Source organism: Triticum aestivum, chromosome 3A, assembly GCF_018294505.1.
Source record: "Triticum aestivum cultivar Chinese Spring chromosome 3A, IWGSC CS RefSeq v2.1, whole genome shotgun sequence".
In the NCBI taxonomy this organism is placed as follows: domain Eukaryota; kingdom Viridiplantae; phylum Streptophyta; class Magnoliopsida; order Poales; family Poaceae; genus Triticum; species Triticum aestivum.
Genome location: NC_057800.1, coordinates 125,545,007 through 125,617,095, shown reverse-complemented (window position 1 = coordinate 125,617,095; position 72,089 = coordinate 125,545,007). Strand labels below are relative to the sequence as shown.

Here is a 72,089-nt window from a genome sequence, read left to right as displayed (position 1 = left end):
GAGAAGTAAAAAATCATATCCTGGAGACTACGCACACAACCAGGAGCAAGAGTATTGTACCATAATTTAGCATCACCCTTTAAAGAGAAAGGAAACAACTTAAGAATATAGTAGTTGACAATTTTTTTCATCATGAGAAAATAGGATGGCTATATCATTTAATTTAGTAAGATGTGCCACAACAGTTTCAATTTCATAACCATGGAAAGGATCATATTCAACCAGACTATTTAACTCTGGGTTGACAGAGAATTCATAATCCTTATCATTAATAAAGATAGGTGAAGTAGCAAACTTAGGATCGTATTTCATTCTAGCATTCAAAGATTGTTCTTTCAACTGAACTAGAAATTTCTTAAGATCGTCTTTATCTTTACAAGCAAGAAAGTCTTTAGCTACCTCTCCATCCATAACATAACCCTCGGGTATCTCAGGCAATTAATATCTAGGATAGCTAGGTCTAAAAGGTGTTTCATAATTCTCAGTTTCAAAGACTTCATCGGTTTCAGTAATTTCATCAGTTTCAGCATTCTCGATATCTTTGGCTCTAGCAAGTTGTTCTTAAGAAATTCACCTAATGGCAGAGTATTATCAGGCAAAGTACTAGCATCATTCATAGCAGAAGTGACATCATCAATTACTTGCAACATATCAGAAACAATAGTAGGTTGTGGTGTTGCAAGCTTACTTAAAACAAAAGGTGAATCAAGTGCAGAGCTAGATGGTAGTTCCTTACCTCCCTCGTCTTAGAGGGAACGATCTTGGTTCTGGTATCTTTCAAATTATTCATAGTGATGAATAAATATAAATCCCAAGTGACTCAACAAATATAGCTATGGTCCCCGGCAATGGCGCCAAAGAAAGGTCTTGATAAGCCACAAGTATAGAGGAACACAACAGTTTTTGAGGGTAGAGTATTCGACCCGAATTTATAGATTCGACACAAGGGGAGCCAAAGAATATTTGTAAGTATTAGCAGTTGAGTTGTCAATTCAACCACACCTAGAGATTAAATATCTACATCAAAGTGATTAGTAGCACAGTAGTATGATAGTTTTGATGGGAGTGGTAACAGTAGTAGTGATGGTAATAGAGATAGCACTAGTTTTGTAGCAGTTGTAACAGTAGCAGCAACGGTAGTAACTTAGCAAGAACAATATGTGAAAGACTCGTAGGCACTAGATCGGTGATTTCGTTGGATGATATTCATCATACAATAGTCATAACCTAGGGCGACACAGAACTAGCTCCAATTCATAATATAACGTAGGCATGTATTCCGTAAATAGTCATACATGCTTATGGAAAAGAACTTGCATGACATCTTCTGTCCTACCCTCCCATGGCAGCGGGGTCCATAAGGAAACTAAGGGATATTAAGGCCTCCTTTTAATAGAGAACGGGAACAAAGCATTAACACATAGTGAATACATGAACTGCTCAAACTACGATAATCATCGAAAAGAATCCCAATTATAGTCTCCTTGGGGTATGCAGATCATAACTCGTAATAGGTGTGTATAACTTACATGGTAGGATCAAGAACATAAATATATTGGTGAAAACATATACGGTTCAAATCTAAAATCATGGCACTCGGACCCTAGTGACAAGCATTAAGCATAACAAAGTCATAGCAACATCGATCTCAGAACACAATGGATACTAGGGATCAAGCCCTAACAAAACTAACTCGATTACATGATGAATCATATCCAACCCATCACTGTCCAGCAAGGCTGTGAAGGAATTACTCACTCCCAGTGGGGAGCATCATGGAATTGGTGATGAAGGTGAGTTGGTGATGACGATGGAGGCGAATCCCCTCTCCGGAGCCCAGGACGGACTCCAGATCCGCCTTCCCGGTGAAGAACAGGAGGTGGCGGTGGCTCCGTATCATGAAACGCGATGAAACTTTCTCTCTTATTTTTTCTCTCCAAAGGTAGGATTTTATAGAGTTGGAATTAGGCTCAGCGGAGCCCCGAGGGCCCCACTACCCACCAGGGTGTGCTAGAGGGGGCGCGCCCTGGTGCCTAGTGGGCCGCTGGGGCACCCCCTCCAGTGGGTCTTGGTTCCAAAAATCTTCATTTATTCCAAAATAATTCTCCAAAAAGTTTCGTCCAATTCCGAGAACTTTTATTTCTGCACAAAAACAACACCATGGTAGTTCTACTGAAAACAACGTCAATCCCGGGTTAGTTTCATTCAAAACATGCAAATTAGAGTCCAAAACAGGAGCAAAAGTGTTAGGAAAAGTAGATGCGACGGAGACGTATCATCCACCCTCAGGGTTGAGGGTTTGTACTAGTAGCTATGTGTTTGATCTCTCTCTCTCTCTTTCGTGTTCTTGATTTGGCACGATCTTGATGTATCGCGAGCTTTGTTAATATAGTTGGATCATATGGTGTTTCTCCCTCTCTATCTTGTTGTGATGAATTAAGTTTTCCCTTTGAGATTTCATTATTATCAGATTGAATACTTCTATGCACTTGAGAGCACTTGATGTATGTCTTGCTATGAATACTTGTGGTGACAACGGGGTATCATATTGATTCACTTGATATATGTTTTGGAACTCAACTAGCGGATACCCGAGGTGACATTGGGGTAATCTATGCATAGGGGTTGATGCACGTTTTCGTCCATGTTTCTCCGGTAGAAATCTTGGGGTACTCTTTGAAGTTCTTTGTGTTGGATTGAGTATTATAAATCTGAAATTGTTTGATGCATATTGTATAATCAACTCATAGATACTCGTGGTGACATTGGAGTATCTAGGTGACATTAGAGTTGGTTGATGTGTATCATATGGTGTTATTTTAGTACGAACTCTAGGGCTATTTGTGACACTTATAGGAATAGCTCAATAGGTCGACAGGAAAGGATAACTTGGAGGTGGTTTCGTACCCTACAAACAATTTCGTCTTATGTTCTCCGCTAGATAAGAACTTTGGAGTGATTCTTCACCGCACATTGAGGGATGGTTATATGATCCAACTATGTTAGCATTGTTGAGAGATTGCACAAGTGAAAGTATGAACCCTGGGCCTTATTTTCAAGCATTGCAATATCGTTTGTGCTCACTTTTGTTACTTGCTACCTTGCTACCTTGCTGTTTTCTATTGTTCCTATTACAAAAATCAATATCTACTATTATCACTACACTTGCATCACCATCTCTTCGCCGAACTAGTGCACCTATACAATTTACCATTGTATTTGGTGTGTTGGGTGATACGTCCATTTTGCATCATGTTTTCTGTAGCGACCAGACCTCAAATAGTCTGATCTCTATGCTCCGGTGTCATCCCTGGATCAGTAATGCTGACACCACACAGTACTCGGAGGATTTATAGCAGAGTAGCAATCACACACTTATTACATCGAGTGTCTCATAAGTGAACTTATTACAATAAATATGGCTTAAGGCCATCTAAATATGATAACAGCGGAAGGCTTGGAAGATAAGTGAGTCCATCAACTCCAACGGCATCACTGAGTATAGAACCACGACCTAAAACTCCTTAATCATCGTCTGAAAAGTCTGCAACATTAACGTTGCAGCCCGAAAACGGGTCAGCACATGGAATATGCTGGCAATGTAACACATAGAGAGTAATGGAATGAAACAACTATACTATATGCATATTTGGCTGGTGGAAAGCTCTATGGTTACAGTTTTGCGTAAAACCAATTTTCCCCTACTTCAAAGGCATAAAATTTAATTACTATCATGGTAGTTGTTAAACATTGAGAATGGTTGACAGCATTCTCAATCCCAATTAAATATCATCATTAAACATAACCCAACAAAAAATTAATTTAGAGTAACATGTTGAGATTCACATGATAATCCAGGTACTAGATACTCAAGATGTCCATAACCGGGGACACGACTAATCATGATTAGTTTATTACACTCTGCAGAGGTTTGCGCACTTTTCCCCACAAGACTCGATCGCCTCCGTTTGGTTTCTCGCACTACATGGTGTTTGAGAAGACGGATGACCGAGACATAGTCTTTCAGAAGCGCTAGCACCTTACGATTGGGTAGACCGTACCACCTACATCCCCTACATCTGCTAGTCTACCACTGTAAGAGTTCGCACGACTTAGTCAACTATGCTAGAGCCCATAATAGCTTGTGGATGCACACGGAAGTTTCTAGTATGAATAGTCTCATGATCCCTTTGAGCCTGGGTGGCGGTCCAAAAGAAAACAGGCAAGTCCTGGAATACCCAGGTGCCTCAATCCACCCAGATGTGTGTTTAAATTGCCACCTTAGATAAACCATTAATTAACAAACTCACATCTGTCATGGATATCGCTCACCCAATCCACGTATACTAGCATAGCTTGGCATAATAAGCAAATGTAGAAGTAACTCCCAAAGGTTTGATAATAAACAAGTAATAGGTACTACCTCAACTACTTCCCATCCCACAATTTAATTAGATCCTAATCATGCAATGTGTGAGGATTGATCTAATGCAATAAAACTGGGTAGTAGGAAAAATATGATCAAAGTGTTACTTGCCTTGCTGATGATCCGCGAAACCTAGAAATTCGAAGTAACAAGCGGCGCACTCTGGGTATTCTATCGCAGACAAACAAACAAGCATACAATAAGTACTCATCTAATGCACAGGTAAAACGCAAATAAGAGATCTAACCAGAAGGTTCAACTTAAGAACTCCGGTTGGCAAAAAGAATCAAATCGAACGAAGCAACGAAAGTCAAACGGTGAAAGAAAACAACTTTGTTCTACTAATTTGGATCTAGGGCAAATTTTATAGTACCAAAATCTTGTTCAAGTTGGTTAAACGGATAGAGGGTTTCGAGACGAAACTCTAGGCGCTTGAATCGCCTGATTCCGATAAACGAGCGAAAAGTTATACTAAAACGAAAATCGGAACAGGAATCGCGATCAGAAAAATCGCGGATTTAATCCGAGAAAAAAAAACAACGAACGTTCGCTAGAACGAACGAACGCTCACTATTTAAATAAACCGGAAAAATGATCTATTTAAAAAACCGAAACTAGAAAAAAACCGACGGAAAAACCGAACGGTTTTTCAAAAAAAATATAAAAAACCGGCGCGGAAAACGAGGCGGCGGCGGACCTCGGGCCGCGGGTCGTCGGCGGCGGCGGGAGCTGGCGGCTAGGGTTTCGGGGGCTGGGGTGCTGGCTCGGCTGGGCCTCTCCCCCGGCTTATAAAGCCTTCCCGGGCCGGTGTCCAGGTCGGACACGGCACGTAGGTCGGTGCGCGTTTTTTTAAAAAAAAATTACGCGCAGAAGAAAAGTAAAAAGAAATACTAAACGGACTCCAAAAATTCTGAAATAAGTTTTCACGAGCTTCTAAAATCAAGCCGCACAAGGTGAACATTTATTTGGGACCTAAATGCAATTTTGAAAAAACACACATTTTTCCTAAATTTAAATAAAACACCGAAAAACTCCGAAATAAAATCTTATTTGATTTTATTATTTGATCCTCAATATTTCTTTATTTTTGGGAAAGTCATTTTATTCCCTCTCTCATATTTTTGTAATAGAAATAATTGATGATAACATAAATAAAATCAAATGATCCTACTCTCAAAATTTGAGAAAACTCAAATATGAAAATAACGAAATCCCCAACTCTCTCCGTGGGTCCTTGAGTTGCGTAGAATTTCTAGGATCAACCAAAAGCAAAATAAAATATGATATGCATAGATGATCTAATGTATAACATTCCAAATTGAAAATTTGGGATGTTACAAACCTACCCCCCTTAAGATGAATCTCGCCCTCGAGATTCGGGTTGGCTAGAAAATAGGTGAGGGTGGTCCTTGAGCAAATCTTCCTCTCGTTCCCAGGTGGCTTCATCCTCCGTGTGGTGGCTCCACTGAACCTTGCAAAACTTGATAACCTTGCTGCGGGTAACTCGGCTGGCAAACTCGAGGATCTTAACTAGTTTCTCCTCATAGGTCAAATTGTTATCCAACTGAATAGTTTCCAATGGCACTGTGTCTCTCAAAGGTATGTCAGCCATCTCCGCATGGCACTTCTTTAACTGAGAAACGTGGAACACATCATGAATTCCTGACAATCCTTCAGGCAATTCCAACCTGTAGGCCACTTCTCCCATACGCTCCAAAACTCGATATGGTCCTACAAATCGTGGTGCTAACTTCCCTTTAACTCCAAAACGCTTTGTTCCCCGAAGTGGAGATACTCGAAGATAAGCTCTATCTCCGACTTCGTAAACTGTCTCCTTGCGTTTAGAATCTGCATAACTTTTCTGTCTGGATTGAGCTACCTTGAGCCTATCGTGAATCAATTTCACCTTCCGTTCAGACTCCTTAATCAAGTCAGGTCCAAACAACTGGCGGTCTCCAACTTCGTCCCATGACAAGTCATGCACCTCCTTCCGTACAAGGCTTCGAAAGGGGCCATCTTTAAACTGGTTTGGTAACTGTTGTTGTAAGAGAACTCTGCATATGGCAAATTATCGTCCCAACTAGATCCGTAATCTAGCGCACAAGCTCTCAGCATATCCTCCAAAATCTGATTAACTCTCTCGGTCTGTCCATCTGTCTGTGGATGAAAAGTTGTACTGAATTCTAGCATGGTACCCAAAGTTTCATGCAACTGCTTCCAGAACTTTGAGGTAAACTGGGTTCCTCTATCTGATACGATACTCCTTGGAACTCCATGCAAACATACGATCCTGGTCATGTATATCTTTGCCAACTTAGCACTGGTGTAAGTGGTCTTTACTGGGATGAAATGAGCTACTTTCGTCAATCGATCAACTACAACCCAAATTGAGTCATAGCCTGAACGAGTCCTGGGTAATCCCGTAATAAAATCCATGCCTAGCTTATCCCACTTCCATTCGGGTATTGACAATGGTTGTAACAATCCTGCTGGCTTCTGATGCTCTGCCTTTACTCTCTCGCATACATCACAAACTGCTACGTACTCCGTAATATCCTTCTTCATTCCGGTCCACCAGAAAATATCTTTCAAATCCAAATACATCTTGGTATTTCCTGGGTGAATCGAATATGGTGAATCGTGTGTCTCTTGTAATATCAACTTCCTGATCTCCGGGTCATTGGGCACGTAAACGCAGTCTTCAAACCATAGGGTATCGTGCTCATCCTCACGAAATCCCTTAGCTTTTCCTTTGCTAAGTTTCTCCTTAATAGAGGCAATCTCTTTGTCTGTCTTCTAAGCTTCCCTGATTCTATCCATCAAGGTTGACTGAATCTCCAATGCTGCTCATAGCCTCTCGGAACTATTTCCAAACATAGTTCACGAAGATCTACTGCTAACTCACTTGGTATTTCTCTCATCATTAATGTATTGACATGGCTCTTACGGCTTAATGCGTCAGCTACTACATTAGCCTTTCCGAGGTGATAATGCAATCTCATATCATAATCCTTGATGAGCTCCAACCATCTCCTTTGTCTGAGATTCAACTCCTTCTGTGTGAAAATGTACTTCAAACTCTTATGATCCATGTACACCTCACAATGATTTCCAATGAGGAAATGCCTCCATGTTTTCAAAGCATGCACTACGGCTGCTAACACCAAATCATGCGTGGCATAATTCAACTCATGAGGTTTCAGTTGTCTTGAGGCATATGAAACAACTCTCCCTTCCTGCATAAGCACTGCTCCAAGTCCTCGACATGAAGCGTCGCAATACACCTCATAATCTTTGGTCTAGTTTGGCAAAATCAACACTGGTGAGGTAACCAAACGTTTCTTCAACTCCTAGAAACTAGCCTCACATTCCTCTGTCCATATGAACTTGGTATCTTTCTTTAACAACTCAGTCATAGGCTTCGCAATCTTTGAGAAATTCACAATAAATCTCCGGTAGTATCCTGCGAGTCCAAGAAAACTCCGGATCTCTCCAACTGTTGTTGGGGCTTCCCACTTGGTCACGGTATCAACTTTAGTGGGATCAACTGCTATACCTTCTCCAGATATAACATGTCCGAGGAATCCTACTTCCTTCAACCAAAACTCACATTTGCTGAACTTGGCATATAATTGATGTTCTTTGAGCTTTCCAAGTACCAAACGCAAATGCTCCTTATGCTCCTCTTCATTCTTCGAATAAACCAGGATATCATCAATGAACACTACGACGAACTTATCCAAAAATTCCATAAATACTTTGTTCATCATGTTCATAAAATATGCCGGTGCGTTAGTCAGACCAAATGACATAACGGTATACTCGTACAGCCCATACCTGGTGGTAAAAGCTGTCTTAGGTATATCCTGTTCTCGAATCTTCAACTGGTGGTATCCTGATCGCAGATCGATCTTCGAAAATACCTTAGCTCCTTGCAATCGATCAAACAGATCATTAATCATTGGTAGTGGGTACTTGTTCTTGATTGTTACTTCATTCAATCATCGATAATCAACAACCATCCTTAATGTGAAGGAAATATGCCCTAGAGGCAATAATAAAGTTATTATTTATTTCCTTATATCATGATAAATGTTTATTATTCATGCTAGAATTGTATTAACCGGAAACATAATACATGTGTGAATACATAGACAAACAGAGTGTCACTAGTATGCCTCTACTTGACTAGCTCGTTAATCGAAGATGGTTATGTTTCCTAACCATAAACAAAAGAGTTGTTATTTGATTAACGGGATCACATCATTAGGAGAATGATGTGATTGACATGACCCATTCCATTAGCTTAGCACCCGATCGTTTAGTATGTTGCTATTGCTTTCTTCATGACTTATACATGTTCCTATGACTATGAGATTATGCAACTCCCGTTTGCCGGAGGAACACTTTGTGTGCTACCAAACGTCACAACGTAATTGGGTGATTATAAAGGAGCTCTACAGGTGTCTCCAAAGGTACATGTTGGGTTGGCGTATTTCGAGATTAGGATTTGTCACTCCGATTGTCGGAGAGGTATCTCTGGGCCCTCTCGGTAATGCACATCACATAAGCCTTGCAAGCATTGCAACTAATGAGTTAGTTGTGAGATGATGTATTACAGAACGAGTAAAAAGACTTGCCGGTAACGAGATTGAACTAGGTATTAAGATACCGACGATCGAATCTCGGGCAAGTAACATACCGATGACAAAGGGAACAACGTATGTTGTTATGCGGTCTGACCAATAAAGATCTTCATAGAATATGTGGGAGCCAATAGGAGCATCCAGGTTCCGCTATTGGTTATTGACTGGAGACGTGTCTCGGTCATGTCTACATTGTTCTCGAACCCGTAGGGTCCGCACGCTTAAGGTTTGAATGACAGTTATATTATGAGTTTATGAGTTTTGATGTACCGAAGGAGTTCGGAGTCCCGGATGAGATTGGGGACATGACGAGGAGTCTCGAAATGGTCGAGACGTAAAGATTGATATATTGGACGACTATATTCGGACATCGGAAAGGTTCCGAGTGATTCGGGTATTTTTCGGAGTACCGGAGAGTTACGGGAATATGTATTGGGCCTTATTGGGCCATACGGGAAAGAAGAAAAAGGGCCTCAAGGGTGGCCGCACCCCTCCCCTTGGTCTGGTCCGAATTGGACTAGGGAAGGGGGGCGCCCCCTTCCTTCCTTCTCCTTTTCCCTTCCTCTTTTCCTATTCCATATGGGAGGTGGAATCCTACTAGGACTAGGGAGTCCTAGTAGGACTCCACACTTGGCGCGCCCCCTCCTAGGGTTGGCCTCCTCCTCCCTTGCTCCTTTATATACGGGGGCAGGGGGGCACCTCTAGACACAAGTTGATCCACATGATCATATCCTTAGCCGTGTGCGGTGCCCCCTTCCACCATAATCCTTGATAATATTATAGCGGTACTTAGGCGAAGCCCTGCGACGGTAGTACATCAAGATCGTCACCACGCCGTCGTGCTGACGGAACTCTTCCCCGACACTTTGCTGGATCGGAGTCCGGGGATCGTCATCGAGATGAACGTGTGCTAGAACTCGGAGGTGTCGTAGTTTCGGTGCTTGATCGGTCGGGCCGTGAAGACGTACGACTACATCAACAGTGTTGTGCTAACGCTTCCGCTGTTGGTCTACAAGGGTACGTAGATCACACTCTCCCCTCGTTGCTATGCATCACCATGATCTTGCGTGTGCGTAGGAAATTTTTTGAAATTACTACGTTCCCCGACAGTGGCATCCGAGCCTAGGTTTTATGTGTTGATGTTATATGCACGAGTAGAACACAAGTGAGTTGTGGGCGATATAAGTCATACTGCTTACCAGCATGTCATACTTTGGTTCGGCGGTATTGTTGGACGAAGCGTCCCGTACCGACATTACGCGTACGCTTACGCGAGACCAGTTCTCCCGACGTGCTTTGCACAAAGGTGGCTAGCGGGTGACAGTTTCTCCAACTTTAGTTGAACCGAGTGTGGCTATGCCCGGTCCTTGCGAAGGTTAAAACAGCACCAACTTGACAAACTATCGTTGTGGTTATGATGCGTAGGTAAGATTGGTTCTTGCTTAAGCCCGTAGCAGCCACGTAAAACTTGCAACAACAAAGTAGAAGACGTCTAACTTGTTTTTGCAGGGCATGTTGCGATGTGATATGGTCAAGACATGATGCTAAATTTTATTGTATGAGATGATCATGTTTTGTAACCGAGTTATCGGCAACTGGCAGGAGCCATATGGTTGTCGCTTTATTGTATGCAATGCAATCGTGCTGTAATGCTTTACTTTATCACTAAGCGGTAGCGATAGTCGTGGAAGCATAAAATTGGCGAGACGACAACGATGCTACGATGGAGATCAAGGTGTCGCGCCGGTGATGATGGTGATCACGACGGTGCTTCGAAGATGGAGATCACAAGCACAAGATGATGATGGCCATATCATATCACTTATATTGATTGCATGTGATGTTTATCTTTTATGCATCTTATCTTGCTTTGATTGATGGTAGCATTATAAGATGATCTCTCACTAATTATCAAGAAGTGTTCTCCCTGAGTATGCACCGTTGCGAAAGTTCTTTGTGCTGAGACACCACGTGATGATCGGGTGTGATAGGCTCTACGTTCAAATACAACGGGTGCAAAACAGTTGCACACGCAGAATACTCAGGTTATACTTGACGAGCCAAGCATATACAGATATGGCCTCAGAACACGGAGACCGAAAGGTCGAGTGTGAATCATATAGCAGATATGATCAACATAGCGATGTTCACCAATGAAACTACTCCATCTCACGTGATGATCGAACATGGTTTAGTTGATTTGGATCACGTAATCACTCATAGGATTAGAGGGATGTCTATCTAAGTGGGAGTTCTTAAGTAATATGATTAATTGAACTTAAATTTATCATGAACTTAGTCCTGGTAGTATTATGCAAATTATGTTGTAGATCAATAGCTCGCGTTGTTGCTTCCCTGTGTTTATTTTGATATGTTCCTAGAGAAAATTGTGTTGAAAGATGTTAGTAGCAATGATGCGGATTGGATCCGTGATCTGAGGTTTATCCTCATTGCTGCACAAAAGAATTATGTCCTTGATGCACCGCTAGGTGACGGACCTATTGCAGGAGCAGATGCAGACGTTATGAACGTTTGGCTAGCTCAATATGATGACTACTTGATAGTTTAGTGCACCATGCTTAATGGCTTAGAATCGGGACTTCAAAGACGTTTTGAACGTCATGGAGCATATGAGATGTTCCAGGAGTTGAAGTTAATATTGCAAGCAAATACCCGAGTTGAGAGATATGAAGTCTCCAACAAGTTCTATAGCTAAAAGATGGAGGAGAATCGCTCAACTAGTGAGCATGTGCTCAGATTGTCTGAGTACTACAATCGCTTGAATCAAGTGGGAGTTAATCTTCCAGATAAGATAGTGATTGACAGAATTCTCTAGTCACCATCACCAAGTTAGTAGAACTTCGTGATGAACTATGATATGCAAGGGATAACGGAAACGATTCCCAAGCTCTTCGTAATGCGGAAATTGACGAAGGTAGAAATCGAGAAAAACATCAAGTGTTGATGGTAGACAAGACCACTAGTTTCAAGAAAAGGGCAGAGGGAAGAAGGGGAACTTCAAGAAGAACAGCAAGCAAGTTGCTGCTCAAGTGAAGAAGCCCAGGTCTGGTCCTAAGCCTGAGACTAAGTGTTTCTACTGCAAAGGGACTGGTCACTGGAAGCGGAACTACCCCAAGTGATTGGCAGATAAGAAGGATGGCAAAGTGAACATAAGTATATTTGATATACATGTTATTGATGTGTACTTTACTAGTGTTTATAGCAACCCCTTAGTATTTGATGCTAGTTCAGTTGCTAAGATTAGTAACTCGAAACGGGAGTTGCAGAATAAACAGAGACTAGTTAAGGGTGAAGTGACGATGTGTGTTGGAAGTGGTTCCAAGATTGATATGATCATCATCGCACACTCCCTATACTTTCGGGATTAGTGTTGAACCTGAATAAGTGTTATTTGGTGTTTGCGTTGAGCGTGAATATGATTTGATCATGTTTATTGTAATACAGTTATTCATTTAAGTAAGAGAATAAATTGTTGTTCTGTTTACATGAATAAAACCTTATATGGTTACACACCCAATGAAAATAGTTTGTTGGATCTCGATCGTAGTGATACACATAATCATAATATTGAAACCAAAAGATGCAAAGTTAATAATGATAGTGCACCTTATTTGTGGCACTGTCGTTTAGGTCATATTGGTGTAAAGCGCATGAAGAAACTCCATGCTAATGGGTTTTTGGAATCACTTGATTATGAATCAGTTGATGCTTGCGAACCATGCCTCATGGGCAAGATGACTAAAACGTCGTTCTCCGGAACTATGGAGCGAGCAACTGACTTATTGGAAATAATACATACTGATGTATGAGATCCGATGAGTGTTAAGGCTCGTGGCGGGTATCATTATTTTCTGACCTTCACAGATGATTTGAGCAGATATGGGTATATCTACTTAATGAAACAAAAGTCTGAAATATTTGAAAAGTTCAAAGAATTTCAGAGTGAAGTGGAGAATCATCATAACAAGAAAATAAAAGTTTCTACGATATGATCGCAGAGGTAAAATATTTGAGTTACGAGTCTGGCCTTTAGTTAAAACAATGTAAAATAGTTTCACTACTCACGCCACCTGGAACACCACAGCATAATGGTGTGTCCGAACATCATAACCGTACTTTATTAGATATGGTGCGATCTATGATGTCTCTTACCAATCTACCACTATCGTTTTGGGGTTATGCATTAAAGACAGCTGCATTCACGTTTAAAAGGGCACCATCTAAGTCCGTTGAGACGACACAATCTGAACTGTGGTTTGGCAAGAAACCAAAGTTGTCGTTTCTTAAAGTTTGGGATTGTGATGCTTATATGAAAAAGTTTCATCCTGATAAGCTCAAACCCAAATCGGAGAAATATGTCTTCATAGGATACCCAAAGGAGACTATTGGGTACACCTTCTATCACAGATCCGAAGGCAAGACATTCATTGCTAAGAATGGATCCTTTCTAGAGAAGGAGTTTCTCTTGAAAGAAGTGAGTGGGAGGAAAGTAGAACTTGATAAGGTAATTGTACCTTCTCCCTTATTGAAAAGTAGTTCATCACAAGAAATCTGTTCTTGTGACTACTACACCAATTAGTGAGGAAGACTAATGATGATGATCATGTAACTTCAGATCAAGTTAATACCAAATCTCGTAGGTAAACCAGAGTGAGATCCGCATCAAAGTGGTACGGTAATCCTGTTCTAGAAGTCATGTTACTAGACCATGACGAACTTGCGAACTATGAGGAAGCGATGATGAGCCTAGATTCCGCGAAATGGCTTGAGGCCATGGAATCTGAGATGAGATCCATGTATGAGAACAAAGTATGGACTTTGATTGACTTTCCCAATGATCGGCGAGCCATTGAGATTAAATGGATCTTCAAGAGGAAGACAGACGCTGATAGTAGTGTTACTATATACAAAGCTAGAATTGTCGCAAAAAGGTTTTCGACAAGTTCAAGGTGTTGACTATGATGAGAGTTTCTCACTCGTATCTATGCTTAAGTCTGTCCGAATCATGTTAGCAATTGCTGCATTTTATGAAATCCAGCAAATGGATGTCAAAACTGCATTCCTGAATGGATTTCTGGAAGAAGAGTTGTATATGATGCAGCCGGAAGGTTTTGTCGATCCATAAGGAGCTAACAAAGTGTGCAAGCTCCAGCGATCCATTTATGGACTAGTGCAAGCCTCTCGGAGTTGGAATAAACGCTTTGATAGTATGATCAAATCATATAGTTTTATGCAGACTTGCGGTGAAGCCTGTATTTACAAGAAAGTGAGTGGGAGCACTACAACATTTCTGATAAGTATATGTGAATGACATATTGTTGATCGGAAATAATGTAGAATTATTCTGCAAAGCATAAAGGAGTGTTTTAAAGAAGTTTTTCAAAGAAAGACCTCGGTGAAGCTGCTTACATATTAAGCATCAAAATCTATAGAGATAGATCAAGACGCTTGATAAGTTTTTTCAATGAGTACATACCTTGACAATATTTTGAAGTAGTTCAAAAATGGAACAGTCAAAGAAAGAGTTATTGGTTGTGTTACAAGGTATGAAATTGAGTAAGACTCAAAGCCCGACCACGGCAGAAGATAGAAAGAGAATGAAAGTCATTCCCTATGCCTCAGCCATAGGTTCTATAAAGTATGCCATGATGTGTACCAGATCTATTGTATACCCTACACTATGTTAAGCAAGGGAGTATAATAGTGATCTAAGAGTAGATCATTGGACATTGGTCAAAATTATCCTTAGTGGAATAAGGAAATATTTCTCGATTATGGAGGTGACAAAAGGTTCATCGTAAAAAGTTACGTCGATGCAAGTTTTGACACAGATCTGGATGACTCTAAGTCTCGATCTAGATACATATTGAAAGTGGGAGCAATTAGCTAGAGTAGCTCCGTGCAGAGCATTGTAGACATAGAATTCGCAAAATACTTACGGATCTGTATGTGATAGACCCGTTGACTAAAATTATCTCACAAGCAAAACATGATCACACCTTAGTACTCTTTGGGTGTTAATCACATAAATGATGTGAACTAGATTATTGACTCTAGTAAACCCTTTGGGTATAGGTCACATGACGATGTGAACTATGGGTGTTAATCACATGGTGATGTGAACTCTTAGTGTTGAATCACATGGCGATGTGAACTAGATTATTGACTCTAGTGCAAGTGGAAAACTGAAGGAAATATGCCCTAGAGGCAATAATAAAGTTATTATTTATTTCCTTATATCATGATAAATGTTTATTATTCATGCTAGAATTGTATTAACCGGAAACATAATACATGTGTGAATACATAGACAAACAGAGTGTCACTAGTATGCCTCACTTGACTAGCTCGTTAATCGAAGATGGTTATGTTTCCTAACCATAAACAAAAGAGTTGTTATTTGATTAACGGGATCACATCATTAGGAGAATGATGTGATTGACATGACCCATTCCATTAGCTTAGCACCCGATCGTTTAGTATGTTGCTATTGCTTTCTTCATGACTTATACATGTTCCTATGACTATGAGATTATGCAACTCCCGTTTGCCGGAGGAACACTTTGTGTGCTACCAAACGTCACAACGTAACTGGGTGATTATAAAGGAGCTCTATAGGTGTCTCCAAAGCTACATGTTGGGTTGGCGTATTTCGAGATTAGGATTTGTCACTCCGATTGTCAGAGAGGTATCTCTGGGCCCTCTCGGTAATGCACATCACATAAGCCTTGCAAGCATTGCAACTAATGAGTTAGTTGTGAGATGATGTATTACGGAACGAGTAAAGAGACTTGACGTAACGAGATTGAACTAGGTATTAAGATACCGACGATCGAATCTCGGGCAAGTAACATACCGATGACAAAGGGAACAACGTATGTTGTTATGCGGTCTGACTGATAAAGATCTTCGTAGAATATGTGGGAGCCAATATGAGCATCCAGGTTCCACTATTGGTTATTGACTGGAGATGTGTCTCGGTCATGTCTACATTGTTCTCGAACCCGTAGGGTCCGCACGCTTAAGGTTTCAATGACAGTTATATTATGAGTTTATGAGTTTTGATGTACCGAAGGAGTTCGGAGTCCCGGATAAGATCGGGGACATGACGAGGAGTCTCGAAATGGTCGAGACGTAAAGATCGATATATTGAACGACTATATTCGGACATCGGAAAGGTTCCGAGTGATTCGGGTATTTTTCGGAGTACCCGAGAGTTACGGGAATACGTATTGGGCCTTATTGGGCCATACGGGAAAGGAGAAAAAGGGCCTCAAGGGTGGCCGCACCCCTCCCCTTGGTCTGGTTCGAATTGGACTAGGGAAGGAGGGCGCCCCCTTCCTTCCTTCTCCTTTTCCCTTCCTCTTTTCCTATTCCATATGGGAGGTGGAATCCTACTAGGACTAGGGAGTCCTAGTAGGACTCCACACTTGGCGCGCCCCCTCCTAGGGCCGGCCTCCTCCTCCCTTGCTCCTTTATATACGGGGGCAGGGGGCACCTCTAGACACAAGTTGATCCACGTGATCATATCCTTAGCCGTGTGCGGTGCCCCCTTCCACCATAGTCCTCGATAATATTGTAGCGGTGCTTAGGCGAAGCCCTGCGACGGTAGTACATCAAGATCATCACCACGCCGTCGTGCTGACGGAACTCTTCCTCGACACTTTGCTAGATCGGAGTCCGGGGATCGTCATCGAGCTGAACGTGTGCTAGAACTCGGAGGTGCCGTAGTTTCGGTGCTTGATCGGTCGGGCCGTGAAGACGTACGACTACATCAACCTCGTTGTGCTAACGCTTTCGTTGTCGGTCTACAAGGGTACATAGATCACACTCTCCCCTCGTTGCTATGCATCACCATGATCTTGCGTGTGCGTAGGAATTTTTTTGAAATTACTACGTTCCCCAACATAACGATCCATCCTTCTTCTCCACTAGAAGTACTGGCGATCCCCAAGGCAAAGAACTTGGGCGAATATATCCCTTATCCAGTAACTCCTTAATCTGCTTCTTAATTTCCACCAAATCCTTTGCTGGCATCCTATATGGTCTCTTTGATATTGGCCCTGTGCCTGGCAATAGCTCAATCAAAAACTCAATATCTCTATCGGGTGGCATGCCTGGCAACTCCTCTAGAAATACTTCAGGGAAATCCCTTACCACTGGTACTTCCTCCTGCACAACTCCTGTTAGGAAATTTACTTGAGTCCTCTTTGGCACATGTCGGGATACATACTTGATCCTTCTCCCTTCTGGGGTGGTAAGCAAAATTGACTTACTAGCACATTCAATATTCCCTTCATACTTTGATAACCAATCCATGCCTAATATCACATCCAATCCTTGGGATTCCAATACTATTAGGTCTGAGGGGAAAACATAGTTACCAATCCTTAATGGTAACCGATCACACCATAGACTAGCCACATACTCTTCTCCAGGCGAGGTTACTAACATGGGTGACCTAAGGGCTTGGGTTGATAGGTTATACTTATCCACAAATCCCCTTGAGATGTATGAATGCGATGCACCAGTATCAAAAAGAACGAGTGCAGTAAATGACTTAACCAAAAACTTACCTATTACTGCATCAGGCTGAGCTTCAACCTCCTCCACGCTAACGCGGTTCACATGTCCCCTGTTGAAAGGGTTCGGCTTCTTCCCAGAACTTCCATTGCCATTTTGGCCTTCAGAACATTCATTGGCGTAGTGTCCGGTCTTCTGACACTTAAAGCAAGTGACTTGGCTCAGGTCCTTCTTGGCTGGGGTTGATGGGTTGGTGCGATTCTGGCCGTTGCTTCCTCCATTGCCATTACCATTCTTGGTGCCATTATGATTGTGCGAGCTACCTCCTCCATGGGTATGCTGAAAATGTCCTCCCGGTCTAGGGGTAAAACGTGGCTTCTGCTGAGCTCCTGAATTGTACTTCCCTTGTCCATACTTCCTCTTGCGATTCTCCTTGCTGCTGCTTCCCTTCAATCATAAGAGCACGATCTACCAACTCCTGGTAGTTGTTGAAGGTTGCTACCATCAACTGCATGCTCAACTCATCATTCAGTCCTTCCAGAAACTTCTCCTGCTTAGTTGCATCCGTAGCGACGTCATCTGGTGCATAACGTGCTAACTTACTAAAATCCTCCACATACTGGCCAACTGTCCGTCCTCATTGGCGCAAGTTGTGAAACTCACGCTTCTTCATGGCCATAGCTCCTGCTGAAACATGTGCAGTACGAAAAGCCTGCTGAAACTGGTCCCATGTGACAGTGTCGACAGGGAAAGTGGCTGTGAAATTCTCCCACCATGATGCTGCGGGTCCTTCTAGCTGATGTGCGGCAAACTTCATCTTCTCCGCATCTGTGCATCCTGCTGTGGTTAACTCCCTAGCTGTCTTGCGGAGCCAATCATCTACTACTATCGGCTCGGTGCTACTGGAAAACACCGGCAGGTTTAGCCTAAGAAAACGGGCTAAGTGGTCAACAGGTGGTGGTGGTGGTGGTGGTGGTGGGTTGTTGTTGTTGTTCCCCTGGTTCTGATTCTGGACTAGCAACTACATCAATGTGTTCTACTCCTGGATCAACTGGGTGAGCTCCAGTGGAAAGGCAAATCCAGGGTCACGTCTCGGAGGCATCTGAGGGGTTTAGAAAAGATGAGATGTAAGAATAGAGGGGGTCTAAAGAGAAAACACTACCCATATGCACATGAGGCAAAAGCAAACAATTCACTTCATTCAATCAAACAAGGGCATACAATCGATCTATCTATCACAAAAGTGCTCGGACTACTATATTTACATGGTGGACTACTACTACTGATGAGGGGGTCTACTAGAAATATTCTTCGGTGGCAGACTCCATGATATCTGCTCCAGCTTCATCAACATAGTCATCATCGCTACTATCTGGATCCGAGTCGGTGTCGTCGATGACGATGTAGTCTTCCGGGCTAATCTCCTTGGGTTCTTTGTCTTCATCCACTGGTGTAGGGCCTCCCATAAATATTCCAATCTTCTTGATCAGGTCGTCATTCTTCTCCACCAATACTTCAATTTCCTCTTCATAATCTTCACGTGTAGCCTTGAGTTCTTCCTCCAGTTCCATGATTCTTGTCTTAGCTTTCTTCAGATCTATCATGTCGGCGCACATCTGGTTCTCCTCTCGTCGAATGTGTTGGTTTAATTCCTGGATAAAAGCTGCAATTGATCTATCCTTTCTGGTGCTGATCATCTCCCAGTGCTCATCTCGGCGCCCACAAATCTGGTAGATAGTATCCTTGAGATCCTTGCGGTAGGCTAGTCCAATGCGTCCCATGGCGATGTGAGCTGCCATGCTCTTTCCTAGACTCCAAGTTGGCGCATCAAAAGAAAATTCTATGGGCTCAGTGACTGGCATGAACGTCCTTCCTGGAACTTGAACTTGAATCATCCAGCGCTCTTCTTCAGGTAAAGTGGCGTTGTAGGTTCCGATGAAGCTTGGTACTCCTATATTCAGGTATCTAGTGACTTCCTTCAAGTGATGTCCAAAGGGTGTATCTTCATCCGGTTGCGTGAACTTGTTCCTTGCATCCGCCATCCTAAAGAGTAGAAAAGATGAGAAGTCGGAAGAGAAGAGAGTGAGAAGTGATCTAGATCTTTTAGCTTAGTGGTCGTGTCCTACAGTCAGCGTGTGCTCTGATACCATCTCTGTAGCGACCAGACCTCAAACAGTCTGATCTCTGTGCTCCGGTATCATCCCTGGATCAGTAATGTTGACACCACATAGTACTCGGAGGATTTATAGCAGAGTAGCAATCACACACTTATTACATCGAGTGTCTCATAAGTAAACTTATTACAATAAATATGGCTTAAGGCCATCTAAATATGATAACAGCGGAAGGCTTGGAAGATAAGTGAGTCCATCAACTCCAATGGCATCACTGAGTATAGAACCACGACCTAAAACTCCTTAATCATCGTCTGAAAAGTCTGCAATATTAACGTTGCAGCCCGAAAACGGGTCAGCACATGGAATATGCTGGCAATGTAACACATAGAGAGTAATGGAATGAAACAACTATACTATATGCATATTTGGCTGGTGGAAAGCTCTATGGTTACAGTTTTGCGTAAAGCCAATTTTTCCCTACTTCAAAGGAATAAAATTTAATTACTATCATAGTAGTTGTTAAACATTGAGAATGGTTGACAGCATTCTCAATCCCAATTAAACATCATCATTAAACATAACCCAACAAAAAATTAATTTAGAGTAACATGTTGAGATTCACATGATAATCCAGGTACTAGATACTCAAGATGTCCATAACCGGGGACACGGCTAATCATGATTAGTTTATTACACTCTGGAGAGGTTTGCGCACTTTTCCCCACAAGACTCGATCGCCTCCGTTTGGTTTCTCGCACTACATGGTGTTTGAGAAGACGGATGACCGAGACATAGCCTTTCAGAAGCGCTAGCACCTTACGATCGGGTAGACCGTACCATCTACATCCCCTACATCTGCTAGTCTACCACTGTAAGAGTTCGCACGACTTAGTCAACTATGCTAGAGCCCATAATAGCTTGTGGCTGCACACGGAAGTTTCTAGTATGAATAGTCTCATGATCCCTTTGAGCCTGGGTGGCGGTCCAAAAGAAAATAGGCAAGTCCTGGAATACCCAGGTGCCTCAATCCACCCAGATGTGTGTTTAAGTTACCACCTTAGATAAACCATTAATTAACAAACTCACATCTGTCATGGATATCACTCACTCAATCCACGTCTACTAGCATAGCTTGGCATAATAAGCAAACGTAGAAGTAACTCCCAAAGGTTTGATAATAAACAGGTAATAGGTACTACCTCAACTACTTCTCATCCCACAATTTAATTAGATCCTAATCATGCAATGTGTGAGGATTGATCTAATGCGATAAAACTGGGTAGTAGGGAAAATATGATCAAAGTGTTACTTGCCTTGCTGATGATCCGCGAAACCTAGAAATTCGAAGTAAAAGCGGCGCACTCCGGGTATTCTATCGCAGACAAACAAACAAGCATCCAATAAGTACTCATCTAATGCACGGGTAAAATGCAAATAAGAGATCTAACCAGAAGGTTCAACTTAAGAACTTCGGTTGGCAAAAAGAATCAAATCGAACGAAGCAACGAAAGTCAAACAGCGAAAGAAAACAACTTTGTTCTACTAATCTGGATCTAGGGCAAATTTTACAGTAGCAAAATCTTGTTTAAATTGGTTAAACGGATAGAGGGTTTCGAGACGAAACTCCAGGCGCTTGAATCGCCTGATTTTGATAAACGAGCGAAAAGTTATACTAAAACGAAAATCGGATCAGGAATCGCGATCAAAAAAATCGCGGATTTAATCCGAGAAAAAGAAAAACGACGAACGTTCGCTAGAACGAACGAACGCTCACTATTTAAATAAACCGGAAAAACCAATCTATTTAAAAAACCGAAACTAGAAAAAACCAATGAAAAAACCGAACGGTTTTTCAAAAAAAATTAAAAAAAACGGCACGGAAAACGAGGCGGCGGCGGACCTCGGGCGGCGGGTCGGCGGCGGCGGCGGCGGGGCGGCGCGGCGCGGCGGCGGCGGCGGGAGCTGGCGGCTAGGGTTTCGGGGGCTGGGGCGCTGGCTCGGCTGGGCCTCTCCCCCGGCTTATAAAGCCTTCCCGGGCCGGTGTCCAGGTCGGACACGGCCCGTAGGTCGGTGCGCGTTTTTTTTAAATTACACGCAGAAGAAAAATAAAAAGAAATACTAAATGGACTCCAAAAATTCCGAAATAAAATTTTCACGGGCTTCTAAAATCAAGCCGCATAAGGTGAACATTTATTTGGGATCTAAGTGCAATTTTGAAAAATGCACATTTTTCCTAAATTCAAATAAAACACCAAAAAACTCCGAAATAAAATCTTATTTGATTTTATTATTTGATCCTCAATATTTATTTATTTTTGGGAAAGTCATTTTATTCCCTCTCTCATATTTTTGTAATAGAAATAATTGATGATAAAATAAATAAAATCAAATGATCCTATTCTCAAAATTTGAGAAAACTCAAATATGAAAATAACGATATCCCCAACTCTCTCCGTGGGTCCTTGAGTTGCGTAGAATTTCTAGGATCAACCAAAAGCAAAATAAAATATGATATGCATAGATGATCTAATGTATAACATTCCAAATTGAAAATTTGGGATGTTACATTTTCCTACTATTATTTATAGTGTTTTTATTCATTATAACACTTTATGGAGTAATTATAATGCCTTTTCTCTCATAATATGCCAGGTTTACACAAAGAGAGAGAATGCCGGCAGCTGGAATTCTGGACCTGAAAAAGCTATATGAGAGATACCTATTCTGCACATCTCCAAATGAGTTGAAATTTCACGAAGAATTATTTCTGGATATATACAAAATATTGGAATAAAGAACTAGCGGAGGGGGTCACCCAGGTGCCCACAAGGCACCAGGGCGCGCCTCCCCCCTTATGCGCCCTGGTGGGTAGTGGGGGCCAGGCCCACCTCCGGTGCCCGTCTTTTGGTACATAAGGTCTTTTGACCTAGAAAAAAAATAAGAAGATGACTTTCGGGACGGAGCATCGTCGTCTCGAGGTGGAACTTAGGCAGGAGCACATTTGCCCTCTGGCGAAGTGATTCTGCCAGGGGAACTTCCCTCCGGGAGGGGGAAATCGAAGCCATCGTCATCACCAACAACCCTCTCATCTTTGGGAGGCCAATCTTCATCAACATCTTCAACAGCACCATCTCATCTCAAACCCTAGTTCATCTCTTGTGTTTAATCTTTGTATCAAAACCTCGGATTGGTATGTATGGGTGACTAGTAGTGTTGATTACATCTTGTAGTTGATGATAGTCGGTTTATTTGGTGGAAGATAATATGTTCAGATCCATTATGATATTTATTACTCCTCTGATCTTGAGCATGAATATGGTGTGTGAGTATTTACTTTTGTTCTTGAGGACACGGGAGAAGTCACGTTGCAAGTAATCATGTGAATTTGATATTTGTTCGATATTTTGATGGTATGTATGTTGCGATTCCCTTAGTGGTGTTATGTGAACGTCGACTACATGACACTTCACCATCTTTGGGCCTAAGGGAATGCATTGTGGAGTAGTTATTAGATGATGGGTTGCTAGAGTGGCAGAAGCTTAAACCATAGTTTATGCGCTATTTTGTAAGGGGCTGATTTGGATCCATATGTTTAATGTTATGGTTAGGTTTTATCTTAATACTTTTCTCGTAGTTGTGGATGCTTGCGATGGGGTTAATCATAAGTGGGAGGCTTGTTCAAGTAAGAACAGCACCCAACCATCGGTCCACCCGCATACCATATTATCAAAGTAGCGAACGCGAATCAAACCAACATGATGAAAGTGACTAGATGAAATTCCATGTGCCCTCAAGAACGCTTTTCTTATTATACGAGACCGTACCGGCCTGCCCTTTGCTATAAAAGGATTGGGCTACCTTGCTGCACTTTTATTACCATTACCGTCACTTGCTTGTTACAAATTATTTTGCTATCAAACTATCTGTTACCTATAATTGCAGTGCTTGCAGAAATTACCTTGCTGAAAACCGCTTGTTATTTCCTTCTGCTCCTTGTTGGCTTCGATACTTGAGGGAAAATTGCTATTGTCCTACAAAACTCTGCGCTTGGAGGCCCAACACGAGTCTACAAGAATAAAGTTGCATGGTAGACATCATCCGACATCCTTGTGAGCAAGTTATCTTGTTTCTGGCCAGACGTTGATGGATACCGTCACATCGAGAGGGTCCTGAGAATATGTCTCCATCGTTGGAGGGGCAAATCCCAGTCTTGAGCTATCTAGTACATTGTCATACGTTGTTGATGAACCAGTAAGTTTCCGGTATGATCACCCTGTTACGGTTGATGTTTGACGAACCCCAAAGTGCATCATCCAATATGAAGTGACTCGATACTCTCATGGTTAAAGGAATCGTGCATACTTTAACTTTTTCTGTGTTATAAACTATAAACTTGTGACGAAAGGATCTCTTAGTATAACATACAACTCGGACCAGTTCAACACAAGTGTTCTTCTAATATCATGTCCTCAAAATTATCGGCATCCTTGTTACACTTAACTTATGCCCATGATCAGAAATACGGAACCATCATGCAACACTTCATCTAGTCTTAGAGGCGAGACTAGGAATCTATTCATCGTTTATTATTCTGCATGTGAATATGAGTTTTCCTCTCAGCCTTGTGGTTATTGCAGACTCGAGTATCATAACAGTTATAACATAGAACATAAACATTAATTACGAACATGAAAATAAATAATAATGTTTGCCTCTAGGGCATATTTCCTTCATGAACAAGTTTTTTTCAGAAGCAACGAGCCACCCCGCCGACTTTTTTTAAAGAAACCACCACAAAAGTTGTTTTACAAAATCAAAAGACTACAACCTAGAAAAGAAAAGAAAGAGCACTTAGCTACATCTAAGGAAGCACCTAGACATAACAAAAAGCCAAGAGCCTCAGCCAAAGAAATGGCAAACAAAGGAACCTGTGCCAGATCCCAACTAAAAACAGGTTTGAGGGGGGCGGTACGGGCAATTTTGAGAGCTTGTACCCCTTCACTCATACGTAAGGGCACCCAACAGCTAGGATTTCCCGTGCCTCCCGCCAGTGCTGGCGCAGGTTTGGCTCGTCTCCTGTGGCCTTAGGGTCATAAAGGCGTAGTGGATCCCGGCCCTTGCCTGCAAGAGGGCTTCGATTTTTTTAATGTTTTTTGAGTTTTGTTGGGTTTTATGTCATGCTCAGAGAGGCGAGTCGGCGGCGGCTCGTTGAAGATGGAATAAGGTTCTCCTCGCCTAGCCCCCATCTCAGCGGTGCTTCTAGCATCGTAGGAGATCGTGTGGAGGTACATCTCTAGGCGATCTCACGGGATTCGATCATCGTTTGTCTTCAATGGATCCAAGTGGATTCGATATCAGTTCGTCTATATTCGTGTGTCTGTAGGTTGGATCCTTCCGATAACATTTCTCTACATCGATGGCGGTTGTTGTTCTGTGTGCTGGTCATGTAGGGCTTTAGCACGACGTCTTCTCAGTTGCCTATTACAACAAAGTTTGCTCGGCTCCACTGAGGGAGGGGCGATGATGACGGTGCGCCTTATGCTTGCTCCAATATTTGTAATTATTGATAGATGGTCTATAGACCTTGATGTAATTTTTATTTCTGGTGTTCTTTCGACTACCTTGACAGTTGAAGATAAATCAAAAGTTTTTTCCTGAAAAAAAGAAAAAGAAATGGCAAACAGTTTTCATCAACTTGCAGCTAGGGAGTGACCAAAATAACTAGATCAACAGGGGTACACACGACTATCACATATTACAACTTAACTCAAGCATAGCTTTTGAGAACCAGCACTAGGATTAAGTAGAATTAATCTGATGTACCCTTTGTCCCTCCTCCAAGAAAAGGAGGCTAGGGTTTTTGCCTCCCGTCGGCAGCGCCGCCGATCTCCCACGTCTCCTATGGCCTTAGGGTCATGGATGCGTGGTGGATCCCGGCCCTTGACGGCGGGAGGGCTCCTTTTTAAGTGCTTCTTCAAGTTTTCTTAGGGTTTGTGTCCTGCTTAAAAAGACAAGACGGCGGCGGCTTCTTGAAGATGGAATAAGGTTCTCCCTCCTAGCCCATGTCCCAATGGTGTGTCTAGCATCGTTGGAGGGCGCGTGGAGGTGTGTCTTCGGTGGATCTCGTGAGATTTGGTCGGTGGTTGTCTTTGGTGGATCCGCTCGGATTCGATATTTGTTCGTCTTTGTTTATGTGTCTTCAGGTTGGATCCTTCCGATTTAAACTTCTCTTCATCGGCGGCGGTTGCTGTTCCGGTGCGTTGCGTCTATGGGACCTTAGCACGACGACTTCCCGGCTGTCTACTACAACAAGTTGTGCCCGGCTCCGACGAGGGAGGGGCTATGATAACGGCGCGCCTTTGGCTCGCTTCAGTGCTTGTAATCATCGCTGGGTGGTCTGTGAATCTGGATGTAATTTATATTATTTCCGGTGTTCGTTGTACCGCCATGATTGAAGAAGAATAGATTGACAGTTTCTCGCAAAAAAAGAGAACCAACACCAGGATTCAAAATCTTCGCTCTTCACAACCAGAGTTGGTACACCTAAGTAAATAAAGTTACGTTTCTTTCCTTCCCAGCTAATCACCCTCGGGCCTTTTCTTTACTCCAACCAAATTAGGCCGAATCAGGATTGGGGTCTCCCATTCTCGTGTTGCCGCCGCCGCTGATGTCATCTGAGGAATTTTGGTCCCCTCGCCTCCAGCTGCCATTTTAGCGCTGATAGGGGAGGGGGGGGGGGGGGCTGGATCTTCAAGACAGCTATATTCTTCGTCAACATCTAGTGATCATCATAGTTTTGTGAGAATAAATTCCCTTTGTGAGAATAAATTCCCTCTCGTTCTTTTGACGGTGCTATGAGGTTAGAGAGTTTTCTGTTCTCGTAGACTCGATTATTCAGATCTGATGAGTTTATTCAGCCGGGCAACTAATCTAGCGCCCGCTGTGCTCTCTCTCTCCATTTATATCTCTAAAAAGTTTGATTTAAGGTCTTTCCCCTTGTGAACCACGTTGCCGAACTGTGATATGACATTGGAGGCCCGAGGCTCACTAATTCGAAGGCAAAAAAAACCGCAAAAACCAATGCACATTTCCACTTTCACCGATCCTTCTACTATTTTCAGAAAAAAAAAAAGAGGGTCACAAATCCATGACCAGGACATGAGAGTCCACCCAAGAAGAAAAATTCAGAATCAGCCCGTGTTCTGCATGCCCGCGGCGATTCCCTTCATGGTGAGGATGAGCGTGTCCTCCAGCCCGGGGTCGTACTCGCTGCTGGGGTTGAGCTCCATCAGGCTCTCCGCCGTCTCGTCGATGAACTCCTTGGACAGCGGCGGCCGCGTCGCCGGCCTGAACTCGCCGTCCCTGATCCTCTTCAGCGTGTACGCCTGGCACACGTTCAGCGCCGTGATGTACGAGTCCCGCAGCAACAGCCGCTGCCTCAGGTACGGGTCGCTCTCCAGCAGGTCTTCGTGCCCAGCAACCTACACACACATGCAAGATCAAGAAATGCGCATCCATGGTGACATGATCTCATCGTCTGCAATATTTCAGGCAGCTGAAGGGATCGAGAGCTCACTCACCTTTAGGAGGAGGCTCTGTGTCTCGGCGTAGTTGGCTCTGAGCTGCTCCCCGAAGGGCCAGAGGTCTTCGGGGACGAGGAGCTTGTCGTAGAGCGCCGCGATGCCGGGGTCGCCCTTGGCGAACACCATCTCGAGGAGGTCGATGGTGACGCGGAAGAACGGCCACTCGTCGTACATCTCCCGGAGCGTGGCGAGGCCGCCGGGCCTGTCCATGGCGTGCCGGAAGGCGGCGCCGAAGCCCAGCCACACGGGGAGGTGGAATCGCGTCTGCGTCCACGCGAAGATCCACGGGATGGCGCGCAGCGACTCGATGCCGCCGCCCGGCTTCCGCTTGGAGGGCCGGCTGCCGATGTTCATCCGCCCGTACTCCGTCTCCGGCGTCGCACACCGGAAGTACTCCACGAAGCGCGGCTCCTGGAACACGATGGCCCGGTACTCCTCGGTGGCCACCGTGGCCATGTCGTCCAGCAGCGCGCGCCACTCGGGCTTCGGGGAGACGGGCGGGTTCATGCCGTGCTCCAGCGTGGCCGCCGTGAACCTCTGCAGCGTGCGGAAGCAGAGGTTGTCCTCCCCGAACGACTTCTCGATCACCTCGCCCTGGACGGTGACGCGGAGCGAGCCGTTGACGGTGTTGGGCGGCTGCGACAGGATGGCGAGGTGGCTCGGCCCGCCGCCGCGGCCCACGGTGCCGCCCCGGCCGTGGAAGATGGTGAGCTTCACGCCGTGCCGCTCGGCCACGTCCACGATCTCCTCCTGAGCCTTGTAGAGATACCACGCCGCCGACAGCCGGCCGGCGTCCTTGCCCGAGTCCGAGTAGCCGATCATGATCTCCTGCTTGCCGTCGATCCTCTCCTTGTACCAGTCGATGGAGAAGAGGAGCTCCATGGTGGCGCGCGCCTGCTGGAGGTCCGCCAGCTTCTCGAACAGCGGCACGACCCGCATGGGCGTCTTGACGCCGCACTCCCGCTGCAGCAGCTCGACGGCGAGCACGTCGGACGGCGCGGTGGCCATGGAGATGACGTAGGCGCCGAAGCTGTCGGCGGGGAGCTCGGCGATGACCCGGAAGGTGCCGAGCACGTCGGCGACCTCGTCGGACTGCGGCAGGTCCGGGCCGAAGAGCGGGCGGTTGCCGCGGAGCTCGTTGACGAGCCAGTCCTGGCGCTGCTCCTCGGGCCAGTCCCGGTAGGAGCCGATGCCGAGGTGCGTGGTGATGGCGTCGACGGCGTCGATGTGGCGGTCCGACTCCTGCCGGATGTCCAGCTTGAGGAGGCAGAGGCCGAAGGTGGAGACCTGGCGCATGAAGTCCAGCAGGCTGCCGTCGGCGATCAGCTTGTCCCCGCAGTCGCACAGCGAGCGGTAGCACAGCTCCAGAGGCTCCAAGAACTGCAACAAATCCATCAAATGTAAGAACATAGACCCCATCAAATGATTCTGATCCTGTAACTCATTTGCAGTGGAAAAAGAGATCGCTAACCTCCTCGACCCTGGTGTAGGTATCTTCTTCCGGGATGCTCGATTCTCCGCTGGACAGGATCTCTCGAGCACGCTCGCAGGTGTTGTATAGCTTGTCCCTCACGTCGCCGAGTATGATGCGGTAGGGCTCCCGCGGAGAGATCTGCTTCCAAAACTCTGCAGCACATGAATGTTTTCTAATTTAGACATGGCTTAGAAGGAATTTCTGCAGGCTGTGAGCAGAACCGAATGGAGCATGCATACCGATGTAGTACTTGGCGTACTTCCGGGAGGACAGCCGGTGCAGCTCGTCGGCGCGGGCCCGGAGCTCATCGTTGCAGCGCCACATAGAAAGCTTCAGACAGACAAATGCATGGCACCGTCAGAAACTGAAACCAGTACATAGTAGTAATTGGCATCGACTTGGGTGAAAATGCTCGTGTTGTGAGCATCAGAGACTGAGGAATGGCACCTCGAACATGAGGCTGCCCATCTTGGAGAAGTACATGTTGGCGGCCATCATCCTGGCGAGCAGGCAGACGTCCCGGGTGACCTCGGGGGTGACCCTGGGGTTGCCGTCGCGGTCGCCGCCCATCCAGGAGGAGAACTGGATGAGCGGGACGTCGTAGGGGAGGCGCTCCTCGATGCCGATGTTCCTGAGCGCCGTGTCGACGCGGCGGAGGAACTTGGGCACGCCGTTCCAGATGGTGTCGTGGAAGTAGCTCATCCCGGCGCGCATCTCGTCCTGCGGCGTGGGCGGCGTCCGGCGGATCTCGTCCGTCCGGAACGCCGCCAGGATCTCCCGCTGCAGGGCCTCGTCGATCTCCTGCTTCTCGTTCTCGGACACGCCCTCCACGCACAGCTGCGTGAGGCACGTCCGGATGCTGGCGTGCTTCTCCAGGAGCGACCGCCGGATGGACTGGGTGGGGTGCGCGGTGAAGACGAGGTCCGTGGTCTGCGCCCTGAGCGCGTCGAACACCTCCTGGGGCGTCTTGCCCAGCCCGCCCACCATCCGCTGGAAGGTCTCGTCGATGTCCGACTCGGTGGGCGCCAGGGCCTCGTCCGCGAACCCGCCGCGCCGGCTCGTCTCCATCTTCTTCTGGTACACCATCTGGATCTCCTCCGCGAGGTTGGCCAGGTTGAGCATGTGCGACAGCGAGCTGGACACCATGATGGCGTCGCCCACGTCCAGGCTCGTGAACAGCGCCCCCAGCTCGCCCAGCTTCGCCGCCCGGTCGCCCACGTCCCGCTGGTACTCCCCCGACACCCGCAGGCACTCCTCCACCTACAACAATAAAATCAGTCTCCAGAGTTGATTGATCGCCGGACCGGAGAGTGCGGTGCAGGAGAATGAAATGAATTGCTCTGTCGGTGTCAAGTGTTTGCGCACCACTCGTCTGAAGTTGCTGCCGTGCAGGTCCTGGATGATGTCGAGGAAGCGGGTCACGAGGAGGGCCTCGTAGTTCTGCAGCCGGTCGTCGTCCTCCGTCGCCCCGCCCCGCGCGAACTGCCGGAGCTGGGCGTCGACGGACTCGGCCACCGCCGCCGCGCGGACGCTCCTCGGCGCCGGCCGCCGGAGGGCCGCGTACTGCGGCGGCAGCGCGAGCCGCCTCCGGCCGGGCTCGAGCTTTATCAGGAGGGTGAACGGGGAGGTGTGGAGGGAAATCATCGCGCCGTCTAAAAACTTGACACGCCACGTATCAGCAGGACATGGCGGGAGAGTACGGCGAGCACGCCGTCCTCTGGGTTTTAAGCAGCGGGGAGAAGCGGAAGAGGATTTGGGTGGCTGTTGCTAATACTGGCATCTCCCCAGTCTCCGCTGTGGCTAACGATTTTTTGCCACGCGTGCCATACGATTTTCTGCCGACCGTGTCGCCGGTACCACGGGCCGTACCACTAAACCGGTCCACGGCAGCAGTCGGCACACCAAAATCTCCAGGCCTTTGCTGCTGTGAGGGTCATGCGAAGTCGGCCTGTGAAATCTTTGCGCCCAGTATGGCTCCTCGTTTTTGTTCCTTCCGGGGAACCGACGCTTAGGATGGCTGAAGAGCTGCAGAATGGTTTCTGGTTAGGATGTTGCGGGCTGGACCAACAGAGACTCTTGGGGAAGCTGATAAACCTTCCTCCGTGACAGTATTGGCACTTGGCAACAGCAATATGATAAAAACTGCTGGAAACGACCAAATATGATCCGCATCAGAAATTCACAAAAATGGCATAATAGACTGGGATCCCAGTACCCAGGTTTTGGAATATTCTGGGGACGACGTGACATTGCCCTGCTTCAAATGGTATCTGCGCAGATATTCGCACAGCGAGGCCACTTGCTGCAGTAATAGTAGAAATGATCGCCTCCGGTTCTTCACAGACCACAGGAATTATGGACCGGAACAATCTTATAACAATGGGCCATCATGTGTCATGAAAATATGCAATACCATCTCTCGAACCCCAAAAACGAAAGTGCACTGCCAACCTTTTTTTACATATGAGTAGTACGTAATAAAATTTGAGACATGAAATGACAACTAAAAGGGATGGGTATTCAGTTGCATGTTCCTTCTTACAAATGAATAGTGTAAGACATAGATTGTACTTCCTCTGTAAAGGAATATAAGAGCGTTTAGATCACTACTCTTAAATGATAGTATTGACTAAGATGAAGAAAAATCAACTGCATCTCCTGATTTAGATTATGCATCTCATAGTATGGAGGTAATGCAGTGAGACTTATTAAGAATTATTTTTCCTTTGCCAAAAATAAACATGCTTGCAAATGACAGGATAATTTCTTTATTGGTATGTGCCAATCTTATTAACAATGCAAAGAGACATTTTTTAGTACAATGCCATGAAAAATAGCGTAACATACTTATTTTATTTGTCCATCTCACTACCATTAATAAATAATACGATAAATTTACATGATATGGAAATGATTTAACATTTCTACAACCACAGGGAGCTAAGTTACACTACCATTAACTAAAAAAAGGTTAAAAAAACAGAACTGCAAAATCTAATTACAATGAAGAAAAAGGTGTTATTCACATTTTCACTCTTCATCTTGTACTAGTTGCATATACAGAAAAGGTTTGTCATATGCATTCTCAGTTGATATCACTCCAGTTATCATCATCACCTCCCTCGTCACTGGCCACAGCCTGATAACATGGAAGTAATCAGGGGGGAAACAAAGAATAACCCAAAATCTAACATGAGGGGAAATATTAAGACAATGCATACCTGCCGGATTGCATTCGCCTTCTCCAAAATTGCTACAACGTTGGAATTGGCAGTGGGCTCGGTTGACTGAGATGAGGCATTTGTCTTAGATCCATTTGTTCGTCTCAAGTTGAATGTCTGCATCGTACAAACATGTTTACAAACTAGTGAGTGTGGTCCTTTAGTGTGCTGTGGTGCCAGTGCAGAGAATCAACAAATCTCAAAGGGCATAAAGGGCTGTGGTACGCAAGTACACCAGCTCATATATTTGACATACCTTGCTCCTGATTTGCTGAAGCAAGTCCCCCCTTTCATCCAAACTGTTAACATCACTGAATACTGCTTTGGTCTTTTCATGTCCATTCAGCTTGTGCAGATCTGGCTGCAATAGTTTGTTATGTAAAGTGAGGAGTAACATCAGTATCGCATACAACAGTCAAATGGTACCTTTCAAGTTCAAGAACCAACTGACCGTTATTAAAAATATTACTCCCTCCATTCACTAAGATGTTCCAACTTTTTTCTGAATCGGATATATATAGACGCTTTTTAGTGTGTTTGTTTACTCATCTCAATCCGTATGTAGTCCATATTGAAATATCCAAATTGTCTTATAATAGTGAACGGAGAGAGTACTTGTTAGTAGGCAAAAGGAAAGGCATATTAGCCATACTGAGACATGGTTCGTTGATGCTAAGCGTTCAACACTCAACACTGCCATGGGTCAGATAATATTTATGCCCATAACCCGTTGTGGAGGGTCCAGGGTCTGTCATTATCAATAACATAACAAGAGATTTCGTAACTTGGAGGAAAAGTGAGTTCTGGGCTTATGGCTACATGATGTCCTATGTATGGCAGTATTTCTGAATTGCTTAAGTTATGAAATGTCTACAGTATAGGCTACAGAAAATGAACATTTCCATGCCTGACGAGTTTTAACCATAGAACACCAGCATTCATTTTATGAACCTAAAATGTTAACTCACCCGCAGTGATGAACCCATAACTTTGATTCTACTGGTCTGACTACACATATCAACACATGAGAGTTCCACTTTTAACAAATTTAGCCAACTCGTCACTTACATGATAAAATTACCAAATAATTATCCAAAAACATATTTTGAACTTCCACACCAGGCATGACCAAGTGGGTTCTTCATTTACACTTTTTCCTTTTGAACTCATTGGTGGGAAGTAGCAAAACAGAGAACATAGATAACAAATAACATTTTCTTAAGAATAAAATAGAAAGCAAACAAACCTTATCCCTGATTTGCTGAAGCAAGCTTGATTTGATCTCAAATATATTAGGAAGATTACTCGTTTCTTTGATCACATCAACTTTCTCATGGTTCTGCATGCACGGAGTTCATATAGTGTCATCAGCAAGAGATTACAATGACAACTGACACCAAGGTATTCAAACAAGAGTTAAGTCTTACCACTTCCTTAACATTTCCTTGTGGAAATGGTGGTGCACAGGGCGGAAGATGTTCCTGCATAGGAGTGTGTACAGGTGGTAGACTTGAGGCATTCTTAAGCATGTCTTTAGCTGTAGAGTCTCTTTCTTCTCCAAGGGAAGTTGTTTGTCTCATTGTCCTCCACTGCATGGGGGGAAGAGGAGGTGGTGGCGGCATCTGATCTTCATCTGGTGATAAATTGACAGGATTATGTGGAATGAGCGCATCTCCATTTTGCTGATTACTTGTTGACATCAAAGTGTCAAAGTTCGGAAGTTCTCCAGCAGGATGAGATTCTAACGAGCCGAGACCATTAGGATCTTCAATATCTGAAAGTGAAATAGTGGACTTCTCACCAGATAAGTTCATCTGCTCGAATCCCATATAGCTAGAGACAGGTGTTGTGGAGGATCCTATCTGATTTGAATCATTATACAGCTCATGATCTTCCAATCCAATTCCATCTTCTTGATCCCACAACTCAGAGTTTGAATATAAACGTGGACTTAGATCATCATATGAAGAATAACTATAAGATCTACCAAAGGTATCATCTTCTGATTCAGAACCACTACCAGGCTGTGGGACAGAAGACCCTGGAAGTAACTGAAATGTCGGTAACATCATATCATCAACATTTTCATTAAGATTGCCATCAGAGAAATCTAGGTTCAATTTCGAAATTTCAGATGCACTCATAGGGTGAAAAGATATTTTCATATGCTCTAGAGGCGGAGATGATTTCTCAGAGTAATGGCCACTAGAGAAGATTGACGATTTGGGCGGCCCATCCATGCCATTATCTGTTTTCTTCTCAAACTGAGATGTCTCGAATACTGCTTCCTTTGGTGCAAGAGTAGAATTTACAGTAGCTTCATCAAACCCATTTGCATCAGTGTTCACTCTCCCAGATGACATAGGAAGATCATTATACTTGGGAGAAGTTCTCCTCTGAAGTGTATTGGCAAGGAATCTTTGTGCAATGCTTGAGAAGCTTGACGCAGACACCACGTGCAAGTTATTCCTTCCAGCCAAGTCAGTGGCAGAGTATGTTTCAGCACCATTTTCAGCATGACCTTCAGATTCTAGGAGCTCACTTATTGAAGCTTGCTTGCCATTCAAATTGTTGTGCTCCCTGTGCTCAAAATATGTGGAAGAATCTGAGGGCCGGTCTGTTTGACTATAAACTGCATCAGGTGCTCTTATGGCTGATTGATTAGTCTCTGGGTAGCTTTGGCTTGCAGAACCAGGACATATGCCAATTGGAGGTTTAGACGGTTCAAGTCCGAAGAGCCCAGCATTTGTCCAGAGCTTAACAGAAGATAATTCTACAGAACTAGTAGGAGCATGTGTGGGAAGGTGTTGGGTTGCAGATCCATTCCCTGATGACTCGTTCAAAGGCATGGTCTGTGAATTAGACACTTCAGCCATGCCACAGCCACCAAATTCCTGATGATTTTCTCCAGGATAATCCTGAGGACCCCTTTCAGGAATTAGAGAGTTACCAGTGGTATCACCAGTTAAGATTTTTGCAGGAGATGCCTCGCTAGCTGGAGCAAAGGAAATGGCAGGTTCCGGTACAAGACAACTAGTGCTTTCATTGGTACCATCTTCTGACGCATCTTCTACATTACTCTCAGGGATCTGATTGACAACAGATTCTTTATTGGGAGGAAAAACTGCATAGGTTGACAGCCCTGGTTTTGATATCTCAGGAGAATCTCTGGGATTAACTTCTGCCTTACTCTCAGGAATCTCATTTGCATGAGGGGGGCTCTGATTGGGTGGTGTAGCTGTATATGCTTGCAATGCCGGTTCTGAAATTTCAGTGGGGTCTCCGGCAGCATCATTTGCATTATTCTCAGGGATGGTGGTAACAGATGACCATTCATTAGGATGTATATCTGTATAACCAGACAATGCATGCTGTGAAATATCCGGAGCATCTGCACTTGACAAACTGGGGAAATCGGCAGTTCTTTCAAAAGTATGTAACATTCTGTAATTTGGACTTGTATCAGGAAATTCAGCGGGAGAAGAATCAGGAAGCTGTGCAACGATGTTATCTGCCGACTCTATTTGAGGTCCATGAGCATTGAAGGAATGTACTGGCTTCCCTCGTTTTTTAGTTTGAAAGTCAGCCTCAGTGTCTGTCTCAGATTCAAGTGTGTTAAGTGCATCCATATAGTTGTCTGTTTCACTGGGGACTTCATCACGGGGGTTTAAGCCTGAAGACAGTAATAACAACTTCGCCTTCTGAAGTAAGGCCCCTTGCTGCTCCAAGGTCTCCATCTCCCTGTGATCAACTTCTCGCTGCACAGGCTTAATAGGTTTAGTTTCTGCATTTTCAGCCCTATCCATGACGACATCGTCACAGTAGACAGAACTTGTAGTCATGACAATTGCAGTCTTTTCATGCCATTCAACAGATGGTGAATTAGCATTCATCTCATCTGAGAGGGAACCTTGCTTCGAATCATCATCCAGATCATCTGCCCTGGTCCCGCTAAGCAAGATGGGGGAAGAGGCATCATTAAGCTTGTGTGTATTAATATTTGACAGCTTGTCATGACCATTATCATGAGGAACTACAGAAGGCTTTGTATCTGAAGCTTGTTCTGCAAAACTCAGTCGTGCCTTTGAACTAAATGAAGAAGATCTGCTTATATTGTCAGGGTTGGATCTTGCATCAGATGTAGATCTATGCTCTGAGAAACTCCGGCCATCCATGCTGGGAGATGCACACTGCCTGCTGCAAAAGAATTATTAAGAGTACTGTTTTAGATGTATTATATTATTAAATATACAAGAAAAACAAAGTCATGGACGATGAAAACATATATACAGTTGCTGTATCTTTGAGTTTGGGATTTGTGTGTAAAACCTGCTGGTAAGTTGAACAGCAGTGAGTGCTCGCTGCAATTCACCATTCCTATGCCTGGATGTGACTTGTCCATGGTATGGTTCTTTTAGGCGTGATCCTTTTCTCTGTCCAAGTTCAATCAAGTCTTTCAGAATAGAGTTACTAACATGCAAAAAAAAACTTTCATCTGCCAAACTAATACCAATAAGACACAACCATCCAATTTAGCAATTATTAAAACTTGCTGTGGATTAAATAAGAGTGTTTTGTAAAAAAAAAAAAAGGGGGGGGGGGGGGGGGGGGGGGGGGGGGGGGCAGCCTGGTGCACGTAGCTCCCGCTTGCACAGGGTCCGGGGAAGGGTCCGACCACTTTGGGTCTTTTGTACGCAGCCTTTCCCTGCATTTCTGCAAGAGGCTGTTTCCAGGACTCGAACCCATGACCTCATGGTCACAAGGCAACAGTTTTACCGCTGCGCCAAGGCTCCCCTTCTAAATAAGAGTGTTTTGTAATAATTAATTTCAGATTAGTACATAATAGTTGGCATGCTCATAGAGTAGACTGGAGCAGACAACACAAGTAAATTGATTTGAAGTCAGTCATGCATGTGTGTTGACTAAAATAGCTATGCATAGACATTGATCTTTGGACATAAAAAACGAGAAATAGAACCTTAATTTTATGAGATCTCCTTTCTTTTTGGAGATGTGAAGTCTTGTCTGCTCTCATCACATCCCATGATTTCTTGAAGTATGATGGATCAGAATATCTCTTCAAACAAGCCCCAGCACCAGCATTGTCAAATCTGAAAATAGATCATGTTAGATACCCAAAAGCGTTTGAAAATAGAAAGCAAGCATCCTTACTTGTCAAGAAGGTAAAGTCGTGGTGGGTCTCGGCATTCTTCATAGGAATCCATCATAAACCGAGGCAAATCACTGGATAGGAGATGATTTTGCTCATTTTGAAGTTGTGTGTGCCAGTCAGAGCCTGCATTTAATTAGCAAATTAAGTCAAGATGCACGATGATCTTAAACCAAATTGATGGTTATGGTCAAGAGACAGTTGATTATGAGACTGAGTTAGAAATGAACTGTTTTGTACCATGTTAGTCCGGTAATGGTAAAGCAAAAGCTAGATTCATTATTCATTACCGCCAGCCAGGACTACTCTAACATTATAGACGGATTAACTTATTACCATAAGAGGTTTGTACTGATTTAGTGACCACATGAGCCAACTTTAACTACTATCAATACACTCTGAAAAATTAGTGTGAACTAAATATGGGAAAAATGATTGTTGATGACTAAGATATGCGCAAGAATCCTTAGCTCGTTTCTTTTTCTACTTGTGAACATCTATACTTCTATATAGTATACCAGTAACAAGTCATATGGACCGTTGGATCTTTCCAATCGGACAGCTTATATTTAATGGCTTGTGTTGCAGGACTACGTGGCTGCAAATAGACCATTGGATATGCAATTCTGACGGCCTATGTTGTAGGAATTCGCGGTGTGCTGCGTCCCTCTGCAGCCAACGTGACACTCAGATGAAGTTTCTAGCATGCGCAGCCAACGTGACACTCAGATGAAGTTTCTAGCATGCGCACGTGATCCTCCCATCATTATCCAGAAATTTCTACTAGCAGACAAGAATGCATGCACATTAGGCCAGGTAGATCAGTAATATGTGCCGTACTATAGCGCAGGCTACCAAGTAGGCATCATGATGATAGAGAGAGAGGTAAACGCATAGGCACAGAAGCTGGAAACAATATTCTGCCCTGAAGCAATTTAACCGATTAAAGAGTGGCAAATAAAATAAAAATGCAGTGTGTTTTACAGCTAAATATATTTTATTTTCTCTTATATATTCAGTTTACAAATATTATTATCCTTGTTTTTTCTTTGTTCATAAATAAAGTCTGAAATTTTGAACAACCAAAGAGACAAAATCAATGTTTGAATAATTATGTTATTTGTAATGATGAATAACTGGTATTCTTTGGATTGCTCGATTAAGAATGTATTAAAATTTATTAAGGCAAATGTTTGAGGATGAAGTGGTTATCATTTTCTCTTTGTATTCTAAATTTTGTAAAACCATTTTACACATATACACTATTGAATTATTTATATCTTTATAATAATTATTATTTTGAAAAGGGGAAGCTCCAAGCTGTGCGTCATCATAATGCACATAATCAATTTTATTAAAATTCTTTCATATAGTTCAAGGTACAAAAATATAACCAGTCAGAAAAAAAAGATACATAACTTGACTACATTTATAATTAATGATTAATTAATTGACGAGTTGCATGTATGGTAGTTCAAATCATGATACTTAAAATTACACACATGTATGTGTGTTTATAACACGTGTGTGGCACGTGCCATTTACTAGTATGTATAGTCATTGATGAAGTAACTACCTGGTACATAAGCAAAATGTATATGGCTCTTCTGATTCTTCACAGCTTTTTCAAGAGATGGAAGTGCTGCTTCAATGTTCTGTACTCGGGTCAGCACCTTACGCCCCCTGGCCGATGTAGTTATAACTTGCTCATGTAGGTCATGAAAAACATCTGCCGCGAATCTGGTATGACCAAAGAATACCTCAGGCGTAGGAAACTAAACGTAACAATTTAAGATGAATATTAGAGGATTTATAGCATGCCTGAAGCCAACTCAAAGCTAGCAGATCAACTCTGCCTGACATTGTCATAAGCATAAGCATATGGCATTAATTTTTTGGAGGAAATAGGAAATGCAATGATAAATAATAAAACGGTAAAATCGCAAAAAATGACTTCCCGAGAGTGGTGACAGTTTTCGATCAACAACCAGTAGAAATTGCCGGCAACCACGGAAACACTTGCACAATAATTAACAAAGACTCCTTTAGCCCCAAGCATTCAACAAGATATATCTACAAATTCACTCAGTCACCCACTAGGACGCCTAGAACAGGAGCTTCTCCAAAGTCTATATCATAAAGAAAAGATAGGATAAAGGGACCGGCAATACGTAAGTCGCCTGAAAATTCATTTTGGGTAAGCCGGTTTTCTGGGCCATTAGATTAAGGTCCAACGGCCCTACTTCTTTCTTCTTCCTCCTCCAACCATTCCTCCTTCCACAAAATCGACTTACCCAAATTGCAAATTCAGTCAACTTACATATAGGTATTGTGATAAAATAAATTCATCCCGACATGGGATCTTACCCAAATATGGCATACCTAGACTACACCAATAGTTACTAGTTCCTACCAATTCAACAAAGCATGCCTCCAAAAACCTAGCAAACGCGGTAAAAACACCTGATTGTTAGCCCGTATAACGCTCCGAAGACACACAATTTGGTTCTACCCGACTCAATCCTAATGCTATCTCTGAAAATGAGCTCAAAAGCCACCAGTGCCCAAAACCAAATATCCACTTCCAGCCAGGCAGCACTGCTGCTTTGTCGATAATCGGCGAGCGCAAACCCGGTCATGATTCCTGGAATCCCGCGCTCAATCTCGCGTAATCAAATGCAGCCACCTCAAACACCAGATCCCACTACCTTCCAATCACCCCCAATCTCAAGCACAGACGCCTCAACCTCACTAACCAGCGACCAAACACTTCCCCACAAGTGTACCGCAGCCGCCCGCCAAAATCGCGACACACGGAGAGCACCAGATCCCACACGAGAAGGCTGGAAACACGCACACACACTCGCCGAATCGAGCCACGCACGAACAACCAACATCAGACCGCGAGGCGGACAGAAGCGGAGAGGAGGGGAGGGAGCGGGCTTACTCCGCGAGATCTCCGAGCTGGCGCAGGATCCCGACGAGGCCCGCGACGGCGACGCCCTCGAGCAGCGCCTTGGGTTCGGGCTCCCCGCCGGCGGCGGCGGCGCCCCTCTTCCCTGCCCCCGCGCCGCCGTACAGCCCGGGGTCGCCCAGCCCGACCTCATTCCGCACCTCGAACCTGACCAGCGGCATCTCCGCCCCACCAACCACCGAGCGCGCTCCTGCTCGTCCTCCTCACCGCCGAGGCGCGGCCATCGCGGCGCCTGGCGGTCGCTATAAATGCGACGCCGCAACGGCTACTTTTCCAGTGGGAGCAGGTGCGCCGGCTTGGTCTCGGGGCGTCACAGGTTGCCGCCTCCGCACGGAAGGGGGCGGCCCAGGGGAGTGGAAGCGACGCCGAGGCGCGTGGCGGGGAGGGGGAGGGGAGGGAGGGGAGGAGCGTCGGTCTCCGACAGGGTGCGGGGCGAAAGGGACGGTGGGAAAGGGAGGCGCACGCAGCGCTGCGGGCACGAGGGGGGTGGGCAAGTGGCGCGTCCCGTGGTATGCTAGTAGGCTGTAGGCAGGCGCGGCGCGGCCTGGTGTGATTGATTAGGCCAACTCGCGATCCCAAACGGACGACCGTTTTATCCAGTTTTTGTCTCTTTGAGTAGGGATTTGGGGTCATATCCGGGCCTATTTTGAGATGCGTGGCCGTGCGCTGGCATCCCGGCCGCATCCTGTCTGCGTATTATTTTTTTGCAAGTCCTTAACTTTATTTCATTATTCATTTTTGGTACATGAAAAATACATCATCACATTTTGACTAGCAAAGCAAGACCAAAGAAAACAAGAACCACAAGAATACATTTTAGAAGATACCCAAATTCCATAACTGCTCTTTTGAGCTGGGTTAGGGCCTTCTCCATGCACTCGTTGTTGATCTGTGGAGGAGGAGGCTCGATCTGGCATCCTCCTTTCTTCTTCAAGCCAAAAGTCGATGTTGCTTCCTCCTCACACCTAGTCTCGTGTCTAGCCTCTAATCTAGCAACAAGTGCACTTGTCTCATTTACAGCCTCTATGCTAGCTAAAAGTGCACGAACATGTACTAAATTTCGCTCTATTAATATATCGATGCACTCTTCTTCCCAATACCAAAACTTGCATCCGTTCTACACAACAAAATTTGGAGTTAGCACAACTAGTTAAATCTAGAGCACAAACCGAAGCTAAAAAAAGCATATACCCCATCGTTTAAGCACTTGATGAACACTCATCCGGGATGTTCCGGCGTTGTAGACACGCGGCGCACGACCATCCTTGGGCAGTGGTCGCACTTAATGAGTGGCAACGGTGCGCCGGCGAGCTTTTGGGCAAGCACCGAGCCCGGCCGACCGCCATTCGTGTATCTGCCGGCGGACCACCGACGGTGCAGATCCGGGCGGCTAGAGGAGGAGCCACTGCCTGCATGTGGCCTTGCGGCCCTGCCAGGGCCTTCAGACGAGGTGCCCGGCCAGTCCATGCCGCGGCCCGGCCTCCCACAGCCGCCCGAGCTCAAGACCGACCGGATTCGCCCCAAAACCGGCCGGCGGGTGCGTAAACCAGGTGGTCGTGGTCGCGTTCGAGCCCGGCGCCGAGGGGAAGGGGTTGGGCGAGCTCGCGTCCGAACTGCACGGCTGCAATGGCAGCGGCGGCGGCGGCGGCGACGACGAAAAGAGTGGGGAAGAGTGGAGGGGTGCGGCCGGAGGGAGGGAGGGGGACGGATAGAAAAAGACCCGTCTTGTGCCACCGATGGGCGGGCCAGGGGAGAACACGCGTAGACGACCCGCGTGTCCGCGTGGTGTCCGTTTCACCCCAAAAGCGGCGCAAATTTAGATCGGGAATGGGTTGAAAGCGGACACAAAGCGGACAAAAGTCCGTTTGCTCCCACGCGTTGGACCGTCTTTTTTGTCTCTTTTATTTTAAACGAATGGGGCCGGATAGAATAGGGTCGCGCGGTGGATGGAGTTGGCCTGCTCGGCTCAGGGTCGCTCGGCTTGGATGCTCGATCGATGGATGCCGCCCCGCCGCTATTATGTTGTGGTGGAGGCTGCTGGGTCGCGCGGGGGCCGGGGGTGCCTTGCCATTTCCGGCCGCGGGTTGGTCCTTCTTGGGTTTCACTTCACTTGTTCCTCGGGCGCTCTTCTCGTTTTTGTGCCGGGGGGTTGGAACATGCGTTCTGTGCTTTGCGTTGCGGTGTGGTCACGTCAACTGTGTGTAAAAAAATGCGTGTGTGTGCTTCTACCGGTCTAGCCTATCTTTTTCTTTAGCACGAGGATTTCTATCGTATTTTATTAAAAAAATGTTGAAGAACTGACGACTGGTTTTTAAGATTTTCCAACGAACACCCAGAATTGTCATGCGAAAACAGATAAAATGCGGAGCTAAAAAAAGTTGGGTCTGTCAAAGAGCACGAGATAAGCACATTGGTGAGCCCCGTGGCAGTCGGCGACTGATGTGCGCTGTCGGACCCTGAGCTCCTCCCCTGAGTGCCTTTATCGAGGAACGAACGAACGGATGCTTCAATGAGGCTGATGTGTTCCTGCTTTAAAAAAATGCTCCAGCCATGGGCGGGCCGCAGCCCATTGAGCCTTCCTGAAGCTCCCCCAGTGATATGCATGTTGATTATAAAGAATTTGCCATACTCTAAAATGAAAATTGCCAAAGTAATTGTCATGCGTTCCATCGGGTCTTCTAAGGGCGTTGGTTGGGATTGCTTAAAAATCTGACATTCGCTGGTTAGTGGCGTTTAGACAAAAGATATTTATGGTATCGGTCAGCATGCACTTACTACCACACCCCTAAAAACTGTGGTTGGTCTTTTAAAATTTTGCAGACAATATCTACATGCATGTGTTTTTATTTGTTTACTTTTAAAAATGGATTAAAAATAAAATTAGAAGACAATAAAGATGCAATGTGTATTACTCTCTCTGTACCGAAATATATGACGTTGGAGTAGCTAAGCGAGAGTACATAGCATGTACTCAAGATGATCTATTCTGGCTTTGCGATGTCGTTGAGTTATAGTTAGGGTAGGCCTAATTATTTAACGGAACTGTCTATAAGATATGGATACCCAAAAGTATGATGTAGCCTTTTGTATAAGTACTTGAGTCTTCACATCAGTAATGATGGTGGTAGAGTGGGTGATGGTGGAGCAGTGGTGCTCAATGATCGTGTCTGCATTTTTGCAAGGAGCACATGAATGGCATTTAATTTCGTGACGAATGGATGCTATGACAATGGATAAAACGTCATGACTATGCTCTCCTGCCAGCTGCTACATACAACTAATTATATGATGACAAATTTCCACAAACGTACCATTCTTAACACTCATATCAATACTAGACACACATTCTACACCCTACAAAAACATATTCTCTGCAGTTTGAAAGGAATGTCATGCATGAATTCAAGTGATACCCAAAAAAGTTAGGATTGAAACATTTCATACTAGTACTAGTACAATATACGGTATTGTGACTATGCCCTCATTGCTTTACCTGAATCATTAGAGCATCCACAGTCGGGTGCCCCAAACTCCCTCAAACGCCTGGGCGTACCCGGTCACTGACCAGTAAAAAAACAAACCCAAACGGGTGCCTCAAACGGGCCTCGGATGCCCAGACTGATTGACACCTCTCATATCCAATCCAAATCTGGGGCGGCTATGGGGAGGCCCGGGTGCATCCGCCACGTCTAACTGACGATGGGATCCCACATGAAAACACTCTGAAACCCGACGGTCAGAAGCTCGTCTCCTCCATTGGACCGATGGCGCCGTTCCGGCGGACCACGTAGTGCCTAGCCCAGTTATTTAAGCCGGACGTCGGCACCAACACCCTACTAGTCCACATTTCCCTCCTCTTGTCCGTCGCCGCCACCACTTTCGAATCATCTTCCGCCACCACTAGTAGACATGCCCCCACGCCGTCGGATAAGGAGCTACCCATAACTAACGCCAGAGCGTCGACTGCAGCTCCTTGAGCAGATCCGGGCAAGGCATGAAGCCCAGATCGTCGCGGGGCTACCTCCGGACGCGGTGGATCCGAATGAGGACTTGGAGGAGGAGGAGGCTGAGGAGGACGGGGAGGATGTGGAGCAGGAGGAGGATAGGGAGGATGTGGGGGACGCGGATCTGCAGGCGGAGCAGCAGGTGATCCTCAATTCCCTCTGGTCGGAATCGGAGGCGGAGGCCAAACATAGTCGGAGACAGGAGGTGGAGGCGAAGCACGTCGCGGAAGTCGACGAGATGCCCACGTATATGGATGAGGAGGAGCCGGAACCCTCCTACGCGCCCATCTACCCAGCGCCCGACACCGACGTCATGGACATCTTCGATGACAAAGTGTAGTTAGCTAGCGTGTGCGTAGTACATAGGATTTCTTTTGCATGGTTTGTATGAATTTAGATGATGAAATATAAGAGACTCGGGTGTATAGCATCATAGCATCAAATATGAGGCGTGGCCGCCTAGTATCCGCGGACAAGCCCGATCGTGTCCGCGGACGTTTAAGAGGTCGGATTTGCAAGTCCAGGGCGTAGACGCTCTTAAGCCTGCTACTTAGGGATCACGGTGGAAGTTTTTTTTAGTTTTTTTTAGAGAAAAGGCGAGAGCCCGACTTTATAGATAAAGCCACCAGGCAGAGTATATGACCAACAACCAGCACCCAACAAAGTATCACACGCAGAAGATAAAGTATCATTACAAGGCCAGCGGCCTTACATGGCACGCAAGCCAGCCTAAACCAGACACCAAAAGAGCATTCAGGAAGCCGTCCTCAAAGAAAGCCGAAGAAGCCCAGACGTCGTAGATTTCATCTTGGATAACATGGCGTCGAAGGCCTGGAGGTCCCCTTCTTTAGTCAATAGTCTCCACTGCTGCAAGAAACCATTGGCTTTAAATAAGCAATTGACAGGATTAGCCGGAAAAATATGTTCAATCGAGAACTTATTCCTAGTAGTCCACAATGACCAGCCAATCGCAGCCCATCCAACTAAGAAGACTCTTTTAGAATGGCCAAAAAGAAGATTGACATAATGCCGCAGGTCTTCAAAGGAGGAAGGGGACCAATTTACATGTAACCAGAGTCTGATGCAACTCCACATAAGTTTAGCTAAGGAGCAGTGAAAGAAAATATGCTCGGTGTTGTCCAGTGCCCCACAAAGCACACACCTGTCGGACCCCGGCCCGTTTCTTTTCTTAATCTGATCGGCCGCCGGAAGCTTACTCCGGACAGCTTGCCAGAGAAATATCTTGATCTTAGGAGGAATTCGAGCCAACCAGACATGCTTAAACTTGACCGGGCGCCCCCCAGGGATAAGCTTGGAGTAAGCAGATTTAACCGAAAAACGCCCCGAAGAGGAGAGGGGCCACACCACGGCATCCTCTTCCTCCGAGAGCAGGGGGAAGCAAGCAGTAAGGCGCTGCCAATCTTCCAACTCTTCAGGAGAAAGAGAACGACGAAAATCCAGAACCCAACCCCTAGCCGAGAGCTCAAAGATAGAAACCTCAGAATCATCGCAATATGAAAATAGAACCGGAAAAGCAACAGCCAGCGTGGAGTCCCCGACCCACCAATCAAGCCAAAACCGCGTAGACTTACCGTTCCTAACTACAAATTTTACAAGGGACCGAAAGATCGGCCAGACTTTAACCAGTTGATGCCAAAATTGCGACCCACCCGCAGCCGGCGCGAACATAGGACTCGAGGAGGGGAAATATTTAGCTTTTAGGATAGAGAGCCAGGGTGGCAGTTCCTCAAGAGTCATGATCTTCCACCACCATTTGATCATAAGACAATTATTCATCACTCGCGTATTAATAATGCCCAGACCCCCTTTGGCCTTGGGGCGACATATAATGTCCCATCTGACCATCCTGTACTTACGTTTATTGTCCGCTGCGTTCCAATAGAAAGCACCCCTATGCTTGTCAAAACCATTATGAACCCCACTAGAGAGAAGATAGAATCCCATTAAGAACATAGGTAGCGAAGAAAGACAGGAGTTAGTAAGGGCGACCTTGCCCGCTTGCGTATTATATCGCCCTCGCCAAGGGAGAACTCTGTTACCAACTTTGGTAACCACCGGAGCAAAGTCTTTAGCCAAAAGTTTAAGCGGGGAAATGGGGAGGCCTAGATATTTGAGAGGGTAGGATCCCAAAGAGCAGTTCAGAAGATGGGCCACCCGCTGCGCCTCTTCGTCCGAGACCCCAGTCACTACAACCTCACTCTTAGAGAAATTGATTTTAAGACCTAAGAGCGCTTCGAAACAAAGCAGAAGGAATTTCAGATTGGTGAGGCTATTATCATTAAGTTCCATCAGAATTATAGTATCATCCGCATATTGGAGATGAGAGATGCCATTAGGGATGAGATGAGAGCTCACCGGAGTGATATGACCAGCCAAGGCAGCTCGAGAGAGAATGCGAGATAGAGCATCAGCCACAAAGTTGAAGAGTAAAGGGGACGCTGGATCCCCTTGCCTGAGGCCGCTGCCATTAGCAAAAAACTGGCTAATTTGGCCATTGACAGCCACAGCCGTGTGCCCCCCAGAAACCAATTGCATCAAGCGCTGCATAACAGGCCCCTCAAAGCCCTTAGCCAAAAGAACTTGCCGAAGGAATTTCCAGCTAACCGAGTCGTAGGCCTTTTCAAAGTCAAGTTTGAGAACCACAGCCTTGGTCCCTCGCACCCGTAAGTCACGAACAATCTCATGTAAACAAAGTACCCCGTCCAAAATGAACCTCCCTTTGATGAAAGCAAACTGGAAAGGGCTAATGGTCCGATGTGCAATGGGAGATAGCCTAGTGGCCATGCCCTTTGCAGGCATCTTTGCGAAGTTGTTGATTAAAGCAATCGGCCTAAATTGAGAAATCATATCCGCACCCTTGACCTTAGGGATGAGGGAGAGAACCGCATAGTTAAGTCTAGAAATGTCAACCGATCCCAGCCAATACCCTTGGATGACAGCAGAAATTAGACCTTTTAGTTGGGGCCAGAATTGTCGAAAGAACGGAATGGAGAAACCATCAGGGCCTGAAGCCGCATTAGAATTAGCCGTCCGAATAGTATCAAAAATTTCCTCCTCAGAAGGGGGAATCAACAGAAGCTCATTATCAGCGTGAGACATCCTATCAATGGGAGCCCAGAAGCCCGGGGCTAGCGCGAATCCGAGGTCTGGTTTAGCCGAAAGCAGGTTAGAGAAGAACCGAACTACATGATGGAGAATGACCGGTGGTTCAGAGACCCTAACACCATCAATAATGAGGCTGTTAATCAAACATCTACGCCGTCTGCCATTCGCAATGGCGAAAAAGTGAGCCGTGGGAGAATCACCCTTAAGAGTCCAATTAATCGTACCCCTTTGCTTCCAATACACTTCCTCTTGGCGATGAATAGCCAGAAGCTCCTTCTCAAGGCCATAGCGAACTTGCCACTCAGTAGCCGAGAGCCCACCGTTGTCCGCACGGGAGTCGAGGGCACTAATTTGAGCACTCAACCTAGATTTGTCGCGCCTCGACTCAGCAAAGTGGTTCTTGGCCCATCCTCTAAGGAACTTGCGTAGGGAGTAAGAAACATAATGCCAGTCATCCATAGGGCCAAATGAACGATGGGGGGAGGTAAGAAAGGCCAAGATCTTCTGAGCCAGCATATCAGGGAACCCTTCCACTAAAAGCCAGGACGCGTCAAATTGAAATCTTTGGCAGCCATTGGGGCAGAGACCATCGTCAAGGATGAGAGGAGCGTGATCGGACCCGGCGATGGGGAGGGCCCGAAGTGAGCAGCGAGGAAAAAGGCCATCCCAAGCAGGGCAGATAAAAACTCTATCAAGAACCGAGCGAATAGGACAAGTCCGTCGGTTGGTCCAAGTGTAGCGGGCCCCAACCCTCGGGATCTCACGGATAGCCGTGTCCCTGATGAAAGCATTAAAAGCCTCGGCCAGCACCCAGGAGAAATTGACAGAACTCTTATCAGAAGGATACCGAAGCAGATTAAAATCACCCCCAATCAGGAGTGGCAGTTGGCAGACATCAATTTTAGTAAAAATCTCATCCAAGAAAATTTGTGACAAGGAATGATCAGTCGGACCATATACTACCATAAGTTCAAGGAGGGTGTTATTGGAACGTAGGGAAACTACCATACTAGCCCAGTATATACCATGGTCGAAAGCCACAAAATCAAAGGTGACATTATTGGTGCCCAGAAGAAAGCCGCCGGACTGACCAACAGAGGCCACGAAATTCCACCTAAATCTATCAATCCCAGCAATCGCCGATAGTTCAGAAGGAGAAAAGGAGGGTTTAAGAGTCTCAACAAGCCCGATAAAATCAATTCTTTCAGCGCGCATTAAGTCCTTCAGTTGGTCTCTGCGCCCCCTAGCGCAGAACCCTCTAATGTTCCAAAACAGGGCCTTCATCTTAGGGAAAGGTTTTTAATTCTCAAGCTCGACCTGCACGGAGCCTTGCAGGTTTTAGCACGTTTCCCGGCCCTGCGCTTCTGCACCGGAGACAGCTGCCCCCTAGCAACCTCGCCCGGTTCCCCTCCGGCCACAACCAGAGGGGCATCCATCCCAGTCCCGGCCTCCTTGGCCTTGGCGATATCAGCCTGAGCACGTTCATTAGCATGAATCAACTGCAATAGAGAGGAGGGAGAACCCACGCTAGCGTCTAGACATATCCCAACATCAGCTAATATCGAAAGGAGATGTTCATCGGAATGGGAGGGTAAAACAAGCCTAACAGGAGACTGAGCCAAAGGGGGGAAGGAGATGAGGGTGAATCCAAACCTGAGGGGGGAAGATCACGCGCCGCCGCACGCCGAGCCGCCCGATCCACCACGCGCTCGCCACTGCTGGAGACGCGGCCACTCTTGCAAGCGGTCGAGGCAGGAGAGCGCACAGGGACCGGAGGGGCCCGACCAGGGGAAGCCGCCGCCGAAGAAGGGCCCGAAGCCGCCCCCAGGTCCGCCTCCAGACGATGGCAGAGCCCAGCCGCCGACTGCCTGGAGTCCCCCGAGGCCCGGCTCTTCGCGGAAAACTTCTTCACCGAGGACTTCTTCCTTTTCTTGGCCACCGAAGGTCCCACTGGAGGTAGATCTTCAATGCCGGACAGCGAGGGGGAGGTGGGGCGCACGGGCATGTTGGAGCACGCCCCCGACAAGGGGGTGCCCTTCGAAGCAGCCGCGGCCGCAGGACCAGCCACCGTACCAGGCACCGAGCCCTGAACCCCACCACCCGCCGGAGCCGGAGCACAGTCCTTCATCAGCTCCTGCTCAGCAGGAGAAAGCCCATCCCACGCAGACTGGGTGAATCGGGGATCCGTGCCATTCAGCGAGTCCTCAGGACCCCCTCCACCCTCCCGGCTCTTGTCATCGTCACCCGAGGCCGGGGGAGGAGGGGGGGAAGGAGGAGCGACCGCACCAGGAGCACCTTCCACCCGAACTCGAAGACGAAAGCCACCAGCCGCCGGGAAGACATCAACGGAACCACGGATGCAGATCGGATCAACACACCACACACGAAGGCGAGCAGGACCCAGAACCGACAGCGAAGCAGGATCGACCTCAATAGGTTTCCCGATAAGCACCCCAAAAGCCATCAAGAAGGACGCGGTGCGCAAGCTGGGAGGCACATCATCAACGAGCACCCAGACATCAGACAGAGGAGATATGGTCTTGGATCCATTGGAAGCCGCTTTGACCGATACAACAAGTTGATTCACAGGGAGAGTGAAACTGGTACAGGAAGACATCATGCGAAGACTCTCTTTAGAGGGGAAAGTGGCCGCAAACTCGAAATCAGAAAGCTGCCGGATCTGCCAGTCCCAACCCCCTTCATCCCATATATGAAGTTCATCCAAGAGGGCTTGTGAAGAGATACGCTTGTCTTGGACAGTAATGACACCCACGTTGGACAGGGAGGGAACGGGAGCAGCTGCGGGGACTTCCTTGTCCATGGCAAAAAAAGAGCAACCCGGGAGGCCAATCCCAAAATGGACGAAGGAGGGGGGCTTGATCCTACTCTGACAGTCCACCGTTAGGTGTCCATCCTCCCTACAGATGAGACAGAAAGGAGGGTTCTCGCACCGAGACTGGAAATGGCCAGGGCGATGACACGCGAAGCAGGTGAGGATGGGATTAGAAACCTGGGAGTGAGAGGAGTTACGGTTCGCACCACGAGAAGGCGGCGGAGGGAGGATGCCATCTCCAGAAGAACCACCGACGGCACCCGCGCCAGCACCACGTCCCGCCGCAGGGCCAACCGGACGCCGGGCCGGGGCCCCAGAGCCACCACGAGGAACGAAGCGGGACGGCCCGTCGCCGCTCGCCGCCGGCGCCCGCGGCGGCCCACCCATGGGAGCAAGCGAGGAAGGAGACGAGGAGGGGCCCGAAGATCCCGCCCGGCTCCCCCGCGCCGTCTGTTCCCAAGGGTCGACCACATGCACCGGAGCTGCGGGCGCCAAGGACGGAGAAGCCACCGGCCCGGAACCAGACGCACGCGGCGAAGCGGCACCCGCCTCCGACCGCGAAGCCTGGAGCTTGGTGCGGAGCGACGCCTCAAACTCCAAATCCGCAGCGGCGTCGCCAAAGCCGTCCCGCCCCCGCTTGAGGCCGGAGACAGCGTCGCTGGAGGACCCACGGGAGCGGTCCATCGCCACCACCGACGAGAAGGGGAGGAGGAGGGGAGGGGGAGGCTTGGATCTGACAAAGCGGCGGATAGGGAAACGGCGCCGTCGCAGATCAGCAGCGGAGGCAGGAAACCCTAGAAAAGGGGGAACCGACCCCTTCCGGACCCATAAATAGCCGGAGCCAGCCAGGCCGGGCTCTGTCGAAAGGGCCGAAGGGGGAGGCGGACTCAACTGGGCTGGCCTAGGCCCATCAGACTCAGACACGAGAGGGGGGAAATCAGCCGTGGAATCCAGCGAAGGGGCCGACACAGGCCCACACGGCCCGTCACCGACCAGAGGGACCCGGCCCACGGACCGGGGCACCAACGCAAGACCCGATCCCAGATCTAGGGTTTGCACCGGCGCCGCCGACGACGTGGGAGGGAGGCACCTGGACGGCGACGAACCGGAGGGCACCGCCACCGAGGAGGATGAGACGGGTGAGGCCATGGCGTCCACCCCCGGGCTCACCAAAGAAGGATCCGCCGCCCAGGGAGCGGCGCGCCGGCGCCCACGGCCAACACGACGCCATCCATCCGGGCCCGCATCAAGCGCACACAGCCGGCCCCGACCCCCCGGAGCAAACTTGCGCCGACGGCCCGCCACCAATAACGGAGGCAACCCAACCACCGATGCCGAGCGAGGAGGAGGGGGAGTCTCAGGATCAGAATCGGAGCCAGAGTCGTCGGAATCAAGGGCCCAGAACTTGTTGGCCCGTGGCGCTGCCAGGGCCACCGGACAGGGAGGGGGAACGCAGGTGGGAGGGGTTCGGGCCCCGCCGCCGGCGGATAGCCCGGAGAGGAGCACGAGGGGAGAAGGGAGCAGGGGAGCGAATCTGACTTGGACGCCGGGGACGAGGGGGAACCGTAAGCCGACGGCGTCCCGCGGGGAGGGAGCGAGGGAGGGGAGGAGAGAGCCATCTTTCTCCTGCAAGACGGAATGCATCTGAAACCCGAAGTTTTTTTTAGTTGATGGTGGAACTTGGAAGTTGTCACGTAGCACTAAACAAACCTTAGAAACAAAACGTGTCATCTATCCATTAGCAATAGATTTATGGAGCTATGGGCCATCACTTCAATATGGTAGTTGGGTGGTACAGCCATATAAGGAGCTGGAGCTTTGCTTTATCAAGCTCCCCCCTTTCAATCGCTGGTTCACATAGTAAAAGACCTATAGCATGATGATGACCAAACTTTTTCTCCTCGCATCATTTTCCGGGTGGGGACATCACAGAATCAAGAAAGAATCGTGCATCGTGATGTCAGTGACGGTGGATTGGGATGGGCAGTACCCTCATGTACTAGGAAGGAAGAAGTTCTATTTTTATTTTTTTGAGACAAACTAGGAAGCAAGAAGCGGCAGTAGGTGCAAACATTTCTTGCTTGTGGGCCACATGGGTAATAGATGTGTGGCACTGGTGCTTCTCCGCTGCTGTGCAGATCGCCGTGCAGCAGTTTAACCTGTGTAGCGTAATGCTGAAGGGTGGGTTTTATTGTTTTTACTGTTTTTACTGTCCTTTGCTTGTCCCCACTTTTTATTGTTTGTTTGTGTATGATGAGTGTAGAAGAATTCAGTAAGTTGTTGGCACATACATGTCTATCTTTCGCCAGACAACGATCTGTCGAGTAAAATAACCTGCCCTATGTTGAGCTCTGTCGTTTCGCATATGTGAAATTGCTGCGTATCAAGAAGCATGGAGTATATACAAACAATATGAATTGAGCATGGCTTAGATGGTTAGATTTCTTGTGATGTAGATAGTCTAGTCAGATTCAAGTCATAGATATTGTATGAGAGATGATGGATGCTCGTATTTTTTTGGATTTATTCTAGTTTTTCTCGGCCATATTGTATGGGAGACGATGTTCCTATCGACTAAGAGACTCCTGTGGTGACTTTGTTAAGTTTCTCGGGATACTTATAGGGTATGATGTGTGTGCTTAAGTTCATAAGGATGAGTGCTTCGTGTGTGCGTGTAAGGGTCTGATTTTGTGTTGTGTCTCACAAAAAATCATCTTAAGTCTGGGCGGAGTTTTCTTTATCTTCTTTTTTAACCTAGGCAAAAGCTTTGTATTTTCATTAAGTAATTGGAATTTTTTGTGCTAAAGCCACCAGATCTATATTGAAGGATCGAACAGCAGTACAAGCACCCCTAGAGAAACTAGAAATTACATACAGGTCCTTGGAGAAGCTAGCTACCACATAACCCAGTGCGAGTCGAGGGCACACCGGCCTTGCCACCGCTTCACTCGAAGCCGGCCAGACCTTGAATCTCACGGTATCTACGCAGACGGGAAGTCTCCAATCTTCAGTCCAGAAGGACCAGCACACCAGGAGCGAAGACACCGTTGAAGGAATCCTGCAAAGAACTAGGAGGTAAAAACCACCGCCGACATTTAGAACGACCTCCAATAGCAAAGGACCGACCCCACCTCTAGCCAGATGAAAGAGGGGGACACCATTCTCACGAGCTCCCTGACGAGATCTCCACTAGTCAAGCAATGTTGGACGGAAAGGGACTAGAGGAGCAAGCCACTGCACCATGCCATCCCCTTTGTTGGATGACGCCGGAGATCAGGCACAAACACAATGTCGGCCCATGAGCTCTGTAGAACGAGGATTCTGGAAGCCTTGTCGTACAAGACAAAGAAGCCAGATCCATGGAGGACTCCTATCCATCGACGTAGCCAGCTAGGACCATGTAACCCTAAGGGACTCGGTGTCCTATATAAGCTACGCCCAAGCTAGTCGATAAACACTTTAAATTATATTGAGACCAATCCCCTGATTGTACCTTGTACTCTATACAACCATTGTAATACAACACGGCCATGAGTAGGGTATTACCTCTATCATGAAGAACCTGAGTTAATCTGGTCTCATGTTTCCCCTCTGATCTATTCTCCTAGCCAGAATAGCATATTGGGGGATCTGCTAGATTCCGCTCCAACATACCTTCTTGGGGCCCTAAAATAGGGAGGACCCCCTCCCAAGCCCCTCCTCTGGCAGCCCCTTTCCACCATGCGGTGAAAAATTCACCTTTGCGCCATCCTTACTCACATGTTTTGGGGCTTAGGAATTGGGCGAGCACCAAAAGATTGTTTAGGGACCTTTTTCTAGGGGGGTATTGTTGAAGATGCTCTCACCATTTTTGTATTCACACCTTACGACAACCAAATGGTAAAATGATGAACAAAATAAATACTTCTTAGGTGCCTAGAGAAAAATTCACAGCTTAGTCGATCACACGGACTATCAGATGTATCCATGTGATTTTGCAATAAAAAAATGTTAGTTTTAGAAATAGGTAGGTCCAAAATGAAACTTACTCTATTTGGGTAAATGATGACGAAATTGCAATGTGTTTGCACACGAATACATGGTGTCATCCCGGCATTGAGCGCGATGCGTAGGACACATTAGCGAGGGAGCCTCAGCGGGAGTGTAATACACAAGAGATGCTCGGAAGGTCTCTTGAAGACCCGAATCTCACACGCCCGGCAGGGACCCCATCAAGGCACACAACGGCTATGGACTGGCCTAGGTTGGACCGACCGCCCATAGAGACTCATGGATAGCTCTCATCGAACACGAAGAAACGAAAAAATGAGGAATCGGAAAATGAGGGGGAGATAAAAAATAAAGAGGTGGATGCATTTGATGATTATGTGTTGTTCAATCGTCCGTCACCTCTCATCTATATTGCAGGTGGTTAGACTTTTCATGCAACAAAATGACTCCAAATCCTGTCCAGATGTTCTACAAATCCTAGCGTGACTCGGACAAGAATTTTGTGCAACCTTCTGAATCCGTTTGGAGCTTCCAAGTGTTTTTTCTTAGAATTTCCGAGCTAGTCGGGTGCTCCATGGAAAAGCTTCTAGACTCCATTCTAAATTTCGCAACCAACTTCGTTTGGAACTTCTGATCAAACTCTGCAACTTCTATCTCTGAAATTGCATTGGCTCTATAGGTTGTATATAACTTTGGATTGAGTTGAGAACTTCTGTATTTGAAGTCATCTTCGAGACAGATATGGTATTCCGGTGTTAACACATGGTCCTTCGAAATGCCACGACTTTTGTGTGATGCTCCTATTTGAGTTATCATTATATCCATTCCGACTTACACAAAGAAGGTGCCACTCCCATAGAAGTTGTTGGGGTTTGCCCTAAAGAGGAAGGGTGATATAACACAGAAGCAAAGTATTTTCCTTAGTTGTGAACCAAGGTTCAATCGAATCAGTAGGAATCACCAAGATAACGAGGTCAATAGTGCCTGCACACAAACAGAAAACAATACTTGCACCCAACTTGGCAAGGGGGCTGTCAAGCCCCTTGTCTTGTTAGTTACAAGATTAAAAGCAAATAGATAGATAAAAGTGCAATGAGAGTGAAAGAAAATATGAAAGAGCATTTTTGTAGCAGCTTGGACTAATGGAAGAATAAACCTAGGGACCATAGATTCACTAGAGGTACCTCTCTCGAAAAGGAGGCAAACAACATGGTAACAAATTATAGTTGGGCATTTGACAAAAATAACAACGAGTATAACTATGATCATTCATGGCATAATTTCATATAGGCATTACATCCATGACAAGTAGACCATTAACCAAACTACATCTACTACCATTACTCCACCCCAAGACCGCTATCCAGCGTGCATCAACTCAAAGTATTAAGTTCATAAAAAATAGAGTAACACTTTAAGCAAGATGACATAATGTAGAAAGGAAGAAACTGCTACTTCTTGAGCTTGCGTTGATTTTTTTCCCTTGAAGAGGAAAGGGTGATGCAACAAAGTAGAGATAAGTATTTCCCTCAGTTAAGAACCAAGGTATCAATCCAATATGAGGCAGAAGCAAGTCTCTAATCTATGCACCTGCACAAACTAACAAACACTTGCACACAACGCGAAAAAGGGGTTGTCAATCCCTTCACGGTCACAAACAAGAGTGGGTTCTAATAGAGATAGGTATAAAAGATAAATAAAAAAGCAAACTAAAGTAAACATAAATAAATTGCAGCAAGGTATTTTTGGTTCTTTGGTTTATAGATCTAAAAATATATGATGGGAAATAGACCCGGGGGCCATAGGTTTCACTAGAGGCTTCTCTCTTGAAGATAGCATACAGTGGGTAAACAAATTACTGTTGAACAATTGATAGAAAATCGCAAAGTTATGACGATATCTAAGATAATGATCATGAATATAGGCATCATGTCCGTGACAAGTAGACCGACTCCTGCCTGCATCTACTACTATTACTCCACACATCGATCACTATCCAGCATGCATCTAGAGTATTAAGTTCATAAGAATGAAGTAACACCTTAAGCAATATGACATGATATAGAGGGATAAACTCAAGTAATATGATATAAACCCCATCTTTTTTCCTTGATGGCAACAATACAATACGTGCCTCGCTACCCCTTCTATCACTGGGTGAGGACACCGCAAGATTGAACCCAACACTAAGCACCTCTCCCATTGCAAGAAAAACCAATCTAGTTGGCCAAACCAAACCGATAGTTCGCAGAGAAATACAAAGATCTCTTAATCATGCATAAAAGAGTTAAAAGAATACTCAAATAATATTCATACATAATCTGATCATAAATTTACAATTCATCGGATCTCAACAAACACACCGCAAAAGAATATTACATCAGATAGATCTCCAAGAATATCGAGGAGGACATTGTATTGAAGATCAAATAGAGAGAAGAAGCCATCTAGCTACTAGCTATGGACTCGTAGGTCTGTGGTAAACTACTCATGCTTCATCGGAAGGGTGGCAAGGTTGATGTAGAGGCCCTTCATGATTGAATCCCCCTCCGGCAAGGTGCCAGAAAAGGCCCCCAAGATATCATCTCATGGGAACAGAGGCTTGCGGCGGCGGAAAAGTATTTTGGTGGACGCTTTAGATGTTTGGGGAATATTTGGGAATTTATAAAGGTGGAATTAGGGTTGGAGGACACCTAAGGGGGCCACAACCCTCCAGGGCGCCCCCCTGTGGCGCGCCCTGGAGGCTTGTGGCCTCCTCGAGACTCTTCTGGCCCTCTCTCCAAGTCATGTAGGTGTCTTCTGGTCCAAGAAAAATCATCGTAAAGTTTTATTACGTTTGGACTCCGTTTGATATTCCTTTTCTGTAAAACTCATAAACAAGGAAAAAAACAGAAAATGGCACTAGGCTCTGGGTTAATAAATTAGTCCCAAAAATAATATAAAATAGCATATTAATGCATACAAAACATCTAAAACAGATAATATAATAGCATGGAACAATAAAAATTTATAAATGCGTTGGAGACGCATCAGAAACCTAGAAATAAGATAAAACCCCATCATTTTATCCTTAGTGACAACAATACAATACGTGTCTTGTCCCCATTCTATCACTTTGATATGGAAAAATCACCGCAAGATTGAACCCACTACTACGCACCACTCTCTCTGAAGATCGCCAATCAAGCTTGGCCAGAGAAGACAAATAGATCACAAAGCATACATAGCTACTTAATTATACAAAAAATAAATCTCAAAAGATTCAAATAGATTCAATGGAAAATCTGATCATAAACTCACAATTTATCATGTCCCAACAAACACACTGCAAAATTAAATCGGATCGATCCCAATCACACAAGGACGAAGGGGAACATGATATTGAAGATCTAAAAAGAGAGAGAGAACCACCTAGCTACTACTGTGGACTCGTAGGTCCTAAAAGAACTACTCACAATTGGTCATTGAGGTAGCAATGATGATGAAGAGGCCTCCTCCAATGGCTTCCCTCTTTGGCAGAACTACGAAACAAGGCTCCAAATAGGATCTTGATATGTCTCAAACATATCTATAATTTTTGTTGTTTACTGCTATTATATTACTACTTTTATATGATTTTATAGTGTCCAGTGTTGGTTCTTGTTTTTTGCTTGTTTTTTCTTTCATAGAAAAACCATATCTAGGAAGGTCCAAATCGATGCCAATTTTGATGATTTTTTTCTGGTGCATGAAGGACCCTAGAAGCTTCGGAATGTCATGAGAGGACCCAGCAGCCAACCACAAGGGCAGGTGACATGGCTAGGGGTGGTCGCACCACCTAGGATTTGTGGCCCCGCTAAGCCTCCGTTTGACCTAATTCCTCCGCCTATAAATTCCATAATCCCCAACCATTAGAGAGACAAATGAGAGAATTTAATCGCCGCTGCAAGTCTTTATTCTGAAGCGATCCTGTCTGGAGCCCTGTTCTGGACTTCCGATGCTCTGCCAGAGGGGGAGGCCACCACGGGATGCCTATTCATCAACCTTGTTGCCTCCATGATGATGTGTCAGTAGTTCCTTTAGGACCTACGGGTCCATAGTAGTAGCTAGATGACTTCTTCTCTCTCTTTTGAATCTTCAATACAATGATCTCCTATAAGATCAATCCGATGTAATTCTCATGGTGTGTTTGTTGGGATCCGATGAATTGTGGATTTATGATCAAATTGTTCGTTGAATATGATTGAATCTTTTGAAGTTTCTTTGCTATATAATTAAATAGCTATGTATGCTTCTTGAGTTATTTGTCTTCTCTAGCTAAGATAGATGGGTAATTCTTCAGAGGGAGTGGTGCATGGTAGTGGGTTCAACCTCATGGTGTGTTGAAGGGGAGAAGGCACATGATGTGTTGTTGCTACTAAGGATAAAACGAGGGGCATTGATCTTATTGCTAGGTTTCTTTCCGTCTACATTATGTCATCTTGCTTATTGTGTTACTCTTTTTTTCATTAAACTTAATACCTTCACATGCATGCTGGATAATGGTTTCGGGGTGGAGTAATAGTAGTAGATGCAGTTGGATTACGGTCTACTTATCACGGACGTGATGCTATACAAGATTATGCCATGAATGATCATAGTTATGAATGTTGCTTTTCTGCCAATTGCCCAATAATAATGTGTCTACCATGCCATTACATGTTTTCTGTTGAATATATTTGTGCATGTATATTTGTATCATAGGCCCACCTCCTAGTTTCCTGTATAGTTGAGGTTGTGGCCCTCCTTGTACATCATATATACATGCCCATGTACCCGATCAATACATCGTGTGTTGCATAGTCAAACCCTAGTCTTCTACATGGTACCAGTTTCCCCCTGGTCTTAGCCCTACCACTTCCGCCCTAGGCCGTTGCCGCCCCCTTCCTCCCTGGCCGCCGGACTCCTCTAGTAGCCGCAACCACCCTTCCCCACACCGCCGCCGCGCTCAGCAGCCGTTGCCCCTCCTCCCAATCGCCTTCCCTCCTCCCGATCGCCACCGCTGCCCGCCATTTCGGCCGCCTCTCCTCCCCTCTGTAGCCATGAATTATCTTCAATCCTCTGTCTCCGCCGGTAGCAATCCCTTCGCCGGCTCGGACCCCGTGCTCATTCATGGTCTTAACATCTATGAGTGTGTTCCGATCGTCCTCGATCAATCCACCTCCACCTACTATGCTTGGAAGACCTATTTCTCCTTGGTGTTCCATGAGTACCAACTTCATGGTCATGTCGACTGCTTCGTGGACTCCCATCTCATGGTGAACAATGAGGAATGGATGATCATCGATGCCACTATCATCCATTGGTTTTACCTCACCATCTCCAAGGACCTCTCTTCCACACGATGGTGTGCGACGAGTATGATGCTCATGCCGTCTGGACCAAGATCAATGGTCTCTTCACCGACAACAAACTTCAGTGCAAGGTCCTCCTCCACGGTGAGTTCTTTGGGTGCCAGCAGCTTGATTCGTCCATTGATGATTTTTGCATGCGCCTCAAGAAGCTTGCCGATGAGCTTCGTGATCTTGGCGAGATGGTCCCCGACGAGCTCCTTATTAGCACCCTCACCGCCGGCCTTAACGAGGACTTCGGTAACGCCGCCTCCAACCTCACCCTCATTCCGGAGCCGACCATTGCTAAGGTTGTGGCATACCTGAAGTTGGAGGAGTGTCAGACGAAGATGATGAGGACCCGGGCGACGCACACCGCCCTCACTGCCGACACTTCTCGCGGTGGCCATGTGCCACCCGCCCCAGTCCCACCTCAGTCGTGGCCCATGTCAGCTTCCGGGTTTCTTCACCCAGCCACCACCATCGGCCCCGACTGCCTTTTACCACCGTCACGACGGTCGTCACGGCCGCACGCAGCAGCAGCCCAACGCTTAGGGAGGGGAGCCGCGCCAACAGCAACAGCACCAGCCGGCGCCATGGTACACCGAGCAGAACCGTGGACTGGCGTTGTGCACATATACTCCATGCCGGTCCCCCACATGCGCCCATGCCCGGCCTCCTCTGCCCTCGGCCTGCCTCCCATCAGGTGCTTCATGCCGCGCCGCAGCCGTGCGGGGCGTCGCCCTATGGCCAGCCACAACAGCGAGGCGGGCTGCTTTCGCTGCCCCCAGCGCCTCTGCAGCAGTAGCCCTACCCGGCGCCTGCTCTCCCGCCGCCCCCTGGGATCCAGCCCTTATTGCGGCTCTTCACTCCATTCCCACCCCGACCAACTACAATGGTGGCGTGACTGGTACATGGACACCGGAGCCACGACTCACATGTCCTCCCACCACGGTAACCTCCACACCTCCTACCATGTCCACACCTCTACTCGTATCACTGTCGAGGATGGATCCTCTCTTTTGATCACTCGTATAGGACATGCCTCTTTTCCATAATCATCTATGCCATTATCTTTGTCTAACATACTAGTCTCACCCGATCTCATTAAACATCTTGTTTTTGTTCATTCTTTTACTCGTGAAAAATCCTTTCACTGTTGTGTTTGACGAATTTGTTTTTTCTAACAAGGATGCCCGTACCCAGATGGTGCTCCACCGATCTGACAGCCCCGACGAGCTCTACTCGGTCCACTCCATCGCCGCCACTACCACCACCGCTCCCGTCGCTCTCGCCACCGATGTGGACCTTTGGCATGCTCACTTGGGTCATCTGAACCCCGCCACCCTTCGTCATATTCTTTGGAGTTTTTCTTTCACTTGTAATAAGGTCAACGGTCACACTTGTCATGCTTGTCGCCTCGGCAAACATGTTCGTCTTCCCTTTAGCGCATCTTCTCATGTTGCACCGTACCTGTTTGAGTTAATTCATAGTGATGTGTGGACCTCGCCAGTTGCAAGTAACACGAGCTATCTTTACTATCTTGTTATTCTTGATGATTTTTCGTATTATGTGTGCACCTTCCCTTTGCAGCGTGAATCTGATGTCATATCCACCCTCCCGCCTTTTACTCCTATGTTTTCACGCAGTTTGGGCACCCCATCCTTGCGTTACAGACTGACAACGGGAAGGAGTTCGACAACTTGGCTATCCGTACTCTCCTCACCACACATGGCACGACACTTTGTCTCACTTGCCCTTACACTTCGCAACAAAACGGGCGCACTGAACGCGTCCTTCGCCCTTGATACGTCCATTTTGCATCATGTTTTCCTACTATTATTTATAATGTTTTTATGCATATAATGCTTCTTGGAATATTTATAATGTCTTTTCTCTCATAATATTCAAGGTTTACCCAAAGAGGGAGAATATCGGCAGCTAGAATTCTGGACCTGGAAAAGCTACGTCAGAGTTACCTATTCTGCACATCTCCAAATGAGCTGAAAATTTACGAAGAATTATTTTGCAATATATAAAAAATATTGGAGAAAATCACTACCGGAGGAGGCCCACCAGGTGGGCACAACACACCTGGGTGCGCGAGGCCCTCCAGGCGCGCCCTGGTGGGTTGTGCCCTCCTCGGCTCACCTCCGGTGCCCATCTTCTAGTATATAGGTCATTTTGACCTACAAAAAATTAGGAAGGGACTTTCGGGACGAAGCGCCGCCGTCTCGACGTGGAATTTGGGCAGGGGCACTTTTGCCCTCCGGCGGAGCGATTCCGCCGGGGGAACTTTCCTCCCAGAGGGGGAAATTATCATCATCATCATCACCAACAACTCGCCCATCTTTGGGAGGTCAATCTCCATCAACATCTCACTACTGCAGGATACTGCTAACGCGACACTACGATCAGAGACCCTTTGCCGAAACTATGTGTGATGCATTAATCACAAACGGTGGTGTAAAAAACCATCAAAGAAGGTGCAAAACGTTTGTGATTGCGGATCCATCAAACACGGTTCAGATTTTAGTTGCGTGTGCGATATACGACATACGCTTAATCCATTCAAACTGTTTGCGATGAGGCAGAACAACATAAATGGGCAGCCATATCAATGTGTGTGCGATGCAGGGCACACGGTTAATCCATTCGAACTGTTTGCGGTGAGGTAGAACAACAAAAACGGGCAGCCATAACAATGTGTGTGCGATATACGGCATACGGTTCACTCGGACGAACTGTTTTTGATTAGGAAACACAACAGAAACTGTTCAACTTAACAAGATGTGTGTGATATGCGGCATATAGTTCACATGGATGAACTGTTTGCGATGAGCCAAAAGAACACAAACGAGTCGTGTAAACAAGATGTGTGTGATACGTTGCAAATAGCTGACTCGGATGAACTGTTTGCGATGAGAAATTACAACACAAACGGTTGATACAGTTAGTTCGTGTGCGATGTTGTGTGTGTATTTTTTTTTGAAAAATGCAAACTAGTTGCTTGTGGTGGCTAGGAGTATCGCACATGATGCGTCTGCAAGTACTCGTGTGCGATGATTAGTAAGTTACACATACATTTTCTTATGTTAACATGTGTGTGAATTTGCAATATGGACAGTTAATATGCAAATGCCTTCTGGACATCGGGCACATGCTTAAACTCAATGAACTGTGTACGATACTAACACTTTCCATGAAAATTTAAGAACTTGGGTAACAACATTTGAGTAACATATATATAGTGGTTACACTATTCGACAAAAGGAGGATCTTCGTAACATGGTTTTGACAACCATATGGTCCATATCTACATACTTAACATAGTAACAACTATCACATTTTAAGAGGCTAAGGGCCAACAACCATATGGTCCATATCTACATACTTAAGATAGTAACAACTAGCACATTTTAAGAGGCTGAGGGCTAACAACCACAACTATCTGCTGGAAACAGCTTGATCACGGCAACTCGGCATCTCGTCAATGAAAAGGAAGAGCTCTCCTATGCCTTGGTAGAGCATGAGTAGAACAGTGTCTCCAATTTTCCAATATGGATGCATTGCCACGACAAGCGAGAACTTGTTAATTTGAATGGTTCCATTTCTGCGAGAAATGCAGTACCTTGCAATCACTTTGGCATTATTAGCAGGCACAAGTGTAATTCGACCACACCGGGAAATTGATCCAGGAACTGTTACAGCGGGCAATTTCTATTGACATGTAGAATAAAAACCAATTGTAACATACCATTGAAGATACATATATAGTTTATGAGCATCAACTTTAAAATAAGACTTTTACTAGCATTTTGTGCACACAATTGGTCTTGTTCAATGTGTGCACCATAGGTCTAATTAATCCCATCCAAAATCTAGCGTTCATACGCTGTGTTATCTCTGTCAAATTATCAACAAAGTTTATGACATGCTTCAAGTCCTTCCAGTGAAATTTGGTATGCTTAGTAACATACAGATCGTTCACTATGCATCCAACATATCCTGCTTAAAAGGTGAAAAGGCATTATTTATTCAGAACATGGCAGAAGAATATATAGTGCGCATAAATTGGTAAATAGAATTTGTTACTGCCCAGGAACGGAGTCAGAATATGAAACTGCTACCTCTTGAGCATTGCGTTGATTTTCCCTTGAAGAGGAAAGGGTGATGCAGTAAAGTAGCGTAAGTATTTCCCTTAGTTTTTGAGAACCAAGGTATCAATCCAGTAGGAAACCACGCGCGACTCACCTCGTACCTACACAAACAAATAAGAACCTCGCAACCAACGCGATAAAGGGGTTGTCAATCCCTTCACGACCACTTGCAAGAGTGAGATCTGATAGAGATAACAAATAATAAGATAAATATTTTTGGTATTTTTATGATATAGATTGAAAGTAAAGATTGCAAAATAAAAGAGATTGGAAACTTGTATGATGGAGAATAGACCCGGGGGCCATAGGTTTCACTAGTGGCTTCTCTCAAGATAGCATAAGTATTACAGTGGGTGAACAAATTACTATCGAGTAATTGATAGAAAAGCGAATAATTATGAGAATATCTAGGCATGATCATGTATATAGGCATCACGTCCGAGACAAGTAGACCGACTCCTGCCTGCATCTACTACTATTACTCCACACATCGACCGCTATCCAGCATGCATCTAGAGTATTAAGTTCATAAGAACAGAGTAACGCCTTAAGCAAGATGACATGATGTAGAGGGATAAACTCATGCAATATGATGTAAACCCCATCTTTTTATCCTCGATGGCAACAATACAATACGTGTCGGTCCCCTTTCTGTCACTGGGATCGAGCACAGCAAGATTGAACCCAAAGCTAAGCACTTCTCCCATTGCAAGAAAGATCAATCTAGTAGGCCAAACCAAACTGATAATTCGAAGAGACTTGCAAAGATAAACCAATCGTACATAAAAGAATTCAGAGAAGATTCAAATATTGTTCCTAGATAGACTTGATCATAAACCCACAATTCATCGGATCTCGACAAACACACCGCAAAAGAAGATAACTAATGACCCACAAGTATATCGGATCTATCGTAGTCCTTTCAATAAGTAAGAGTGTCGAACCCAACGAGGAGCAGAAGGAAATGATAAATGGTTTTCAGCAAGGTATTCTCTGCGAGTACTGTAATAAGTGGTAACAGATAGTTTGGCGATGAGATAATTTGTAACGAGCAACAAGTAACAAAAGTAAATAAAATGCAGCAAGGTGGCCCAATCTTTTTTGTAGCAAAGGACAAGCCAGGACAAACTCTTATATAAGGAAAAGCGTTCCCGAGGACACATGGGAATATCGTCAAGCTAGTTTTCATCACGTTCATATGATTCGTGTTCGGTATGATAATTTGATATGTGGGTGGACCGGTGCTTGGGTGATGTTCTTACTTGAACAAGCATCCCACTTATGATTAACCTCTATTGCAAGCATCCACAACTACAACAAAAGTATTAATGTAAACCTAGCCATAGCATGAAACATATGGATCCAAATCAGCCCCTTACGAAGCAACGCATAAACTAGGTTTTAAGCTTCTGTCACTCTAGCAACCCATCATCTACTTATTACTTCCCAATGCCTTCCTCTAGGCCTAAATAATGGTGAAGTGTTATGTAGTCAACATTCACATAACACCACTAGAGGCTAGACAACATACATCTTATCAAAATATCGAACGAATACCTAATTCACATGACTACTAATAGCAAGACTTCTCCCTTGTCCTCAGGAACAAACGTAACTACTCACAAAGCATAAACATGTTCATAATCAGAGGGGTATTAATATGCATATAGGATCTGAACATATGATCTTCCACCAATTAAACCAACTAGCATCAAATACAAGGAGTAATTAACACTAACAGCAACCTACTAGCACCAATCCCGGACTTGAAGACAAGAATCGGATACAAGAGATGAACTAGGGTTTTGAGATGAGATGGTGCTGATGAAGATGTTGATGGAGATTGCCCTCTCCCGATGAGAGGAGCGTTGGTGATGACGATGGCGATGATTTCCCCCTCCGGGAGGGAAGTTTCCCCTGCAGAACAGCTCTGCCGGAGCTCTAGATTGGATCCACCAAGGTTCCGCCTCGTGGCGGCGGAGTTTCGTCCCAAAAGGTTGCTTCCTATTTTTTTCTCGACGAAAGACTTCATATAGGAGAAGATGGTCATTGGAGAGCCACTAGGGGGCCCACGAGGCAGTGGGGCGCGCCCTAGGGGGGGCGCCCCCCACCCTCGTAAGAAGGGTGTGGGCCCCCTCGTCTTCATCTTTGGCAAGGATTTTTCATTATTTATTATAAGGTGTTCCGTGGAGTTTCAGGACTTTTGGAGTTGTGCAGAATATGTCTCTAATATTTGCTCCTTTTCCAGCCCAGAATTCCAGCTGTCGGCATTCTCCCTCCTTATGTAAACCTTGTAAAATAAGAGAGAATAGCCATAAGTATTGTGACATAATGTGAAATAACGGCCCATAATGCAATAAATATTGATATAAAAGCATGATGCAAAATGGACATATCAACTCCCCCAAGCTTAGACCTCGCTTGTCCTCAAGCGAAAAGCCGAAATCGAAAAATATGTCCACATGTTTAGAGATGAAGGTGTCGATAAAAATAAAATACGAACATGAGGGCATCATGATCATTCTTATAACATCAACTTATATAGTTTTTGTCATATGATCTCTAATGCTAGAGTAATAATTCAATCACAATATCAAGTATGAATCGTAAACTTCATTGAAAACTAACAAACTACAATCTCGGTCAGTGAAGCAATTGCAATTTATCATAACATAGGAAAGAGTCAATGTATAAGAGCTTTTCAGCAAGTCCACATACTCAACTATCATATAATCTTTCACAATTGCTGACACTCACGCAATACTTACGGGTGTGGAGTTTTAATCGGACATAGAGAAAGATAGGGGCTTATAGTCTTGCCTCCGAACGTTTTACCTCAAGGGTAATGTCAACAGTAAAAGTTCATGAAAACTCACATCCAATTAGCCATATATACGAGAATCTTTCCAACATACTGTGCTTGCCAAAGGATAAAGTGTAAAAAGGAAGGGTGAAAATCACCATGACTCTTGCATAAGGAAGAAGATAATGATAAAAGATAGGCCCTTCGCAGAGGGAAGCAGAGGTTGCCATGCGCTTTTATGGTTGGATGCACAAAATCTTAATGCGAAAGAACGTCACTTTATATTGCCCCTTGTGATATGAACCTTTATTATGCAGTCTGTCGCTTTTATTACTTCCACATCACAAGATCGTATAAAGCTTATTTCTCCCACACCAATCAATCATACATATTTAGAGAGCAATTTTTATTGCTTTGCACCGATGACAACTTACTTGAAGGATCTTATTCAATCCATAGGTAGATATGGTGGACTCTCATGGCAAAACTGGTTTAAGGGTATTTGGAAGCACAAGTAGTATCTCTACTTGGTGCTGAGAATTTGGCTAGCATGAGGAGGAAAGGCAAGCTCAACATGTTGGAAGATCCAAGACAATATAATTTATCTCAGATGTAAGTAAACATAACCCATTACGTTGTCTTCCTTGTCCAATGTCAACTCTTTAGCATGTCATATTTTAATGAGTGCTCACAATCATAAAAGATGTCCAAGATAGTATATCTATATGTGAAGACCTCTCTTTCTTTATTACTTCCTATTAATTGCAACGATGACCAAAACTATGCTTGTCAACTCTCAACAACTTTTATTCATCATACTTTTTCTATGTGAGCTCATTACTCTCCATGAGATCCATATGATCTCTTTGTTTATTTTTATTTCTTTCTCTTTTCTTTTATTCACTTAGGATCATGGCAAAACAATCAAGCCCTTGACTGAACACTAATCTTTATTATATAACTCACGGACTCGATTACATAGAAGGATAATAAAGCAAAACTCACAACTAGATCATGCCATAAACTTTATTCTACTAGATCAAAATACTACTAATAGGATCGAACTAAGGAAAACGGTAAAGATAAAGGTGAGGGTGATACGATACCGGGGCACCTCCCCCAAGCTTGGTTGTTGCCAAGGGGAGTGCCCATACCCAGATACTCAATTCTTCTTTGTTGGAGGAGACGGTGGAGGTGTTGTTGATGATGCAGGCTTGTCATCCATCTTCCAAGGCATGGGTTCACCATCATAGAAGGATGATCGAGTCTCCGGAATCCTCGAATCTGCAGCCAAACTCATTCTTTTGAATCTATATTCATACTCACAGTTTTGGTCTTGCAGGTCATAGATTTGGGCTTGGAGGTGATCGATCTTCTCATATAGCTTGAAGATGGCCTCCTCGGTGGTCTTGGCATCCGACTTGTAGTTGTTAGTGAACTCCGCGAGCATCATGTGGCTAGCGTTGATTCCATGCTCCACCATCCCCTGGCACTTGAAAACTTGTTGCTCCATTGCTTCGAGCCTCGTCTCCACGCTTCCAATTCCCTTTGGTCCCTCAACATCGCGGATGTGCAGCAACCCATCATGCATATCAATGGTTTGAGGGTGTCGCAACACCTCCGCGAGGTAAGGGTTGATGACCTTCTCGAAGAACTTGTCCTTGGAAGCACTTGGGGACGTCATGATAATCTAGATCTGTCAGAAAAACAGCTCGAATCAAAACAAGAGATTTTTGCGTGATACAGGAGTCAAAACCTTCGGGAGAATATATAATGAATTTTTACCGATCAAAATACGTATCGTGCAAGAAAACGGAGTCCGGAAGGCACACAAGGAGCTCACGAGGTAGGGGGCGCGCCCAGGGGGGTAGGGCGCGCCCTCCACCCTCGTGAGGCCCTCGTGTCCTTCCCGGACTGCTAATTAATTTTCTATTTTTCTAAATATTCCAAAACAGAGAAATATTGCGTTAAAAATTGTTTTGGAGTCGGTTTACTTACCGTACCACATACCTATTCCTTTTCGGAGTCTGAAACATTCTGGAAAGTGTCCCTTATGTATTCCTCCGGGGTTACGGTTTCAATAATATTGGTTTCAGCATTTATGGGATTACCTGAGATATAATGTTTGATTCTTTGACTGTTTACCACCTTTGGATTTGTGCCTTCGAAGTTGTTGATTTTTATGGCACCGAAACGATAGACCTCCTCGATAAATAGGGGCCTTCCCATTTAGAGAGAAGTTTCCCTGCAAAAAATCTTAAACGAGAGTTGTATAGCAATACATAATCATCTACATTAAACTCACGCTTTTGTATCCTTTTGTCATGCCATCTTTTAACCTTTTCTTTAAACAACTTGGCATTTTCATAAGCTTGGGTTCTCCATTCATCAAGTGAGCTAATATCAAATAACCTCTTTTCACTGGCAAGTTTGAAATCATAGTTGAGCTCTTTAATAGCCCAATATGCCTTATGTTCTAGTTCGAGAGGTAAGTGACATGCTTTTCCATATACCATTTTATACGGAGACATACCCATAGGATTTTTATATGCGGTTCTATAGGCCCATAATGCATCATCAAGTTTCTTGGACCAATTCTTTCTAGGCCTATTGACAGTCTTTTGCAAAATTAATTTGAGTTCTCTATTACTCAATTCTACTTGACCACTAGACTGTGGGTGATACAGAGATGCAATTCTATGATTGACGTCATATTTAGCAAGCATTTTACGGAAAGCACCATGAATAAAATGTGAACCACCATCAGTCATTAAATATCTAGGGACTCCAAACCTCGGAAAAATAACTTCTTTAAGCATTTTAATAGAAGTATTATGATTAGCACTACTAGTTGGAATAGCTTCTACTCACTTAGTATCGTAATCAACAGCAACTAAAATATGTGTATATCCATTAGAGGCAGGAAAAGGTCCCATATAATCAAAGCCCCAAACATCAAACGGTTCAATAACAAGTGAATAATTCATAGGCATTTCTTGACGTCTACTAATATTACCAATTCTTTGACATTCATCACAAGAAAGGACAAACTTACGGGCATCCTTGAAGAGAGTAGGCCAATAAAAACCGGATTGCAATACCTTATGTGCAGTTCTAGCTCCCGCGTGGTGTCCTCCATAAGTTTCGGAGTGGCACTTGCGTAGGATCTGTTCCTGTTCATGCTCAGGTACACAACGTCTAATAACACCATCTACTCCTTCTTTATAAATATGTGGGTCATCCCAAAAGTAATGTCTCAAATCATAGAAGAATTTTTTCTTTTGTTGGTATGTGAAGCTAGGTGGTATAAATTTAGCAACTATGTAATTAGCATAATCAGCATACCAAGGGGTACTACAAGAAGTACTTATGACATTTAATTGTTCATCGGTAAAGCTATCATCAATAGGTAGTGGTTCATCAAGAACATTCTCTAACCTAGATAAGTTGTCTGCAACGGGGTTCTCAGCTCCTTTTCTATCAACAATATGCAAATCAAATTCTTGTAGCAAGAGAACCCATCTAATAAGTCTAGGTTTAGCATCTTTCTTCTCCATGAGATATTTAATAGCAGCATGATCAGTGTGGATAGTTACTTTAGAATCAACAATATAAGGTCTGAACTTATCACAAGCAAATACAACTGCTAAAAGTTCTTTTTCAGTAGTAGCATAATTTCTTTGAGCATTGTCTAGAGTCTTACTAGCATAATGGATAACATTTAATTTCATATCAACTCTTTGCCCTAGAACAGCACCTAAAGCATAATCGCTAGCATCACACATAATTTCAAAGGGTAAATTCCAATCAGGTGGCTGAACAATAGGTGCAGAGACTAATGCTTTCTTAAGTATTTCAAATGCTTCTACACAATCATCATCAAAGACAAATGGTATATCTTTTTGTAATAAATTAATCAGAGGCCGAGAAATTTTCGAGAAGTCCTTGATGAACCTCCTATAAAATTCGGCGTGACCAAGGAAACTTCTTATACCTTTGATGTCCTTGGGACATGGCATCTTTTCAATAGCATCAACCTTAGCTTTATCAACTTCAATACCTCTTTCAGAAACTTTATGCCCCAAGACAATACCCTCATTAACCATAAAGTGGCACTTTTCCCAATTCAAGACAAGATTAGTTTCTTCACATCTCTGCAAAATTCGATCAAGATTGCTCAAGCAATCATCAAAAGAAGATCCATAGACGGAAAAGTCATCCATGAAAACCTCACAAATCTTTTCACAAAAGTCAGAGAATATAGCCATCATGCATCTTTGAAAGGTAGCAGGTGCATTACATAAACCAAAAGGCATATGTTTATAAGCAAAAGTACCAAAAGGGCATGTAAAAGTAGTCTTTGATTGATCTTTAGCCAACACAGGTATTTGAGAGAAACCAGAATAACCATCTAGAAAGCAGTAATGTGTATGTTTGCATAATCTTTCTAGCATTTGATCGATAAAAGGTAAGGGGTAATGATCTTTCTTAGTAGCCTTATTTAATTTGCGGAAATCAATTACCATCCTATAACCGGTAATAATTCTTTGTGGAATCAATTCATCTTTATCATTAGGAACAACAGTAATACCTCACTTCTTAGGGACACAATGAACGGGACTTACCCACTGACTATCAGCAATGGGATAAATTATACCTGCCTCCAAAAGCTTTAGTATTTCTTTTCTTACCACTTCTTTCATTTTAGGATTCAGACGTCGTTGAGGATCATGAACTGGTTTGGCATCTGCTTCCAAATTTATTTTATGTTGACATAGAGTGGGACTAATGCCCTTAAGATCATCAAGAGTATATCCAATAGCAGCACAGTGCTTCTTCAGAGTTTTTAATAATCTTTCTTCTTCATGCTCTCAAAGGTTAGCACTAATAATAACAGGATATATCTTCTTTTCATCAAGATAAGCATATTTAAGATTATCAGGCAATAGTTTAAGCTCAAACACAGGATCACCCTTAGGTGGAGGAGGATCCCCTAGGATTTCAACAGGCAAATTGTGTTTTAGCATAGGTTCCTGTTTAAAGAATACTTCATCTATTTCCCTTCTTTCATTCATAAACATATCATTCTCATGGTCTAGCAAATATTGTTCTAAAGGATCATTAGGAGGTACGACAATAGAAGCAAGACCAATGATTTCATCCTTACTAGGCAATTCTTCTTCACGGTGTTGTTTACTAAATTTAGAGAAATTAAACTCATGAGTCATATCATCCAAGCCAATAGTAACAACATTCTTTTCGCAGTCTATCCTAGCATTAACTGTATTCAAGAAGGGTCTACCAAATATAATGGGACAAAAGCTATCTTGTGGAGAACTAAGAACAAGAAAATCAGCAGGATATTTAGTTTTCCCACACAAGACTTCAACATCTCTAACAATTCCCATTGCTGAAATAGTATCTCTATTAGCAAGTTTAATTGTGACATCAATATCTTCTAACTCAGCAGGTGCAATTTCATGCTTGATTTCTTTATACAAGTCATAAGGTATAACACTAGCACTAGCACCCATATCACATAAGCCATGATAACAATGATCTCCTATTTTAACAGAAATAACAGGCATGCCTACCACGGGTCTATGTTTATCTTTAGCACAAGGTTTAGCAATTCTAGCAGTTTCACCGCAGAACTGAATAACATGCCCA

General features: G+C 45.2%; 2 protein-coding genes across 3 annotated transcripts; both read right to left on the bottom strand.

Moving 5' to 3' along the window:
* Positions 1-26,691: 26,691 nt before the first annotated feature.
* On the bottom strand, positions 26,692-30,597 carry LOC123060630 (phosphoenolpyruvate carboxylase 1). The gene is made up of 6 exons (XM_044483418.1): positions 30,156-30,597; positions 29,238-30,050; positions 29,030-29,120; positions 28,788-28,942; positions 27,314-28,696; positions 26,692-27,214 (listed from the first exon to the last, which is right to left on the bottom strand). The coding sequence occupies exons 1-6, from the start codon at positions 30,432-30,434 to the stop codon at positions 26,924-26,926; spliced, it is 3,012 nt and encodes a 1,003-aa protein (XP_044339353.1). The 5' UTR covers positions 30,435-30,597; the 3' UTR covers positions 26,692-26,923.
* Positions 30,598-31,617: 1,020 nt separating this feature from the next.
* LOC123060629 (SCAR-like protein 2) lies at positions 31,618-40,617 on the bottom strand. 2 transcript variants are annotated; one of them, XM_044483417.1, is made up of 10 exons: positions 40,129-40,617; positions 38,758-38,921; positions 37,184-37,307; positions 36,990-37,122; positions 36,341-36,444; positions 33,439-36,205; positions 33,258-33,350; positions 32,268-32,372; positions 32,012-32,128; positions 31,618-31,929 (listed from the first exon to the last, which is right to left on the bottom strand). In XM_044483417.1, the coding sequence occupies exons 1-10, from the start codon at positions 40,314-40,316 to the stop codon at positions 31,876-31,878; spliced, it is 3,849 nt and encodes a 1,282-aa protein (XP_044339352.1). In that variant the 5' UTR covers positions 40,317-40,617; the 3' UTR covers positions 31,618-31,875. The 2 variants fall into 2 exon arrangements, with proteins under 2 accessions (XP_044339352.1, XP_044339351.1); XM_044483416.1 differs by having other exon boundaries at positions 33,439-36,208; positions 40,129-40,616.
* Between the last annotated feature and the right edge of the window lie 31,472 nt (positions 40,618-72,089).

Coding starts and splice junctions, on each gene's coding strand:
- LOC123060629 (XM_044483416.1), bottom strand. CDS start 40,316: ATGCCGCTGGTCAGGTTCGAGGTGCGGAATGAGGTCGGGCTGGGCGAC. Junction 36,209..36,340: donor GCTGTTCAACTTACCAGCAG/GTTTTACACACA, acceptor ATTCTTTTGCAG/CAGGCAGTGTGCATCTCCCA. Junction 32,373..33,257: donor TTCAGCAAATCAGGGATAAG/GTTTGTTTGCTT, acceptor AAACTATTGCAG/CCAGATCTGCACAAGCTGAA.
- LOC123060630 (XM_044483418.1), bottom strand. CDS start 30,434: ATGATTTCCCTCCACACCTCCCCGTTCACCCTCCTGATAAAGCTCGAG. Junction 30,051..30,155: donor GCAGCAACTTCAGACGAGTG/GTGCGCAAACAC, acceptor TTATTGTTGTAG/GTGGAGGAGTGCCTGCGGGT. Junction 28,697..28,787: donor CCTACACCAGGGTCGAGGAG/GTTAGCGATCTC, acceptor GATTTGTTGCAG/TTCTTGGAGCCTCTGGAGCT.